Source organism: Sycon ciliatum, chromosome 3 (assembly GCF_964019385.1).
Source record: "Sycon ciliatum chromosome 3, ocSycCili1.1, whole genome shotgun sequence".
In the NCBI taxonomy this organism is placed as follows: Eukaryota; Metazoa; Porifera; class Calcarea; order Leucosolenida; family Sycettidae; genus Sycon; species Sycon ciliatum.
In genome coordinates this window covers 8,480,710-8,536,703 of record NC_088645.1, presented here as the reverse complement: position 1 = coordinate 8,536,703, position 55,994 = coordinate 8,480,710, and the positions used below count along the sequence as shown (strand labels likewise).

The 55,994-nt window shown below is 48.2% G+C and overlaps 5 protein-coding genes across 5 annotated transcripts in view; 3 read left to right on the top strand and 2 right to left on the bottom strand.

The window, feature by feature from the left end:
- Positions 1-2,093, top strand: part of LOC135811344 (enoyl-CoA delta isomerase 1, mitochondrial-like) — a 6,525-nt gene extending 4,432 nt beyond the window's left edge. Inside the window, exon 6 of the mRNA XM_065324572.1 lies at positions 1,281-2,093. Coding sequence (XP_065180644.1) covers positions 1,281-1,447 — 167 coding nt within the window. The 3' untranslated portion in view covers positions 1,448-2,093. The remainder of the gene's footprint in view (positions 1-1,280) is intronic.
- A 1,877-nt stretch (positions 2,094-3,970) lies between these two features.
- Positions 3,971-10,666, top strand: LOC135811342 (UBX domain-containing protein 6-like). The gene is made up of 4 exons (XM_065324570.1): positions 3,971-5,345; positions 6,598-6,732; positions 8,198-8,416; positions 8,793-10,666. The coding sequence occupies exons 1-4, from the start codon at positions 4,386-4,388 to the stop codon at positions 8,928-8,930; spliced, it is 1,452 nt and encodes a 483-aa protein (XP_065180642.1). The 5' UTR covers positions 3,971-4,385; the 3' UTR covers positions 8,931-10,666.
- Positions 10,667-10,966: 300 nt separating this feature from the next.
- Positions 10,967-18,407, bottom strand: LOC135811341 (serine/threonine-protein kinase RIO3-like). The gene is made up of 10 exons (XM_065324569.1): positions 17,973-18,407; positions 16,586-16,735; positions 15,624-15,731; positions 15,098-15,240; positions 14,530-14,682; positions 14,115-14,242; positions 13,604-13,849; positions 13,173-13,332; positions 12,628-12,909; positions 10,967-11,779 (listed from the first exon to the last, which is right to left on the bottom strand). The coding sequence occupies exons 1-10, from the start codon at positions 18,142-18,144 to the stop codon at positions 11,558-11,560; spliced, it is 1,764 nt and encodes a 587-aa protein (XP_065180641.1). The 5' UTR covers positions 18,145-18,407; the 3' UTR covers positions 10,967-11,557.
- A 241-nt stretch (positions 18,408-18,648) lies between these two features.
- LOC135811340 (DDRGK domain-containing protein 1-like) lies at positions 18,649-26,354 on the top strand. The gene is made up of 5 exons (XM_065324568.1): positions 18,649-19,014; positions 22,206-22,263; positions 24,328-24,452; positions 24,778-24,867; positions 25,282-26,354. Exons 1-5 carry the CDS (start codon positions 18,802-18,804, stop codon positions 25,513-25,515), a joined length of 720 nt encoding a protein of 239 aa, XP_065180640.1. The 5' UTR covers positions 18,649-18,801; the 3' UTR covers positions 25,516-26,354.
- Positions 26,355-26,949: 595 nt separating this feature from the next.
- Positions 26,950-44,950, bottom strand: LOC135811339 (uncharacterized). Its single transcript, XM_065324566.1, has 22 exons — positions 44,501-44,950; positions 43,775-43,980; positions 42,755-42,839; positions 41,929-42,009; positions 40,970-41,088; positions 39,424-39,453; positions 39,177-39,211; positions 38,637-38,763; positions 37,092-37,149; positions 36,267-36,358; positions 35,455-35,533; positions 35,049-35,119; positions 33,895-34,093; positions 33,361-33,554; positions 32,819-32,875; positions 32,295-32,355; positions 31,031-31,598; positions 30,526-30,569; positions 29,877-29,909; positions 29,154-29,355; positions 28,799-28,895; positions 26,950-28,225 (listed from the first exon to the last, which is right to left on the bottom strand). The coding sequence occupies exons 2-22, from the start codon at positions 43,954-43,956 to the stop codon at positions 28,033-28,035; spliced, it is 2,607 nt and encodes an 868-aa protein (XP_065180638.1). The 5' UTR covers positions 43,957-43,980; positions 44,501-44,950; the 3' UTR covers positions 26,950-28,032.
- Positions 44,951-55,994: the final 11,044 nt, after the last annotated feature.

Genomic DNA, 55,994 nt, shown 5'->3' with positions numbered 1-55,994 from the left:
GAAAACCACAGCGAAATCGGCTGCTGAGAATTTGAAAATTCAAATTTCCTTGCCGATCCAGCCCAATCGAGACTTTTGGCTGCCATCTTGTTAAATGTCCAAATTTCGCGAAAAAAACAGCCGTGAGGCCGCGGTCTCACCAAGTTCAGCCGTTTTTGGCTTGCGCTGAAAGTGGCTTGCGACTAGCCAGCTGACGGTCACACCAAAACTGGCTGACGCGGGTTTTCCCGGGTTTTTCTTTATTTGGAGGATGACCCCTATGCCCAATATACGTGATTTGCGTACACACTACGTCCTAATTTTGAATCTCCACGTGGGATCCCGGGAAGAAACTACCTGACTACAACAAACGTCGAAGTTCTTCAACTCCTCTCAGACTTGCACTCTTGTACTCTTGCACTTCAGCCAAAGTTATTCAGCCACTTTCAGCTTTTCAGCGCTTCCAAAAGGGCTGAAAGCTGAAAGTGGCTGGTGCCCCGATTTTCAGCTGTTTCCGTGGAAACCTCAGCCGAAAAAAGCGCTTTTTTCGGCTGAACGGCTGAATCGGGCTCGGTGTGACCGCGGCCGAATGTCGCGTATAAAAGCAGGTGCTTACGGCCGTATAAGCCGATGTCAGTGCTAGTCTTTCTATTCAAGTCAGGCTTCTATTCAAACCACGTATCTCTATGTATGTCAACACTAAACCAGGCGTATGCGCTGACAGTGTATCTTAAAAATCAGGCTTGTACTCAAAACAGGCTTTTATACAAGACACTACAGTATGTTATAATGTAGCTGCAGCACATGCACCTCGTTCTACCGTTGTACCAGTAGTTCCTGCATATACACACAGGCACACACACACCACACACCACACACACACACACACACACACACACACACACACACACACACACACACACACACACACACACACACACACACACATACACACGCATACACACACATGCACACACACACACACACACACACACTTGTACTTGCTCACTGCCAAAACTGGTCACCTGGGTCTCCCTGGGAGAGGGGAGAGAGACTCAAAACGAATCTTAGAAAGATAACTCAATTGGCTATTGAACTGTCCAACGCCCCACGCCCCCCCCCCCCCCCCCCCTCAAATCCTCAAACTCTGAGTGGACACACACACACACACACACACCATGTGCCATGTATACGCCTGTTGCAAGAGAAGCATGCAAACCTGCGAATGCTCTGGATGTGCACCTACAGATTGAGATAACCTTTGCTGTGTGTATGCGTTCTCTTTTCTGTATCTTGTTCAGATGCTGCTCGGGTGATGACGAAGAGACAGGTCCGCGAGCACATTGTCGAACGCTTTGAAGCCGGTCGCGAGAACGATGTTGATATGTTTGCCGCCTTTGTGCTCCAGGACTCAGTACAGGCGGGTCTGGGCCGCTACCTTGAGGCACTCAAGGCTAAGAGCAAGTAAATCGCTACAGTCATGGTCTCTTGCTCCTTCTCCAAGACCGACTTGCACGTGCACGTACGTGATTGTTGCTGCTGGTTGTACCCCAGCCATGTGCGTTCCGAGAAACATTGCCCACCACCGCTACTTGCACTAGAACACACGTGTACAGACATATTGAATCGCTCCCGAAATGAGCCCACCGGACCTCACGCTCGCCCCCCCCCCCCCTGACCACCATTGCCGCCTCGGTTTGCCCTCGGACTTCAGAGCGCATTCCAGAGCACTGGCATATGTCAATCGCTTACCGCCACCCGGACTAGAGAATTGCTATAGTCTCTGCGCTATAGGAACTATGAGTTACCATCCCCCGATATCTTTCCTACTTCTTAGTACTATCATGTAGTATGTCTGGTTGTCTATTTTGTGACGACTAGGCTGCATCAGGCGTGCAAAGGTTCGTTTCGCTCGGTTTCCCTCTCGTCATCCATACACGGTCAATGCATCTTTTCAAATATTCAAATTCTTCCCCTGTTGTTACAGTTACTGGTGCCGTAAGCAGTTATTGCATGTGCCATGGAGTCATGGTTACTGTCCTGACACTTGTGTTCTTGTTCTTAGGATATTTTCTGATCTTGATTTGGAGAATTTTGTTCGCTATACGTTTTGATTCCGGGGTGCATTGCGATACATACCAGTACCGTGCGTTTGCGCGTGTGTGTGTGTGTGTGTGTCTAACATAGCTGTTCGCTATCATCGCTTCCGCAATGGGCATGTCTGAGGTCTGAGGTGTGTGTGTGTGTGTGTGTGTGTGTGTGTGTGTGTGTGTGTGTGTGTGTGTGTGTGTGTGTCCAACCTGTTGGAGTTTGGACTAGTTTCGGCTCCACAATCCAGTGTGTCGGGTACTATAGCTTTCATGGCTGAGGTTGTTGGTATGTCTATTGGCTCTGGGCTCCCAGTACTCAGTTGCCGAGGCTGGTTGGTAAAGTAACTCCAATTTTTCTTCCAGGTACCTTTACATCTACAGAGTACAGTGTCTATTTTTATCAAAGCAGCGTGCTGTCAGAGGTTATGCGATACACGTCATACAGTACATTTGCCACCCCAAATTATTCTATATAAGGGGTTTCTGTACCCCCTTTGGGCATTTTGCCACCCCAACTGGCTCCTATATATGGCGGATTTGACGTTATCGCCTAACCTGTGTAAGGTGCAGGGTGTGCATAGGTAACTGTCTTGGCCGTCATATTCCAATGTGCTCCGTGTGGTGTAGACCTGGTGTGCATTTGTGGGGGGGGGGGGGGGAATCGATTCACATAGCTTCGCCAGTTGTGTGGATTGGGCAGTTATCTGGCGGTTCATGTAGTCTTGATCTGTTTCATTCAGATCTTGTCCGCTATCTTTGCACAGAAATTAAATTTTGAAATTAGGGTGCAAAAATGTGGTCGGGCGAAAAAGTGGTCCGGCCAAAGCCGGACCGGCTGCTACGCCTCTGCACAGTGACATACACACATGCAGATCAGTATGTTCACGGCCGTCTCTACAGTCAGTTCTTTGTGCCAGGCAACCTTGTTATCTGGATATTGTTGGCATCAGCTGTATACCGTAAAAGCCCCTGTATACGCCCACTCGAAATTACGCCCACCATCCGTGTACACGCCCAGTCAGGGGAAGTCAACACTTTTGTTTCAAAATAGCGCCCATGCCCATGTATACGCCCAGGTATGCCGGCAACACCAGTACATGTACAGGTACTGATACCCAATACTTACTGCTATCCCTATTCCAAGTATACGCCCGTGCCCTTGTATACGCCCAGGAAATCGAGGCTGCTATTCTATACGCCCGGGGCCATACACAGGCTTTTACGGTACAGGCGCGTGCGCCGGTGCCCTTCAAGGGCGGTTCCAGGGGCCTCCCCGGAAAAATTTTCAAAAAATGAAGCAAAATCGTGCATTTTGAGCGAAAAAAGGGGGGGGGGTTCCGGGCACCCAGGAACCCATACGGGGCACGCGCCTGGTACCGTACTAGATACTTTGGTATCGGACTATGATTGTTATATCCATGGTTTTATTACAGTCACGGGAATGAATTCTAAATATTTGCGGGCGAAAACAGATTATTATGCAGCCCGAGGGGGGCCGGGGGGGGGGTCCTTACACTGTGGCCATTATTACACGACTGTACTAGTATCAAGAGTACATAAATGGTATGTACTCTTGCTAGTATGCAAGTGTTATCTGTCATGGGTACGGCGTTAGCAATAGTGTACAGATTCATACAACAGTACGATGGTACGACTTCGTACATGTAGTACAAGTCATGTACAGTACAATAAAAAGTACCATTCACCATGTTCACCATCGATGCATCATGCATCCAGAACAAGTGAAAAAATCATGAACGTCGGATATGAATGTTGATGTCAAAAAATATCACCTTTGAAACTCCTTTGGCGTTAAAGTTACGTTGTTTACGTCATACCTGTCTGCGCGATGACGTCGTGTCCGATGAAGAAAATAGTTTGATTTTTTGATTTCCCCGTGCTCACTTTTGGTGAGTTTTGTTCGAACGTTCATGCTGTGCAGTTCAGTTCTTATGTTGTTGCTCTACTTCTCTCTTCCAGTCTTCACGTTGTTGTTTTCGTGTGTCTCGACAGCAGGAAGGAAAGTCATTCCTAGATTATTCCGTGTTGAAAACAGTGTGCGAGAGAGAGAGAGAGCTTCGCAGAGCACTCATTGGAGTCATTGCTCAGCTCTCGGGTGCCTCCGTTTCGACGTGTTTGCATTGGGTGCCATTGCAACGATGCCCTCATAGAGAAAACTACCAGCTTTGAGGAAAACAGTTATTATGGTACTGCAGTAGTTGAGTTGAAGCATTAGTGTTCTGCATTCACTATCGCTCCTGTTCTGGTGCGCCGTCTCGACTTCTCTAGCCTGTTTTTGCCATAGAAGAGAAGACCATGGATAAAATCAAATCTTTTTTCGAGGAGAAGAAGTTGGACAGCAAGTTCAAGAAGGCGGGCGAGGGCCATCGTCTCGATGCTGCACCATCGCAGCAGGCGTCATCAGCTGCTGCTGGTGCTGCCGCTTCCAGGGCCGCGTCGGCGTCGGCAGGCTCCGCCAGGGCGGCTTCGGCAGCAGCACCATCCTCGGCCTCGGCGAGTGGCGGTCAACCTCGTGCTGCTGCTGCTGCCGCCGCTGCTGCACCAGCATCAGAAGCAAGTACGGCGGCGGCAGTGGCTGCTCTGAGCAGGCACGAGCAACACCAGCGTAACACTGCACCCATCACTGGCACCGTGTTCCGGAGAAAAGCCAGCAGCGAAGCCTCTGCCAGTGCGAGCGCATCGTCCTCTGGAGCGGCGGCAACGGCAGCGGAAAACCCCGTTGATCCGGCCGTGCGTCAGCGCAACGCCAACATTACGGGTCTAGGTGGCGGCGACAGTAGACTGTTTCCCGTCAAGCTGATATGTCCGATGTGCGGCGAGAGCTTTGGACGGCAAGACCGTCAGGAGCATCTGGAAAAGTGCTTTCGCGAGGAGCTGCCACGCGAGCCGCTGGTGACCTCGGCGTTTATGCTGTTTACGATGACGCGGAATAGCGAAAAGTTGCAGGCGTGCGTGGAAACCATCCGCAAGTACCTGAACAACATCATCATGAACCCGACGGAGGCCAAGTACGGACGGATACGCCTGCAGAATGCCGTTGTGCGCGACCGAGTGGTGGTCGTACCGGGGGCCTTAGAGTTCCTTGATGCAGTGAAATTTAAGCTGCATAAGATGTCCAAGGACGGTGAGGCACCTGAAGAGGACTTTCTTGTCATGGAGGAAGCAGACCGTGGGAACTCTGACATGCTTACGGTTGCGATGGAGATCTTGGAAAATACCAAGCCGCTGAAAGTGAAGTTAGACCGTTGCTTTCAGGTGAGCGAATCCCCCCCCCCCCTCTGTTACTGTGTGTGTGTGTACGTGTGTGTGTACGGGTGTGTGTACGGGTGTGTGTACGTGTGTGTGTATGTATGTGTGTATGTATGTGTGTGTGTGTGCATGAGTGGGTGGGTGAGTGTGTGTGTTATGTGTATGTATGTGTGTGTGTGTGTGTGTCTGTCTGTCTACCTATTTATCTATCTATCTTTCACACACCCGGCGACAGGGATATCGCCAAGGTGATATCTTAGCCCACGGCAGAGTTTTCTTATGTCCCAGAGTCTTTCGCATCCGTGGGACTCGCTGATGCAATCATGCCTAGCCAGAGATCAAAAGGCTCGCTGATACCATCACAAGGTAGTGGATTCAGAATACCGGACAGTAGATCCATACCATTTGGACCTGGTCCTGAATCTGGGCCTGGTCCTGAATCTGGTCATGAACCTGGTCCTGAATCTGGTCCCAAACCTGGTCCGGAACCTGGTCTGGAACCTGGGCCTGAACCTGGTCCTGAACATGGTTCTGAACCTGGTCCCAAACCTGGGCCTGAACCTGGTCCCGAACCTGATCCAGAACCTGGTCCAGAACCTGATCCGGAACCTGGTCCCGAACCTGGTCATTAACCTGGTCCGGAACCTGGGCCTGAACCTGATGAACGTATAGGTATCGTTATGACAAGCACAGAGAGGCACACTAGTACACACTTGATCATACTTCCGCCCAAATTACACAGTATAATTATAAAGTCTGCCGTGGATGAGTCCGTTGTAGCTGAAGATAGGAGTTGTACACTCTTGGTTATGTACTCTTACACAACGTCTTGGGTATAGCATTTTAGTTTTCGGTTTAAATTTTGAAAAGTGCAACACTGGTGCTCTCCTCTCTTCCAACAGTACGCTGCATCTCTTGAATACTTTATCTGAGCATGTACGCGTGTGTGTGTGTGTGTGTGTGTGTGTGTGTGTGTTCGTCTGTGAACATGTGTGGGTGTGTATGTGTGTGGTATGTGAACGTGTGTGTGCGTGTGTATATGTGTACGTGTGCATGTCTGTATGTGTGTGTGTGTGTGTGTGTGTATACGTGTGCACATGTACGTCTGTGTGTGACGTGTGTGTGTATCTGTGTGTGACGTGTGTGTGTATGTGTGCATGTCTGTGTGTGTACGTGTGCATGTGTGTGTCTGTGTGTATACATGTGCATGTCTGTATACGTGTCTCTGTATCATGTGACCACTACTACCCTGCTGCAGGTGTTACGTGTGTCCCAGCGGCTGACACAGTTCCCATTGCCGGCCGCCTTCTTCCGCATGACGGCCGAGGAGCTGAAGCGTGAACAGGCGCGGCGGAAACAAGAGGTTGAGACACTCTCCACTCTGCGCACACAGGTACATTCATACCTCGTTAGTGGACAATCCCGGGGGTTTCAACTTCTTCTTTGTCTTATAACGAGTGTTATCTACTGTCCAGACGTGAATATACGCGTTTCATGCGTCAGCAGATTTTGGATCGTTGTCTACTAATGAGGTTTGTCTTGTAGCAGATGTCGTACTAACCAGGGTGGACGTGTACTGTGTGACCCGTCTTGTCGGGTTGTTTTTTACGGCGTTGTGGATCATAAGTGCTGGTTTGCCACTGCATATGCATAGCCAGGTACAAAGCAAACACGACGATGTCACTCACCTACTAGTAGTAGCCTCTACACTGTAAAGTGCCTTGTGTTCGCGACGTGTTGATGTTCGCTACTTTACACTCCCTTACCATGTAGAGTAGACGGTTCGATACCGGGACGCTTTGACAGCCAAATTTGTATAGACCCAAACCGATCATCAGCGTTGACTTTTCACTCGAAATATGTTTGTGGAAGGAAACTGGCATGTTGAAGTTTGCTCTGGGGCCAGAGTCAATCGAACTGAGCCACTCCTTTGTGTTGACCCATTGCCTCCAAGTTGCCCAATTTTTCGCTTCAAAAAAGTTCAAATCAGAGGTGGCTCCAAACCGGACACGTTTTAGAGTGCACGTCAAATTCACTCTGGGTCTGAAATTAGGTAATTGCTATCGCTCCACGATGGCCAGTACAGAGTAACAATAAGCCTTGTGTGTGCTTCCATTAGTTTTGATTGGTATGCGGTGCTTTATTGGCGAGAGGCGAGCCGCTGTTTACCTGCGACAAGAAGTTGATTTTTCGAAAGTCGTAAAACTCAAGTCGCAGTGCGAAGCAACACGTCAAAAACTCACCTACTTGGTGTGGCGCTTCTGGTCATCGCAGAGCCATGATATTTTGGCTCGGAGTATAACACATCGTAGTCTCACTGTGACATAATTATGTTTTCTAATCAAAATACCAAGAGAGAAAGTGAATATTGAGTCCGTTCCGGTTTGCAACCTATGTCCTATTTGAAACCGTCGCCTCTACTGGTGTTGTTTTTCTTGTGATGTGCTCACAGTTGTGAAATTTGATTGGAATGGATGCCAATGTCACTAGTACTAGTATCACACCTACTAGTCCATTGCAGTTGTGCAGATTAACCAGCTTTTTTTATTTGTTGTTTTCTTGTGGCTCACTCTCACTCTGTTTCCTCTTTCACTCACTCTCTCTCTATCTATCTCTCTTTCTCTCTCTCTCTCTCTCTCTCTCTCTCTCTCTCTCTCTCTCTCTCTCTCTCTCTCTCTCTCTCTCTCTCTCTCTCTCTCTCTCTCTCTCTCTCTCTCTCTCTCTCTCTCTCTCTCTCTCTATCTCTCTATCTATCTATCTCTATCCCTATCTCTCTATCTGTTTCTGTGTGTGTGCACACGTTGCTGTGTTCCTGTCACACACGCTGTGTGCTGCACTCGCGTGTGCTGCGCTCGCAGGCAATGAGGGATCGTGACACGCAGGCGGCACTGCGCACCTATCGCTATTGTGTGCTGCGCGTGCGCTTCCACGACGGTGCCGTCCTCCAGGCTATGTTCTACCCGAACGAGATGATCTCTGATGTGCGCCTGGCCATAAACAGCGCTCTGCGAGAGGAGCTGCAGAATGCGGAGTTTGTCATGATCGATCCACGCGGCCGACCGGTGAAGGATGAGATGGTACGCCTACCCACGGGCACGTGCATGCACTCTGATTTGTGGCCGTTGCTTGTGTGACGGGGAACCCCCATGTACACCTATCTGCTGCCTGGCTCGCACTATCGGACACTGACTGACTACACGCCAGCCATGCAATAGTGTATGTTCATGTGTCATGGGCATGAGCTCTGTTTTGTGGGTGCTGCTTGTGTAAGGGAGAACCTCGATTCTCGGGTCTCAAACGTCCCCAGTGTGTGCTGCTGTTCATAACGAATGGTACCTCGCTGTCGTGCGTGTGTGTGTGTGTGTGTGTGTGTGTACGTGTGTGTACTTGTACATGTGTGTATGTGTGTATGTGTGTATGTGTGTATGTGTGTATGTGTGTATGTGCCCGCAGGTGACGTTGTCAGCAGCCCACTGGGTACCCCACGCACTGATCACGGTCCACTTTGTGAAGCACGGCAGCGGACTGTCCCCCGAGGACACACGCTTTCTCAGAGTTGAACTCATGATGAACATCGTTAGTGATTACTAACACTATAGCTAGCTACTCCGGCGTCGGCGTCGTCGTTGTCAGCCAGTCAACACATCTCGTCGGCGTCGTCGTCGTGTGCTGCTATCCAACACTGGTACGCTATCTACAGATGTGTGCAGCTTTGCGGACTAGTGCCGTTTGGTTGTCAAAGCACCAGCACCGCCAACTTGGCTAGCAAGTGGTTGCGTGGCGTGGCGCTTGCTGTCTGCGCCTGGATGTTAGAGCGCGGTGGTCAGTGGAAACTATCGCACCCGCGTGTGCGTGCTGCCGTTGTCGTCATCGCCTTGTCTCGGGGCGTGTGTGTCCCTGCACGCAGTAGATGCTGCTACCAGTCTTCGTGGTGGTAGTGGTGGTGATGATGTCGCTTCCGTCTTGTTGTCAATGAGTCAAGCATCTGCAGCTCGGTTATACTAGTAGTTTGCCTGCATTTGCCCATCGCCAGCGGGGGTGCTGCTGCTGCGGGATGTGGCGTTAGTTGTGATGGGGATTGCACCAATCTGTACACTCCATTTATGTCCAAGTGCTGCCTGTCTCCTCGCACTGTGTGGGAGGACCCGCTGACAACACGCCAACCAGCCATGCAATGCAATAGTGTATATTCACGTGTCTGGTCCTGGTCGCTCTGCTCTACTAGTACTCGGCCCCTGTAGAACACAAGCTCCGGGGCCGTGCCGCTGCTGCTGCTGCCGCTGCTGCTGCCGCTGCTGCTGCTGCTGCTGCTGCTGCTGCGGCAGTAGTATTGTGTACCATAGCATGGAGTTGCTCTCGTCCTGTCTGTCCGCCCTCAAACTCAACGTGTAAGTGTATAGTTTACCAGCGCGCACACACACGCACGCACCTTGTACACACACCTTGTCATCGTCCGTATGCCATGTCCCCGTGAGTAGCATGTAACCATGGTAGCAATACGTGTGCAGCTCCAGCATGTTTGTCAGGCATCTCACCTCGTCTCACATGCTGCATCTTAGTACATGTAGTTAAGTTTCCAGTTTTCTTGTTCAGCATGCCCCCCCCCCCCACTACTGTGGTGAGATTCTTGCCCTGCTTGTTCAGCACTGTCCCCCCCCCCCCCCCCCGCCCACACACACACACACGCTGTACGCTACTCAGTGGTGAGATTCTTGCCCTGCTTGTTCAGCACTGTCCCCCGCCCACACACACACGCTGTACGCTACTCAGTGGTGAGATTCTTGCCCTGCTTGTTCAGCACTGTCCCCCCCCCCCCCCCACACACACACGCTGTACGCTACTCAGTGGTGAGATTCTTGCCCTGCTTGTTCAGCACTGTTCCCCCCCCCCCCACACACACACGCTGTACGCTACTCAGTGGTGAGATTCTTGCCCTGCTTGTTCAGCACCTGGGCTTCCCCCCCCCCCCCCCCCCTCCCTGAACCTACCCAGTTGTGTCCAATGTCTTTATTTCTACCCATCAAGTCATTGAACATGGAAATAGGTTTCATGTGCTCTTGTTGCTACCGGAAGGCGTTTTGCCACATCACGTTGAGTTTTGCTCCGCCAAGATTTATTTCTGCTTGCTGGCGTTTTATCTCCTACATGTACATTGTACGTCTCGTCAACCGAAATTATAACCCCAATGACTTTTTCACAGATAGAGTGCATGGCTGGCTGTGCATTCAATATGTATCGTGCTACACTACTCGATCTCCATGTATGTTCGTTATTGCGCTATACTACATCCTTTTTCTGCCGTATCGGAATTTTCATGAATTTCCAAATTCTGCTGTGCGCTGGCTACGAGCTGAAGGATGGACATGTGATATGCCCTTCATTGAGGCGGGGAAAGGGGCGGGCGGCAGTATCCGCTGTACACCCAGAGAGGCCGAGTTTCGGGTCGATCCCTGATCAATTTTGGGGTGGTGGTAATCAGCAATTTATTTTTCGGGCCGGACATACTCCCTCCTGGTCTTGGTGAAACCGAAAAATGTCCCAGGGCAATGTGAGTCGCCTTACTCCCCGTCCAGGTAGAACTGGATAATTTCCCGGGCCAATGTGGGCACACCAGTCCATCAACGTAATTGCAAAACAAACGTCAAAGTTTAGTTCAATTCACACTGCCCTGTGACGGTGTATGACGAAAACACAGCCCATATCAACAGGACGGGATAAAACACAGCCTATTTATATGATGTTCATGAAAAGACTGAGGGTATGGTATGTTAGCAAAAAATGCATACTGTAGTTCCTACAGGAGTGTGGGCGAGTAAGGAACAGACAAGACATGCTCACTACACTAGAACACTAGCTAAGTAGTATTGGAGACACAGTGCGCTGCTGACTGGTAGGTTCGGGTCGTTGACATTGATTTGGAAAAAAACAGGAAAACAGCATTACAAGATTACAAATCATGCTGAGCCGCAGCGGATGACTTCTTAGTATCGTCACCACATGCTTGTAATAGATTACCCATCGTGCCGAGCTGCAGCGGGATCATCTTCACCGCCATCACACTCTAGTAGATTACACATCGTGGTGAACAGCAGCAGATGACATCACACTCTAGTAGATTATAGCAGCAGATGACATCACACTCGAGTAGATTACACATCGTGGGGAGCGGCACGAGTCCTCAGCATCGTCATCATCTTCACCGTCATCACACTAGTAGATTACTCATCGTGCTGAGCTGAAGTGGAGGATGACTCCTCGGTATCGTCATCTTCGCCGTCGTCGCACTCCAGCGCAGCACGTGCTTCCTTCTCGGCGCGTGTGCGTGCGTTCTCAATGACGGCACGCTCGTACATGTCAGTGAAGGACTCCTCCGGTGGCGACGAGCCATGCTGAGCCCCGCCGCGCTTGCCACGGTTGGTCTGGTCGGCCCTGCGGCATAACTGTGCAAACAGCAAACACACAGTAGGACCGAACACAAGACACATCGGGCTATGCGACAGAACTGCAAACAGCAAACACAATAGATGATATGCCTAATAACACGCATCTAGACTTGGGAGGGCATTGCACACCAGTTCCATACAATACTACAATGTGTACACGGCAGGACCTGAGCTCTGCAGGAGCACAAGTCACAGGTAACCGTACAACTTTGAACTTTGTATGCAACTACTCTACAATGCCCTCTCAAGTCTAGTTGCGCGTTATTTGGCATATCATCTATACAGGAACATGGCAAAGAACACAGGACACACAACTGCAAACAGCAACACACAATGACAACACCCAATAGCAAGGAACAGGACGACACGTCAGGCACAACTGTCAAACAGAAACAGGGGACAAGAAAAACAGGGGCTCTGCATGAGGGCTGGGCATACACCAGACTTCTTATGATCTTGCCAAGCTTGTGTTGGGAACCCGCTGGTGATAGCAAGGTCAAGGTCGAGTTCAAGGCTTTTTCTTTCTCTCCGCCGGGCTGTAAAAACCAGCCAGAGGACGATCAAGAAAACAGCGGACCTAGGTAACTGAAACTGAGAGTAGCAATTGCACCATACAAGCTAGATGAGGTTACGAGGGGAACTCTCAGCTAACTGTCACAATCAGACGTGTTTCTTAGCGAGAAGATGTGCATCAGCGAAGGAAACACCACTCAACCCACCTCCTCGACATACTACACTATACAAAGCTAAACGGGGTTACGAGGGGAACTCGCAGCTAACTGTCACAGTCAGACATGTCTGTCATGCAAGCAGCAGCAGCAGAAGAGAAACACCACGCAACCCACCTCTTCGATATACTGCTTCTCGCTGAGCGAGGAGCTAATATGGAAGCCAGTGACGTGCTGGATGACCTCGGGTATCGTGGCCACACCGCGCACGCCCATCTTGCGGAAGTAATCCAGCAGGTTCTCGACGTCGCGGTACAGGAATCGCATGGCGTCCTGATGCCATGGCTCCACCGACTGTGATACGTCAATTACAAACAGGCGCTGCTCATGCCACAGTAGGTTGAACGGTGAGAAGTCGGCATGCACCAGCTTGCACTCCTTGTACATACGTGTTAGAAGCTGCACAGCAGAAGAAGAACACAAGGGAGAAACACCACCACCCAACGTTACATTACTCAAACAGCAACAGCCTGAATCTACAATGCATCTCACATTGAAACTGGACCCAAAGCCCTCTGACCGGGCCGAGAGAGCGAGAGCAAGACAGAGAGAGAGAGAGAGAGAGAGAGAGAGAGAGCGAGAGCAAGACAGACAGAGAGAGAGACAGAGACGGAGTAGCCATTTCACCTTCCAGGTGTGTGTGTGTGTATGTGTGCACTCACCACCAGGCTCTGTTCGTAGGCACGCTGCATCTGTTGAGCAGTAAGCCGGGCGTCACGCAGCTGGGGAGCGTGCACACCATCACGCCCAATGAACGTCATCACCAGAATGTGATTATTCAGGAAGATGGGCTCTGGGCACGGTAAAACAGCCTTCTGCAGGCTGTAGTAAGAGAGTGAACAGGCATAACAGAACACAAGAAAGAGCTATATTAAATATAGATCAGGCAGCTGTGCAGAAACGCTACACTGTAACACTGTACAAGGAATCAAACACACCTCACAGAGCAGCACACCAAAGCCAGTACAACGTGAAGACGAGGGACAGGAATCAAACACACACGCGCGCGTGAGTGCGCACACACACACTGGCTAAACAAGACACCGCAAAACCGGCAGAGAAGCAACGTTAGGAGACAGGGACAAGTTCTCACCGTTGCAAATTGCGCATTTCCTTCTCAGCCCAGATGTGCATGATGGTGCGCGAGTTCTGCGACTTCAGTCGGTCCTTGAAGCGCATATCATCTTGGATGTAGATGCCGCGAGTTTTGAATTCAGCCAGGGTGGTCTTGAAGACTTTTACCGCATACTCGGGCAGCGAGGGCTGTGCGCTGTTCTTCGGCCGCTCTGGAAGCGACTCTCCGTCACTGAGCATGTCGTCAAACTCCTCGTCCTCCTCACTGAGTACACACCACACACACACACATTAGGAGAGTGTAAGACTATCTTTCAAGAAATTGAGCAGGTAGCTAGTCAAATATTCAGAGTAATTGTTCCATCTCCATGCATCGTAGAATATAAAAGTATTTTGCAGGAGTCAGGATTCTCTTCACACAGGATCAGTGTCAGCTAAGCATCCTTGACGAGGAGAGTATGCGTGCGTGCTTGTGTGTGTGTGTGTGTGTGTGAGAGATAGAGAGAGAGACAGAGCGAGGAGAGACATACTTTGGCCCAAAGGCATGGTAAACCGTCGCCTCTTTGCCCTGGCTGATGAGACCTCCCATCTCTGAGATACGACCATTGTTCACCATTTTCTTGATAAGGCCAACAGTTTTAGCATCCAGGTTATGACTCTACAGTGGTAGAAACGAGAAACACACACACACACGCACGCACAATGTATAAGTGCAATGCTTTGGCAGGAAGGTGGCCTTCCAACAAGTTGGTAGTACACACACAGACAAGAAGAGAGAGAGAGAGCTGCACAACCCACGCTGGGATTTTGCCATGTAACAGCCTGGTAGGCTGAAAGGGGTGGCGAACACGACCTAGTGCTTTGAGGAGCCGGTATATCCTAGTTACACGAATCACACAGAGATTCACATCGACAACAAGGAGCAGACAATAAAAACTGACGTACCATTGTGGAGTGGTCGCGTGTTTCGCGTACGCGTGCCGACTTGCGACCGCCCTGCTGCGAGAACTTGACGAGGCCGTTATAGGTACGGTTATCGATCTTCATGGACGTTCCGTCGCTGGCAACCAGTGTGCCGACAGCCATACTGGGAGGAAGCTGTAACAGAGACACACAGAGACAGTACATGCACAATCAATGTCAGCCACACAAGGACACACAGAGACAGCACATGGTCACCATCACCCACACTGTCAATGATGACCGCCCTCCTCAAGAGTGCAGGCATAAAACCAACACTCTACCAGAGTGACATGGATACGTTGCCGGGAACACTATCAAAGGAAGCTTAGCAGGAAGAGCGCAAAGCTTCACAGAGCAGCTTTGGTATTCACAACAGCGGCAAACGAAAAAATCAACCTGACGAATTTAGAACACACACTCAATGCGTTGTGCAAGGAGGATCACTATGCCTTGTACGCATTCCTGTTTTGTTGTTCAGCGGCCGTTACCATTACCATACCCATACACACATGCACACAGACCTCAGTAACAACACAAGCAGGCAACTCACCCGTTCTTCGGCTGCTCGGGCATTTCGTCGTCCGGAGATAACCGGGTCGTGTTTTGTTGGGACGGACGCACCGCCATGGGGTCTCCGACGACGACCGGGACCCCCGCCACCGCCTCCTCCTCCGCTATTGGGGGACGTACGGGCTGTGCGCGCCATGGCACCAAATACAGAGAAGACACATCACAGGTTACAATGATGACAGTGCTGGCACACGAACAGCACAACACGCGCATGGCCGTCGCCAAAAGGCGTTGGTAAGGTGAGCCAGACGGAAAACAAAAACCTATGCTGTATAAATGAAGAAGCCGGTCACAAGGCACAGAAATACACCTAGGCTACACATATTAGCTCGGTCTATACCATACTATACGCAGTTCCCGGGATGGCTTTTCGACCACACATACACACACATGCACATGGGCACAAACACACACACACGAGCACAAACACACACACACACGAGCGCAAATACAGGAATGTCATGTCATTCAATGAAGCAGATGCCAATGGGCTGGCTAGAACATACCTTGTACTGGCATGGGCATATCCTCCTCGTCATCCTCATCATCGTCCTCAGCACTGCCGCTTGATTGCGAATAATGAGAGCGGTTGAAATTGCTCAAGGAGATTGTGACTGAAGCAAACACACACACACACACACAAAATATAACACGGGCACACAAAAGTGGTAAAAACGGTTGTCACTTCACCTTGAACTGTCCGGCTTTTACACACACACACACACACACACACACACACACACACACACACACACACACACACGCACATGCTCGTACCGCCGCAGCCCTGTAAAATACAAAACACAATCGTGCACTGGTCGACATACAAGAAACATGCAACTCTGCGAGCGCGCTTTCTGGACAAGTACAGTCCTGTGCAATGAAATCCAGTCACTTCACTCAAGTTCAAGCCTTGCACCATTTCACAGCCAAGTGTTCGCAGGTCTAGGACTGCGCAACACCAGGCGCATACGTGAGTGACATGACTGGATTTCAGACAGACAGACAGACACGCACACACACAAACACTGCACTCACACACACACACACACACACATCATGGACCATGTATACGCCCGTCGCAAGAGAAGCACGCAAATCTGCAAATGCACTGGATGTGCACCCACAGATTTTCTCTTATAGCAACGGTAGCGAACAAGATCTGAATGAGACAGATCAAGACTTGCGCCAGATAACTGTCTAATCCAAACAACTGGCGAAGCCATGTGAATCGACCACCAATGCACACCTGGTCTACACCACACGGAGTACATCGGCATAAAACGGCCAAGACAGTTACCTATGCACACCCTACACTTGCTGGGGTAACCAGTATAGACAGCATGCTGCTTTGATAGAAGCAGACACTAGATGCACTGGTACCTTGAAGTGAAATTGGAGTTACTTTACCAACCAGCCTCGGCCACACACACACACACGTACACATACACACACACAGTGCACTCACCACTGCTCTTGCCGTTCATGTGCTTTTCGAGCTTGCGAAGCTCTTCATCGTGCTCGCGGTCAAACTGCTCCTGCAGCTGAGCGGCGATCTGTTCATCGCTGTTTGTCTCAACTGGTGCAGCCACCGCCACGGCTACTGGAATAGGCTCCGCTGCAATGACACACACAAGAACAACAAACACCTTCTCTAGGTTCTCAATGTGCAAAGACTGTTGCATGCTGTGAACTTCAAAAACATCTGTTACTTTCTACTCGAAACTGAAAATCCAACCATGCTGGTCGTGACCAGAGTTGGTTGTGATGTGGGCCTTGTCTGAACCGCAATCCTACACAGTTACGTCGGGCATGATGCTCCGATCAGGCCCTTGTAACTGTGTAGGATAAGGTATATCTTCACACAACACTCCAAACAGAACGGCCTGGCCTACAACAATCACTGAAAGAAAAAGATATAAAATTTATATTCGGATGATTAATCATAATTATAATCATCCGAATATCCGGGCAAGGCCCATCTTGGAGTGTTGTGAAGATGTGTATGGCTGTAGTCCCTTGTGAGCATTCGACAACAACGGCTGAAAGCACATGTTACGCGCAAAGACACACACCCCACTACCAAGAGTACATAACCCCCCAGAGTGTGCAACTCCCACATACCCTGTTGTCCCGACAGAATTTCAAGTTGACGTCATTATTTATGACGCAATGCTCCTTGCAGCAGTGATTTACAACATGTGTACGGGTGTCAACGCATCACACGTTTTTCTTTGCAATAATTTGTACAGGATCAATCGGCTTCGGTCAACCACAGGTTCCGGATTCGTCTGATAATCCGTGTACAGTGCGCATTGCATCATCAAAATGACGTCAACTTGAAATTCTGTCGGGACAGCACCCATAGTGGAGTTGCACACTCTGGGGGGTTATGTACTCTTGCCACTACCTATAACTACACGTGCACACACCCCTTCCCCAATTGTGGAAAGTATTCACAACAGTACGTCATTGGTATAACATATGACGTAATGATACAGACAGTCTAACGTCAGGACAATGACAGCACAAGAGAGGAGATAAAACCACTTGCCCGAAAGGAAGACGAACGCCAGTTACTAGTACATGTACCAGGTTCAAGAAGGGCCGTTTGCAGATACATACACTCTCCAGAAATGTAAGAGCAACAAACAATGAACCCCTTTTTTACTTTACATTGAGCAATGAGAGAGAGAAAGAGCGTTTGACACAAACTTGCCAGCACGCTACTGTACTTCAAAGTGCACAGGACACACAGCCGACTCTTCCTCTCCCTCCGTTCAACAGGACAGCAGGAATTCAACGGACACTTCGCTCCCGAGTTTCACTACCTCTACAGCATTACATGTACTTACATTGTACTGACGGTTCTGGACCAGCTACGAGGAAGGTCTCCTCGCGATGGAGCTCCTTTGCTACTTCCTCGTCCATTAGCACAGCTAGAGATGCCGGGGCTGGAGTAGTTACAGGCTTCCAGCCGCCCCACGCTGGCTTGCCTTGAGTATTGTTAGATATAATAGCAGCCATGGTGAGAATATTGCTTGAGAATAATAATATAGAACTGTAGTCTTTGGAATAATAAAATAGATACTAGGATTTGCAACACGGTATGCAGGGTCAGGAGCAGCAATTGGTAGCGAAGCTATGTGCAGTCGGGCGGAGATAATGCAGGGCAACGATGTCTGAAAAACGTTTAGCAGATAGAATACGTTGAAGGTCAGAGTGCCTTTTATATAGCAAACAACAAACTATGCAAGACTGGCCTTCGTCGATAAAAAAATGGTATGACGTGACGGGGGTTGCGTCGTTTGTTTCCTTGCGAAGTGCAATAATTCTGGCGCCATTTTCTTCGATGATGTGATGATGACGCAATTCATCTAAACGGACTTGAAAACGACGTCACGTCCTTGCTGGGCGCGCGCGGCCGCGGGCTGCGTGTCGAGTGTGAAGTCGTGAAAATCGAAAGTCGAAAAATTAAAAATCGTGCTTTGTCACAGTTTGTGCAGCTCGATCGACTTGCTTGCTCGTACGATCGTACACGTTTCTGTTTACACTTTGAGTTTTGTTTACAAAGCTGGGAAGTGAAAACTTTCTACACCAGTCCTCAGTTTCCGATCCAGGTTGCACCTAAGCCTTGCAAAAGGTATTTGTAGACCTTGAATTTACCATGCAGTCCTGTCTCCAATGAGCATTACAGCCATGCTGCGTGCGTTGCGTGCACTGCTCTACAAAGTGTTCCTCATCTCACTGATCTGTAAATTTGTGACACGTCTGAAGCGGATCCTGGGCATCAAGGGTTCGTCGTCCACGGGCGCGGACTTGTTTCCGACATCGTCCAAAACCGCATTATCTGGAGGGTCTTCAGCTGGTGGTGGTGGCGAGGAAGATGCGAATGAGGTAATCTTGAAATGTTTACTAGTTTACCAGCTTGCTGTCAGTGTCTACAGTAGTCGCACTAGTAGTATGCATAAACATGTACATGAGTCATGATTTGATAGAAAATAAATTATTGCAATGGGCAGACTTCCCCCAGTACAGACCAGACACATAAAACATGAAATATTTCCAAGGGCTTTCGGCGAAATTTCAAATTTTCTAATAGAATTTTCACTTCACTAGCTGCATACCCGTTAATAGAGTACTTTACTGTAGCAATAAGCAGAATCAGCGAAGCTAAATCAATAAAGTTATTGTCTCCGCGCCGCTTAATAGAGTGCTGTCAAGTTCCCGAAGAGTCGTAGCCCAGGACCAGGGCGTTCTAATTTTTGTATGTACATTTAGAACATAGTTGATCCACCGTGCACATGAGGGCATCCTGCAACTGGTAAAATTCTAGCCTGTTTGTTCAGAGCTTGAGAATCGGTTGTGTACTCTTGCTACTAAGCGTATTGAAACAATACAGCTGAAAACGAGAGAGCTTGGAAGCTCAGGGCCCTACGCTATGCTTTTTTGCCTTGATGACCTAGACCAAAAAAAGCATAGGGATGTTATAAATTCTTATAAATTTCTCATTTTTTTAAAGACATAACCTGGGATTCGAACCCGCACTATCGCCCTGCATGCATCCCCCGATACACTTCGCATACATACATACTAATTCTTCCAAGTTGCTTCACGTTATGATCTTTCATTTGAAAGCCCTATTTGAATATGCATTGTGGCCAGCCGTCTTTGATAGTCCGGTACGGTACAGGTACGGTTGAGGTAATACGACACCGTCTACCGCATTGATGACATAGGCAAAAAAAGCATAGGGATGTTATAAATTTTTCAATTCTCCTATTTTTTCAGGCATAACCTGGGATTCGAACCCGCACTATCGCCCTACATGCATTCCCTCATACACTTCGCATTCATACTCATTCTTCCAAGTTGCTTCACGTTATGATCTTGCGTTTGAAAGCCCTATTTGAATATTGCGGCCAGCTGCATATGGCCAGCTGTGTTTGATGGTACGGTACGGTACGGGACAGATACGGGATAGCGCCAGGCGTGACACAAACAAACAAACACCAAATTAAAGCTGTGTGGACCCTGGCTAGCGCCAGACGTTACTGAAGTAACGTCTTCTGCATAGCTACGGGAATAAATATGAAAATGAGGGTGCGGTGTTTTATCAAGTGCGACTTGTTATCGGGGAAATACGGTACTTTAGGCCAAGTAAAAAAAAAGATTGTTGATCGTCAGAATTTTCCGAAAAATCGGGCGGACGGGAGGGTTTTATTTTTATTTTATAACTTTTTTTATATCTGCATCGACCGGACATCTTGAAATCTTAGCATGTATTACGTCTATGGGGTTATGGGTGTACTACCATTGTTGGTTGTGACTGCTACCAGTCTGCCTGGGCACATTCCAAACACTTTGAACATGTGCAGATGACTCTGTGATATAATTTCCTGCTGCCATGCGGCAGACACACACACACACCACACACACACCACACACACACACACACACACACACACACACACACACACACACACACACACACACACACACACACACACACACACACCATTGGACCCTTGGACCATTGGACGCCCATCGCCGGAGGCGATGATAGCGATGCTACAGCAGAAGCCATAGCAGCTTGTGCTGGGATTGCACCATTCAACAGCTTGCAAGGCTGAAGAATTGACCGCCACTATTCAGCCTGGTCTACACCACACAGCTATGAAGTGGCTTTTTCTGGCCAGTGAATCCCTACTTTTTGGTCTTTTTCATTTTACACACACACACACGCACGCACGCACGCACACACACACACACACACACACACACACACACACACACACATACACTCGCGTGCATGAGTACACATAGTTTCCATGAATGCAGGCGTAGATATCAGGTGGTACACTGTACAGACTACAGTGCCATGTATTGTAGTTGCCAGATTTCACACAAGTACACTGGAATCACACTGCACTGCGTGATGTCGCTACGGTAAAAGCACGTTGAAACTGTACATGAGAGCTCGCGCACGCGCGTACTGCTAAAAAAAGGTTCGCGTTTCGCTAAACACACGGGTTTTCTACCGTTGATCACGAAAATAAAAAAATAAAATAAATCCCGGGACGGACTGAAAAATCGGGGCGGGCGCTGACGATCAACAATCAATAATTATTACTTTTACTTGGCCTTATACTCGGTTTATAGAAAAGAAAATGAACTACAAGCTACGCTATAATGCTATAAAGTTATCCTTGGCTCTCCATCCGAGTCCATTCTTGCACACCTGAAATACGGGACTGTATATCGATATGGTCAGAGCGGACCCAACTACACATGCTTGGCTCAGAAGTCTTTATTTGTTGACTTTCGACTTCTTCACTTTCATACCCTGTCGCGTATGGACAGGCTGGTGATGCTTGCATATACATGTAGTGCGGAGTAGCATGTACTATAAGCTGGCTGGTTCTACTTTATTTATTTTTTACTTGCACATAATATACTTACGTACAGTCCATTTCAAAACTATAGACGCGTACCTAGGCAAAAACCGTTCTGCCAGCATCTATACCACATAAAATCTGTGATCACTTTGTGCATAAATTTTTCCAAATCGGGTGTCTGTTATCCAATCGTTTAGAAACTATATGAGAGTAATTGTGGAGCGGACCTGAGCAATATTCCGAAAACTATTCTCAAAAAGCTCCAGCCAAATTTGAAATATTTCAAAAACCCTACGCGTCTATAGTTTTGAAATGGACTGTAGTTACAACTCGACCGTGTTGTGACGGGCGGCGACTGGCGGCGGTATCTCGTATATGTCCCTAACCATCGTACACGTAACACGGCCACAGCGAACGAGGGCCCTGAGTGATAGCTCTCTAGTTTTGTGTTGTAAGACGCGCACGTTATCCAGCCGCCTTAGACCGACGAGTCTGGCCCTGCCCGAACTGTGTAGTTGCTATTCTGTATGTTTAAGTGTTTGTGTGTGTGTGTGTCTGTGTGTGTTACTGTGTGTTACTGTGTGTGTATGTGTATGTGTGTTACTGTGTGTGTGTGTGTGTGTGTGTGTGTGTGTGTGTGTGTGTTGCACACGTTGGTATGTTTGTTCCGTGATGCGTTGGTTGCTGTAGGATGGAGGTGACTGGGGTTCATGGGATAATCAAGAGCCTTTCTCCATTGAGGTGACAGGTGAGTGTAGACCTGGTGTGAATCTTCAGTTACATGTACTCTAATTTCAGAATTTTTCGTTGCTCAATATTGCCGGTACGAGGGCTAAAGGCCAGGTTAGGTGAACAGAAATTCTAGGTACAGAGAAGCAGTTCCCTATTGCCAGTATTGGATTATGCGTGTTAGTGTTTGTTCGGCGTATTGCCATTTTAGGTATGGAACAGATGCACCGAAAGTACCGAAGATAAAAGTACACCGAAAATTTGTGGATTTACAGTAGCCTAGGTTGAGCATACTACACTCCGGTCATTGGAAAACGGTGCTCTACTTACTAGGAATAGGTTTTTTTTCATTTTCGCCTGTATCTTCTCTATAAAATAGCATTATTCAGCTAAACCCCTTCATTCAGCAACTGCTTCTCCTCTGATGAGTTTCCCGTTATATCTCTATGGAACGAAACAAGACTTGTCAGGAGTACTACTACTACTTGATTTCGTGGAGTGTGGCTGGTGAACTGTTCGTGCTGTGATCTGCAAGCGTCATGTGGTCTCGTCGGGTCAAATGAAAAAACCTATTACTACTATTTGACGGACCTATTGAAGATGGCAACAAAGAGTTACTCTACAGTCCATTCATAAAAAGATGGGCTCTGGCTCTGGCGAGCTCCCGTATTTGGCGATTTTTCGTGATTTCATCGTACACAGTGCAGTGCTGCGAAATTTGAAATTTGAAAAAGGGTTCAAAAAAGGTACCTGAACTGGGGTTCGAACCGCACACTGCACTGTTGCAGACGGGGTCAAACGGCCTGGATTTTTATGGTTTTTCCCAATTCAATGCTTTGGGGGCAAAACCTGGCCGAAATCCTATTCTTGTTATGGCTTGCTTTTTGGAGAAAAAAACTTCAGAAACATAATTGGAAGAGGATTCCATAGAGGATTGCAGAAAAAAATTCTAAAAAAACTCAACGTTTGACCCATTTATGGCCAAAAGCTAGAAGTTCATTTTTTTCTGAATGGACTGTACTTACTAGTATATTTCACAATGCTCTGTCTCTATATTATCACCGTGTTTGGCCTACTGTAAGACATGTATATATAACGAGGAAGCAGATCTAACGTTTTAACGGACGACATTTCTTCGTTATAATAAGATCTGTTGAAGCCGTACTGCTTCATATATGCTGTGTGTGGATATGGCAGAATACTGCAAGATCGTTAACATATCTTCTCGTTAACCTATGAATTTTGGACAATCGTTAAATTTGCGACTCGTTATATTAACATGTCTTACAGTAGTTGCCTAACTCTTCACTTCAAGAAGCTGTCAGACTAGGCCAAACACGTTGATATGTTCGACATCACATTCTTTATATAATCCAGGATAGTTGTCAACCACTGCGTGGTGTGAGCCATTCTGCAACTTTCTTATTTAGACCTTAGTAGATGCACGGAACTGGTTGTTTTCTACCCAGGCCCCGTTGGATGACCTGTGCAATTGATCCTACGTGCATTAGCTTTCCCGATGGAGTTTCCCATTAGACATTGTGTTCTTCCAAGATATGCGATGAAGAGCTGTGTCCGCTGGTGCAGAGTGATTCGCGAGCTCCGTAGACGAAATCTTGGACTGGAACGAGTAGAATCCGTTTCGAGGAACAAAGAGAAGAGCACGAAGAGCACTGTGGCACGGGTTTTGCATCCACCAACTATTGCTAGAATTTATCCTTGTCTCACGATCTCAGCATCTGTGTAAAGACAGGCAGTTTCAAAGTCAAGCGATCTCTAAAGGCAGGGGGGTCTCTAAAGATAGGTGGTCTCTAAAGGCAGGGGTCTCTAAAGATAGGTGGTCTCTAAAGGCAGGGAGTGTCTAAGGATGGGTGGTCTCTAAGGATAGGTGGTCTCTAAAGGCAGGGGTCTCTAAAGGCAGGGGTCTCTAAAGGCAGGGGTCTCTAAAGGCAGGGGTCTCTAAAGGCAGGGGTCTCTAAAGGCAGGGGTCTCTAAAGGCAGGGGTCTCTAAAGGCAGGTGATCTTTTATGACAGGTTTTACTGTACAATGTATATCGTTTGTATGTTTGTTTGTGGCTCGCAGGTCAGAAATCAGAAGCAGAGGCCAAGGTTTACTCGAGCAAAGCGAAGCCGCCTCCAGAGCCGGAACCCGAACCAGATGTCGACTTCTTCACAGATATGGAGCCAGTCATTCAGAAGGCTGCGCAGGTACCTTTTGTGTGTGTGTGTGTGTGTGTGTGTGTGTGTGTGCGTGCGTGTGTTGTTGTTGTGTGCGCACGCGTGTGCGTGCATGTTGTGTTGTGTTTTTATTCTTCTTTTTCCCCCTACGAAATCCACTTATGCCCAGCCACTGAAGTGAATAAAGGAGTTTGGTGGTGTACATGTGTACTAGTATGTGTATGTTCTCTCATGCGCTTCTTTTTTTATGAACTTTTATCCCAAGAAAAGCAATTTGTAAATGGCTACAGTGGAGTTTACGAATCCTTAGAAAAGTTTTGTTTCTCCTGTCTCGTCTGTCCGTTCTGCTCTGTAGCAGAAACTGCGTGTGAAGTCACGGAATGGCGGCGGTGCATCATCCGCACAGGCAAATCGTTTTGCCTTCCAAGATCCAACACCACCACCGGTACGTGATCTAGCTGTGGACTTTTGCTCCACTGATCACTGAATTTTCTTATTATGATGTCCTCCTTAGAGCGGTTACTGACTATAAGGCTTGAAAGTATGCTAGTCAAAACTTTCACGTTGTTGAAGAGCCTGAAGTGTGTCCTTCTTGTTAGTATGCTAGAGGTTATGTCAATGATTTCAACGGGGTGAGTCAGCGGAATCGTTTATGGACTCTTGTGTATGCGAGTCGCTAGTGAAGTGCAGCGTCGCTGTGCCTCGACTTCGCCAAAGCATCATCTCGACTGACGATGTAGTCGCGTAGCCTCTATGGCCAGGTGGCCGGCGCTTTCCTTTTGCGTTTGTCTTTTGTTCGCTTGGTGAGTTGCTATTCGATCTGTTTCATCGCCATTGTTCTCGCTGTTCCCGTGTGTAGGCCGAGCTGGAGGCGTGGGATGATGACGAGGAAGGGGGCCCCACGTCGGCATGGGATGAAGACGTTCTGGACGACTCCGAAGCGGAGGCCATCAGTGCCGAGGCCAAGAAGCAGAAGCGCGAGGTGGAGCGACAGCGGCGACAGCTGGAGCGTGACCAGCGCCGTCAGCAGCAGGAGCAGAAGCGGCAACAGGAGCAGCTGCAACGCAAGCAGCTCGGCATGAAGATCTCATAGTTGTGTCGACGCTACCCGACTTGCCGATGATGTTGCTCGGCAATAGCCCTTCGCAGCTGATTGTTACCCTGGCGTGGGGGCATATGCCTGCGGGCAATGCTGTAAGTGGAGTTTGTACTGATTGTGGTGATCATACTGCTGCTGCCTGCTACCCGTGTTCCTAGCAACTACAACTTGAGAAAGTGATGTATTCGTGTGTCGGCAACGCAGTGGTGCTTGAGTGATCCATTGATGAATGCCGCCTCATCTATCGCCACCACCACCGCTTTCTCGTCGCTGCTGGTTAATAGTGCTTGGTCGTTCTGTTGCCAGCTCTTATGATGCTGTACTCGGAGCTGGTATGTTATACCGCCGGGAGCATGATCTCGAGATGGCCAGCGCCCTCTGAGTAGCTCCAGTCAACCGCTCCGCACTAACAGTAACGCCATCGCTGTACAAATATTAGTTGAGAAAAGGGAATACGTGCTTTTAACGAAATATCAGCTTTTTCTCCCTGCTGCCGATGCCACTAATGTACATTTTGCAGATTTTATTTTATTTTGCACAAATTGCGCTTAACTCAATCCAATTTGCTCGCTTTCAATGTGTGTGTGTGTGTGTGTGCATGTGTGTGTGTGTGTGTGTGTGTGTGTGTGTGTGTGTGTGTGTGTGTCAGTGTACATAGGCCAGTCATAGGGTGCACGTTGGCCAACTTCATTTCAAGCGAAATGTGTATTAACGTGCACATTGCTGCCTGCTTCAACATCACGTTTCCTTAAGCAGTTGACTTGCTATTTCGTGCCGTTTCACTTTTTGGGTCTATGTACAGCCAAGTTATCTGTAAAGTGTTTTGCTCTTTTCCTCGTTGCTGTCGTCTTGGTAGTCACCATTATTACAAAACACTTCGTGAAACATACACAAGGGCCTGTCGAAAGGTAGAGCGGAGAGAGAGAGAGAGAGAGAGAGAGAGAGAGAGAGAGAGAGAGAGAGAGAGAGAGAGAGAGAGAGAGAGAGAGAGAGAGAGAGAGAGAGAGAGAGAGAGAGAGAGAGAGAGAGAGAGAGAGAGAGAGAGAGAGGCACAGAGAGAGGCACAGAGAGAGAGAGAGAGGCACAGAGACACACACACACAGAGAAAACCAAGCGCTGTCCACACATCTCCCTAGAAGCCGAAGAGACTCCGTACAAGCCTGCTGTATTCAATACACCGATAGTGCATGCATCTGTGGCTTGTCTTCACCAGACGGGCTTTGAGTTGTTCAATGGGCTCTTGGTCGCTTGTTCAGACTGTTTACCGACAATGGCCAGTGTAGGGCTGAAACATTCGAGATCCTTCTAGCAGTTTCCGTGGCTATGTTGACTGGGCAAGGGGTGCATGAGTGAGGACTCAGATCTGATGGCATCGCCGGTGCCCGGGCCATGCAGGAAATTTGTCCCAGGAAACAGGTGATGCATCGGTATACTTCAAATACTTCTAGAAAGGTGTCAGAATGAAGGTAAATCGGGTGCAAATCAAGCACTGTAAAAAAATATTGGGGCTGCTGCCAGCTAGCTGTTGTTATCATTACTGTGCAGGAAGTGCTAATTTTATTACTTCACTGCTCGCTAAAACTGGCTGGAAATGTACAATGGCAATACTATACATGTACCACGTGATGTGAGAATTCGCCGTCGGCGAACCCCATAGAAAGGGTATCAGGAGTTGCACACTCTTCGGAGCTTACAACAGTTACTACTCTTGATTACGCTAATAGTGCGGTGTGCGCAGTTGGAGTTGCGTAGCACTGTCCTAACCCCGCAGTCAGAGCTGTGTACCCGACCCAGGGGCAACGGAATGTACTTTCGAGTGGTACGGTCAACAATCTAAGGTTTACTCCAGGTGGAGGGGTGGGGGCTCTGCTAAAATTTTTGAAAATTTAGAGCCCAAATCAGGGCATTATATTTCTATCGATTCGCGGGGGTAACTGGGGCAAATGGTGGTACGGTCAATGCCGTAGTTACCGTAGCGTGGCCGACGCCCCATGCATGTAGCGGCAGATTGGCGCCTTACACACAGCAGTGGTATAGCCGGACAAGGCATGCAAGCGGCAATCCATACTGCACATGCAGATTCTACGGATGTCAGCACCGTGTAGTCTGTCTGCATGCAGAGTACTGAGTAGTGCGGCTCAATCGCGGTCGTGCATGTCCATGCGTCCAGTCTGTGCCTCGAGCCACAGGCATCCAGTCAATCATCTATGCCTGCACTTGGCGTCACATGCACCCAGTTGCTCGCCCATGTCTGCATTGGAGTCACATGTATCCAGTAGCTCGGTTATGCATGTGCCTCGAGTCACATGCAGGCGGGCGAGATGAACAGACAACTTCAACACATCGGTGTATAGCGACACTCTTCCACGGGATGACAACGCGGATAGAAGAACTAAACCTCGTCATCCATGATCACCACTAACATGAACCACACAACACCACCTGCTGCTCAGACCAGAATGAGACTGGATTTCATCTTGCTGGTCAGTCACGTCGTGGCAGGCAGCAGCTTCATTTCATTGTTGTGTCGTGTTCCAGGAAAATCAGCTGCTCAACACGGAAGCAGTCACGGACGGACGACACCAGCTTCGCCAGGCCAGCTCTCAGCTCTGCCTCGCCGAGTGGCACTGGACCGAAGTGAGCCGACTGTAGGAATTTGTAGACCTTGACGAAGTCCTCCTCGCCCAGCACCTGAATGCAATCACTGCACATGTACACGAAATCATGAGCATACATGCACACACAGAAACGCACATACACACACATGCACACACACACACACACACACACACACACACACACACGCACACACACAAACACACACACATGTGCGCGGGACACACAGACGTGGGCACACGGATGCATCAATGTGCATGCGCACATCCATATGTGCATACGTGTCCAAGCCAAGAATAGTCAAATACGTCCCCACACGTGCATTACGTGCGCTATCTCCTTTCTATGGGCCAGATGTACGGCACGCTGCTGTGGACGCTACAGGAATTCGAACGCACATACTGGCATGCGCCCGCCCATGACCACATACTAAAAAGGGTAGGTAGTGCTGTATTTCCCCAAATATACATGTAAGTCACACCTTTTTACACTAAACTAAAAGGGCAAAGAAAGGGGTGAGACCTACAATCGAGTGTGACATCCTACCCACATGACTATATTGAAACAACATGGTTCAAACCTGAAAGTTCGATTTATAATCGAGTGTGACTGATAATCGGGGAAATGCGGTACTTCAAACTAAACATGGCGGATGGCTTACGCTCTCAGCTGCTGAATCTTCTGCTGTGGGTCGGAAATGGACAACGAATCCAGGTCGTGAAACGTACGCTGCGATGCCGACATACTCTGCAGTTCATCTGTGTGTGTGTCCGTGCGTGCGTGCATGTGTGTACATGTACACATATACATACGCACACATACGTATGTACACACACACACACACGCACGCACACATAAAAAAACATACAGGTACATAAATTAACCAACATCCATAGGCAAACATATCGTAACAAATACAAACCTATCCGAAGTACACAAGAGTAACCGTGTGCTTAGTGACCTCTGTGACAAGACACCACAAGGGTCTGAGCTGGTCAAGGTACATTGTTACTTACCATCAGCATGCATGGTTAGCTCAAGGGCGTTGTTCATGTAATCGACCAATGCAGCCATGTCGTCACGCCCATCGTCCTCTTCTTCCTCGCCATCACTGCCACCGCCACCACCACCACCGACGCGGCCATTACCGCCAGTGATTTCGTCTTCAATGCTGTCCGCGTCGGAACCCGCCGCAGCCATGATGGGCTTGCCTGAAATCTATACCAAAGAACAATACGGCAGAGCAAAGAACACACAGGCGTCGGAAGGTACTCATATTCCACACTTCGGTGCGGCCATGAAGAGGCGGGGCTCTCGGCTCCCCTGTGAAATTGTTTGGAAATTTAGGTCCAAATAGCCCGCATTGTATTGCTCCCAAAATCACAAGATTGAATTATTGGTGCGACTCCTGTCACACCTGTTCTGACGCCCCTGGACCAGCAGTGCTGAGCACAGAACCGGCTGCAACCATCCTTAGAAGATTTCATTGCAGTATACTGTAGTACATAACCGGAGCAGCAGTAGCAACAGCAGCAACCGGAGCAGCAGCAGTAGTGCATGCCACACCCGTCACCTCCACCAGTATCATGGTGTCCGCTTGCACTAAGACTCTCTAAGGACTAAGGAATGCCATTTCGATTATGGAGGTCACCGGTACTCTGAGGTATTTGCAACAGCAATTACCAATTTGATGCAATTACACTTCCTAATGTATTCGGTACGAGAAGCCTATTTCATACCTCGCCATCCGAATCAGACTCGAAATCAGCTTCCTGTAGGAAAGAAGAGAAGAGCCGGGTACACACACAGTCATCAGGGGTCAAACACGATAAGGAGTTTGAAATTTGGTCCGGCAGATTATACAAAACTAGGAGAGGCATAACACTGTTCACCATGGAGAGAAGTAGGCTCCAAGCGGCCCAAATATTTCGAACTCCAAGTGGAGGTTTGGGCCTGAATTTGACCCAAACCGGGCTTTCAGAAATCCGGCAAAAGCAGAGGCGCAGTGAGGAACTACGCCACCACTACCGTGACGACAGTAGTGTAGCGTGCCATGATGCACGTGCCTGTGCCTGTGCTATGAAACAAGCAATCTCCTTCAACAGAGATCTGTTGCACTCCGCGTCCACGACAAAACAAGCACAAGAAGCCCTCAAACCCAGACAACCAGCAAGCCTTCAGACCACGCTCATCTCACACTGAGGGTTAAGCATCTCTAGAGTTAGATTTTCTATGGGTTTCTGAGTGTTTTAATGCTTAAACGCGTCTCTAATGTTAGAGTTTCTTGGACTTTTAAGGGGTTAATGGTCTCTAGTGTTAGAATTTTAAACACAGCCGTGATGAGAAGCAGTATCCGCCGTTGCCCAAGGTAGTAGTATGCTTACTCACCCGTGTGTACAGCTCATCAGCCTCGTCTGGATCTTCCGGTATATCTACACACAACCACCAGCGAGAGGAACACAAGCAGACATGCAGGATCTGCGGCAATGTGTGTGTGTGTGTGGGGGGGGGGGGGGGATGGTGGTATCAATCAAGCATGGGTACGCTCTCCACCAGCACAAGCCCATGTGTCATGAACATCCCTTGCACACAATGAGTGTTGGCTAGATCAACATAGTGCACTCACATTTCTCTCCTGCTCCCCCCCCCCCCCCCGCCCCTGCCCCACCCGCCCACCACCATTAACCCCCCCCCCCCCCGTCCCTGCCCCACCCGCCCACCACCATTACCCACCCCCACCCGCCCAAAACACACATTTCTACATACCTCACTTACAATGAGTATTGGCTGGATCAACATAGTGCGCTGACACTTCTCCCCCACCCTGCCCCACACTCACCATGACTACCCCCCCCCCCCACCCGAAATACACATGTTTGCATCCCTAACTCACAATGGGTGCTGGTCGGATCAACATAGTGCGGCGATGCTCCACCTCTTCCCCTCGGACTCGACACTGCCTGCGCTAACTGCATGCCGGCAGAGGAAATCCCCTCAACGGTGACATCATCGAGGGTCAAATCTGAGAAGGTGATGTCGCCCGGATCTTGCCCGCCTTTGCCGTCGAATCGGAGCTTGGAACTCTCAGCATGCGCAGCCGGTTTGGACGAGTCCTGGAAGAGGGATTTCTTCACGGATGGGTCCTGCGCCCGGTCGGGAGTTCGTGATTGCGAGGGTCTAGGGGACGGCGAACCTCCGACGGGCATTTCATCATAGTCATGCTGACTGAGAAACTGACGCTCGCCGCTGCTGCTGTTGCCGGATGCCGAGAGAGCTTTCTTGCCCGCCGGGGCATTCGGATGATGGCGGTTCCTGGGTGATTGTGGTGGAGAGACTGGACACATTGCATCACTGTCATCATCGTCGTCGTCGGGAGCTGGGTGAGTGATCGAGAAGAGGGTGCCGCTCTCGCAGATATCTGGATTCTCGGCAACCCAGGGCGGTGGCCGCTTGACATTGTTCTAGAAAACGACACACGACAGCAACAGAAACAATAGCTAGCCAGTTGTCTAAGGTCCTCAGTCTGCATAGAGTGCTCTATGACCAGTTGACATAGCCAGTAATACAATGATCACACAGCCATGACGTAACCAAGTCCTTTTCCGCCGTTACTCAGAAACAAACAATAGCTACAGGACCGTCGGAAGCAGTTTTTGATTGGTCCGGTAGTTTCAGTGCCTTTCATACTTTATGTATGTTATGGCGGGTACACATGACCTCCATGGTAGTAAACATGTCTTGGTGGGTAAAATGTTGTTCTAGTGATAACCTGACCAACCGGACCGGTTCCGGCGGCCCTAGGGTAGATAGAGATTGCAGTGCTGACGACCTTCCATATTTTTTCCGTATTTGCACGGCAAATCACTCCTTCGTCCGCACTACGGAATTAGAGCAAAAAGGTGCGGAAAACCGAAGAGGATCGATGAGCTGCAGCTGTACATGTAGAAGCATGGCAAGCGCAAGCTGAGCGGTGGATACCCCTGTGGCAATTTGAGTGGATGTCGTGCTTCGACTACAGTGTACATGCAGCAATACTATCATGTTAACGTGATTAATGTTTGCATTATGCAACATTCTAATATTACTTCAAGTAGTACGTCATGAACATCAGGCAGTCTATAGTATGCCGCGTGACTGTACTATGATCTTCATCTCACCTGTCTTCGGTTCTCGGCGTAAGTCCTCTTCTGCTCAGTGTAGTACTTTCTACCCTCTACCCTGTCATGTACACCGCCATCCATGGATAGTTGTCACATAGTAGTCACAGCACACACACGCGCATGCATGCACATACACACATGCACGCACGCACGCACGAACGCACACACACACACACACACACACACACACACACACACACAGATGGTCAGCAGGGCCTTTTGTACATGTGCTTAGAGCTTTTTGAATGATGAAAAGGCTGGAAGATATATATCCGTCAACGGGATATATGCGGATCTGAATAAGCTGGAGACCAGAAAATGCCAACAAATTACTACAATGCATTCAAACTAACTGGCAATTTGAAGTGCTGGTAGCCTGCCGATGTGCGCGCATGTGTGTATGTATGTGTGTGTGTGTGTGGGGGGGGGGGTGAGAAGATATGAGCACGCAAGCCAGAAACTATAGACATAACAGAGTGGTGTGAGGAGAATGAGAAATGAGCAGCAGCTACACAACTTACTTCAGTCTGCCGGCTTCCTGGTCGGCTTTGAGGCGTTTCCTCTGCTGCAGTTGCTCCCTGGACACCGCACGAACACACACACACGCATACAAACAGTCGGTGAGAGAAGCAAAACACATGCATGTACATACCGATACAAGAGACACAAACAGACCGACAGACAGACAGTAGGACACATGTATAAGTCTAGCCTGTTTGTTCTTCTGTACCGGACAGCACACGTAGAAGACCATTTTAGCCTGTAGGAAAGGGTGAAGAAGATAGTGGGCCCAGAGAGATAAAGGAACTGTTTTTAAAGCTCTAGTCGCACTCTGCGCCACTTTGCAATGCTGGCCATCAGAATTTAGCCTGTAATATGCACACACACACGCACACGCACACACACACACACACACACACACGCACACACACACACGCACGTACGCACACACACACACACACGCCCGTGCACGCACACACACACACACACACACACACACACACACACACACACACACACACATACACGTACACACATACACACGTACAGCCACATTACACACCTGGGGGTCATAACCTTGGCAGGGAGCTTTTCAACTTTCTTCTTCTTAGGCGTCTTGTTAGCGCCACTGCTTGGTTTTGCTGGGGATGCCGCCGCTTTTGCACTGCTCCTTGGTGAGCGAGACACATCATCCTTCTGGAGAGGTTTGCTCTTTGCAGATCCTGGTGTCTTTGCCTTACCGCTGCTGGATGCAGTCTGAGGAATTCATGTTTAGAATCACCGCCGCATACACGTGTACACACGAGCAAGCATGCATGCACACAATGGCACACACAATGGCACACACAGACACACACAGACACACACATGCACGCACACACACACACACACATGCACGCACACACACGACACACACACACACACGCACAGAGTTTGATTTCACCAGTCTGAAGTCCAAATGAACCGTTGTGTTTCAAACCAAGCCAAACGGCATCCAATGCTGGTTACACAACAATGGCAATACTTTCAATCTTCCAGATGCATTTGTCATCGGCGAGAAACAAGCTAAAACTTGCTCATATTCCCTAAACCCTACCTTCCCAGCTGATACTGGTGCTCGTTTCTTTCCCTTTGTTGTCGGCGAGCCATTGCTTGCAGCCGCCACAGCAGAGGGTGGCGATATTGCGGAGCGCTCCCTGTCTCCAGCGGAATCTCCCACTGGGTCGTCGTGTGTGGCCTCCGCTTTGGACTCCACTTCCTGGCGCCTCTGCTTGCGGCTGTGCGAGTATCCGGAGCTGCAGGGGAAGCATTGTTATAGATATGCACGCACACAAACATATACGCACGCACGTAAGCACGCACCCACACCCACACACACGAACACACAAATACACAAATACATGCACATACGCATACAACGTAAGGGTTAATGTCCATAGGTGGTTATTTCCCATAAGTGGTCATTCCCACCCAGGTGGTCATTCCCCGTAAGTGATCATTTCCCATAGACGTTCATTCTCTCTAGGTGGTCATTCCCCATAGGTGCTCAATCTCCATACGTGGTCATTCCCCATAGGTGGGCATTCCCCATAATTATTATGTGGTCATTCCCCATAGATGGCCATTCTCCTTAGGTGGTCATTCTCCATAGGTGGTCATTCTCCATAGGTGGTCATTCCCCACATGTGGTCATTCCCCATAGGTGGTCATTCCCAATAGGTGGTCATTCCCCATAGGTGATCATTCCCCATGGGTGGTCATTCCCCATAGGTTGTTACCTCTCATAGGTGGTCATTCCCCATAGGTGATCATTCTCCATAGGTGGTCATTCCCCAAAGGTGGTCATTCTCCATAGGTGGTCATTCCCCATAGGTGGTCATTCCCCATAGGTGATCATTCCCCATAGGTCCCACCTTCCAACCCGGCAAATATTTAGATTTTGATAAAAACGATTCAAAGCCTCTCAATTATTTTGTAATACTTGAAGTACAGATATAAGAATAATAATAAAAGTTATACTTTCACACAAAACAAGCTCGGTGCAGCACCAATCACAGCAGGGGAACCCGACCCTCCACCACCGCCAGCTCACGAAGCCCCCCATAGGTGGTCATTCTCCATAGGTGGTCATTCCCTATAGGTGGTCATTCCCCATAGGTGGTCACTCTCTATAGGTGGTTATTGCTACACACAGGTGTTGCGTTGTAGAGAGGGGCTGCTGGAGAAAGTGTTGCATATCAGACCACTCACAGTGCTTGTACTATTTCGGACGTGTCCTTCTCGGCCGCAGTTTGTTGGTCTAGGATCTGCTCCTTCAAGTTCTGAGCACAAACAGCAAAGTAGAGCAGTGAATGTTTTACTGCCATGTTAGAAGAGCATACAGGCATACACACATGTACACACACACACACACACACACACACCCACACACATTCCCACACACGCGTATGCCTGCACACACTGACACACACACACCTCTCATAACCGCTCACCCAGACCAATTCTTACTATTAAATTAAGATTTATTCTACAGGATATAGGACCTGTCACAGTAGCCTTGAAGGTGCACAGCTGAATTTTTCTTCTTCCTGTTTTGGAGAGGGGTATTTTTACTGTGGGGCCCTGAACTGAGTGAGAAGTGTGTGTTATCGCTTACCGAGACATGCTTGACGATGTAGCGATGGCGCAGAAGAGTCAACGCAGACGCTCGCTTCGCCGTGTCTTTCTCCATCATCCTGTCACAGGCAGAGAGCATGGGAATACACATAGGACAGAAGAATACCAGTCATCACTCTCATGCATACGGATAAATATCACCCTTATTTATCAGACCGTAACCATGGTCTAAGACGCTGCGGTGTGATTCATACAGTGTACCCCTAAATAATTTGTACCCTTGGGCTCATCAGAGAGTGAATGTGGTAGTACACTGTACATTGAAAAGCGGCATGCCATGCCACTTTTCAATGTACAGTGCCATGATGTCGGTTGATAGTTTCCACGTTTCCCAAACTAAAACAGTTACTGTGTGTGGCCTAATCGGAAATGGGCAAAAGATTGATCTATTTGATTGATAATTGTTGTAAGAACAAGTACGCAGGGAACACCTCTGTTCATACCAGTCTGAGTGCTACCAGGCAGAACCTCTTCACACATACAACAGAGAAGAGAGGAACATAGTACAACTCCTACCACCCCCCTTCCCCCCCCCCTGCCCCTGCCCCTACACATACTTCGAAGTACATGTACCAAGATGCCCAGCCAGTTCCTAGATCAAAAAAACCCGGTCGAAGTCCTATTGTTACAACCAACCCTTTTTCAGACCTTTTGTCTAGCACCCCCTGCAACCTTGCGAGCATAATAATGAGCATTTAGTATTATTATTGTACTCATTAGTGAGGGTGTTGAGATAGCTCTGCAATCAGTGCCAATCACACATACAATGTATGGAGCAAAAAGAAAACTTACATGTTGAAGATGTCACAGAGATCGGGACTGTAGGTACGAGGCAGTGTAGGTGCATCCTCATACACTATCTTCTTCATCAACGCTAGGAGATTCTGCGTGGTGAAATGGCGGCAGAGAGGGGGGGGGGGAGAGAGAGAGAGAGAGAGAGACACAGAGAGGCAGAGAGAGAGAGAGATAGATGTAGAGAAAAGCGACAGCAAAGATTCCATCTCTTTACACATCCAAAGACCACGGCATTGAGCAGCCATGACGTGCAGGATCTGTTATGCATTACAAAATAACTACTATAAAACCACGAGGAAACAGAGAGCAGAGGGGTGTAAAAAGGTGATCTGGAAACGGGGGAGATGGAGAGAGAGAGACACACACACACACACACACACACACACACACACACACACACACACACACACACACACACACACACACACACACCATTGGACCATTGGACGCACATCGCCGAAGGCGATTATAGCGATGCTACAGCAGAAGCCATAGCAGCTTGTGCTGGGATTGCACCATTCAACAACTTGCAAGGCTGAAGAATTGACCGCCACTATTCAGCCTGGTCTACACCACACAGCTATGAAGTGGCTTTTCTGGCCAGTGAATCCCTACTTTTTGGTGGAAAAGCCACACACACACACACACACATACACACACGCACACACATGCACAGATAGAGAAACAGACAGAGAGACATACAGACAAAGTGAGAGAGACAGACTAACTGACAGCGAGAAAGAGAGGGTGTAAGTGAGAGAGAGAGAGGGACAAGGGGAATGGTAAGATGACGAGGTGTTGCACGTGTGCACTGCAGCTTACCCCGGCCTGGAAGGTCACACTCAGTGCGCACATCTCATACAGAACACATCCCACTGACCTGTACACACACAAATCAATAGTAGAACAAACATAGACACATACACTGTAGGATCACTACCTTTGTCCATTCGACTATTTCCCATTGGCAAGGTACGTTTGGGCCGGGTTTAAATCTGGCGTTGGAGAATTTATTTTTCATTGCTATCTATCAGGGTTGGCCTCATTTTCTCTGTGCTGCGCTGATGAGTCCACAAAGGACGAAACAGTTCTGTCCGCAGATTGACTATTACCGATGCATAGGTTTACAGAGGTAGACTAGAGCACCCAGCACAGAACGAGCCGCGATAGTCAAGGGCAGACAACGTCCAAGATCATTCTGCAAGACCGTTCTGCATTCCTTGATGATATTTTTCGGTCATGTATATTCACTATACCCTTAGTTGTTTATCACAAGGTCTGCCTCACTAATACTAGTCATCGCATTAATACATATTCTATGGTCAAAGGGTTTATCGGGTGTTAGCGGCCGTCGTGAGTTCCCTTCGGGAACGGACACGATAATTTACTTTTTTATTTTATTTTATGGTCAAAGTGAAATCCAAAGGAAATCCAAAGGAAATTCAAAGGAAATCCAAAGGAAATTCAAAGGAAATCCGAGGGAAATTCAAAGGAAATTCAAAGGAAATTTAAAGGAAATTCAAAGGAAATCCAAAGGAAATTCAAAGGAAATTCAAAGGAACGGGCAATCACGATCATGGCTCTAGCACGGGATGTCCTTTCGAGGACCACTGGCTGTCTCCTTGTCTGGTTCTGGACCTGCTCCGTTATTGGGTACAAGGAAAGGTGTTCCATCGGTCGAAGCTAGTGTAAATGAGCGGACTGATCATGATCGCAATTTCTAACCTCCTACCTTCTCCCTCTCACAATGCCTAGTCAAACACACGCACCACAAGAAATGGTGTTTTGGAGACTACTTCAAGAGGTACATAACTGTTTATATTTTTACATTGTTATGAAGAGAAAGGACCAAGGAACTACAAGTTACGCTCTTTGTATAAATTAATCCTTGGCTCTCCATCCGAGTACATTGTTATGACTGCACAATTTGTTTTATTCATTGCCATTTTCACGTTTTCTATCTCCACCTCGACGATTGCTCACACAATAGCCGAGGTTCTGTTTTTAGATTATGACCGTTATGCTGCAGCAGCTCCAAAAGACCCGGCCGGGCATCTTCCAGTGTAAGAAAACAAGGCAGCACCCAGCTCAACTACAGTGCAGTGCCCAGTGATGTGTGCAGACAGTGGAACACTAGCCAGCAGCGCTTGTGCTGGTTAAAACGAATCCCGCCTTAGCTAAGGTTCTGAGCAGAGAAATCCGACCTTGTGAATAAAGCAGCGGCGCGCTCAAGTGAGCAGCTTGTTGTGTGTGTGGTGCTAGGACCGCATAGCCCTCGGCGCCATTATGTTCATGAAGTTGGATTTCTCTGGCCAGGTCGGTAGATGCACAACATGCCATGTGTCTATTGATGAAAGCATGACCTACCAGATATCAGACTTCGAGTTATATCCCTGGTGTTGCACCACTTCTGGACTCATGTAGTTAGGTGTGCCGGTGAATGTCGATGCCATGTCCGTGGTGCGCTCCAGAAGACGTGTGATGCCGAAATCGCCTGATCAAGGACACACGAGCACACAGAAGTACACAGACACACACGCACACACGCGCGCGCGCGTTTCCATGCCACACACATGGATATTAACAGGCTCCCTGAACCCCCTAACAAGAGTACATAGTTACTTGAAGTACATATGAATACAAAGAGACTATCACACTATAGCTAAATCCATCCCAGTACGGGAATGCAGTCAGCCCTCAAGGATAGCTAATACGTGCCATAATGGTCACTCCAACCACACAGCCAACATCTTATAGAGAGATGCATACACATAACTGCATTTACGACAAAGAACAGGTACGGGTTTACCGGGTGTTAGCGGCCGTCGTGAGTTTACAGGTAAGGAAACAACAGTTTCAAAAAGATCCCAACCGGCATAATTGTAAACGGCTCCCCCATGCTCTCACCTAGCTTGATCACGTTGTTTCGCAGAAAGATGTTACTACGGAAAAAGCAAGAACAGCAGCAGGGAAAGCAAACAGCACATTTAGTAGGCAGTACACCGACAATTCATACTGTCTGGATTCTTGATGAACACACACGGCTCATCGTTGTTCTCCTCGAATGGATTGTTACTAGAGTCAGAATGCCCCAGAAGGATTTAGGAACTGGCTCCCAAAGACAGTGAAAGGGGAAAGTGTGTGTGCAACTGACCTCGCCTTGATGTCTCGGTGTAGTAGTTTCCTGCAGACGATGAACACATACATGCACATGCACACACAAATACATACACACATACACACAAAATGCCGAGTGAGCAAGCAAGACGACCATACTACTCTTCGCATGGAATCACAAGTGAAAGCGCATGCGCAAGCATACATGCTAGAATAATGAAAAACCAGAATGATTGTACAGCGCACATATCCAGACTTTAGTACACAAGTAAGTGTATGACATCATTAGGGAGGTTTAGTTCCCACGTAACGGAAACGCGTACGTGGGTGATCCGCGTAAAGTGGATGAAGGGCACCCACGTTGCAATGTTGTGTTTAGTCACACGGAACAAACAAAAGCATGAAGCGAAAGGCCCAAACCTGGTCAAAGACGAAGCTACCCGGGCCTAAGAAGCTCATCCAGTATTTTGATTTCGTACTTCGGAAACTTCTTCAGCTGAGCACCCTCACAGCTTGCACAATGCACTCAATTCTGATTTTCATCCACGTTCTGGCGGAACGTGGGAGAGCCTCCATACACGGTATGTCGTGAATCAGAAAACGTCTGTACGTGGGTCACTGAGTATCACGTGGTACACACACATAAAGCACCCACGGATTACGTGGGACTAAACCTCCCTACTGTTGCCCCTGTAAACACTGCTGCCCCTGTAAACACTGTGGCCCCAGTAAACACCGTTGCCCCTGTAAACACCGTTGCCCCTGTAAACACTGTTGCCCCTGTAAACACGGTTGCCCCTGTAAACACGGTTGCCCCTGTAAACACTGTTGCCCCTGTAAACACGGTTGCCCCTGTAAACACTGTGGCCCCTGTAAACACCGTTGCCCCTGTAAACACCGTTGCCCCTGTAAACACTGTTGCCCCTGTAAACACGATTGCCCCTGTAAACACTGTTGCCCCTGTAAACACTGTGGCCCCTGTAAACACTGTTGCCCCTGTAAACACGGTTGCCCCTGTAAACACTGTGGCCCCTGTAAACACCGTTGCCCCTGTAAACACCGTTGCCCCTGTAAACACTGTTGCCCCTGTAAACACGATTGCCCCTGTAAACACTGTTGCCCCTGTAAACACTGTGGCCCCTGTAAACACTGTTGCCCCTGTAAACACGGTTGCCCCTGTAAACACTGTGGCCCCTGTAAACACCGTTGCCCCTGTAAACACCGTTGCCCCTGTAAACACCGTTGCCAGTTCTAACACAGTCACTCATCAGCCAACACGCAGTACACCTTTACCTCTTTTATTGAGAGTCTAGCCATAATGATAGACGAAAAGGCAGGAATGCCTGCGTACCGTATTGCCCCGAATATAAGTCGAACATCTTTACACTAAACCTCAGGGCCAACAAAGGCCGGGGAGCGACTTACAATCAAGCATGACTAACTACTGAAGTGAATATATCGAAACGATAATGACATGGACCTGGAATGGGAGTACTACTTACTATCGAGTGTGACTTGCAATCGGGGAAATACGGTACTTGGTGAAGTAAAATAAAAATAAACAAACAAACAAACGCACTCACCTGTCATGCATGTACTTGATGGCCATTAGCAGCTGTACGAAGTAGGTGACAACGAGCTTCTCTTCGAAGCGCTTGCCTTCCTTGCGCACACGCTTGACCAGCATGTTAAGGTCTCCATTCTGCAAAGACAATAATACCACATTCACCAAATATTCACCTGAGCAAAAACTCACTATCGTATTTTCCGGAGTTTGTTTGTTCGTGTATCTTATTCGAATTCGCAAAACCAAATGAGCACAACTGCTCAATGACAAGGCAGCGAATATGTTATTGTGTTACAGGGAAGGAGAGCTGGTGAGAAAATAATGAGAAAGAAGAGAGAATGGTAGATATCTCAATGAAGAGCAAAGTGTACAAGCCGCACTGAAGTATAAGCCACACCCAGATATTTGTCACGAAGTAGAGACATCTACCCCATAATATTATATCACCATTCATTTGACGATCGTAGTATAAGCGGCACTGACTTTGTTTGGGTGAATTACAAGTTCTTAAAGTGCGGCTTATACTCTGGAAGACATGACACATTCGTATCTGTTGGTACTGTTGAGTTTTTGTTCTCACGTGAAGACCACTTGATAGGCTTAGGGTTGGTGGGGTGTGCGGTGCCGGATGGAGGAGCGCGGAGAACCGACGGTTCAGTGTGGGGAGTGTCTCCTAGCAAGTGTTGCCGTAATTGTGATGCTCAGCAGAAGCTCTTCCCGTTTGGGTGCGGCGTGGCCAGGGACTGGCAGTTGTATGCAATTATGCAAGGCAAGGCAAGGTGTGTGTGTGTGTGTGTGTGTTTGTGTGTGTGTGTGCTTGCGTGTGTGTGGGGGGGGGGGGGGGAGGGCACATCCAGTGCATTTGCAGATTTGCGTGCTTCTCTTGCGACGGGCGTATATATGGTGTGTGTCTGCAGGTACATGTGATCGGAGGCTTCCAAAAGTGAAAACGCAATTGGCGGTGGTACTACTTACATCGCAATACTCCGTGACAATGCAGAACATTTCACCTTGCACAAAGCTGCTGTGATATTTGACAATGTTGGGATGACTCAGCTGCAGTTCATAGGAATGCATACAAAGATAGGAGGACAATATAACGTATGCAGTTTCATACCATGCAAGACATTTTTTGATGCCCACAATACTGCCGATCTTCATGGTGTTCGGAACCCCCAACCCCCCAACGTGAGACTAGGCTAATATCTTCAAGGTCAACTTGTAAGTGCGTGTGTGTGTGTGTGTGTGTGTGTGTGTGTGTGAGAGAGACAGATCTCAGTCTCCCACGCGCTGCCTCCACCCTATTCACTAGATCCCCGATCTTTGCTGGCTATGTGTTTTGGGCAACATTACCTACGCAGGCCAAGACCAGCACGTCGATGGATAATTTTGTTGCTAAATTCTCTGCTCAATTACAGGTTTCATGTATATCCTGCTGGTTTGTCTCCTCCTTTGCCTTCTTTGCCTCTTATTTGTATTCTTTTATCTGTTTTACTGCTGTGGTTGGCTTTCACCCTTGTCTCAGTTGTATTGGCCGTCATCATGATGTGCCATGAGATAATGATATAAATACAAAAAAAAAAATACAGATACAAAGGGAAAGAGAGGGTGAGAGAGAGGGGGGGGGGGGAGGGAGGGAGAGGTTGAGAGAGAGATAGAGAGGGGTAGAGGGAGAGGCATACAGACAGAGAAGCCGTGAGAGCAAGAGGGAGGGAATGTGAGAGAAGGGGAGAAAGCGTCATTGAAATGGTATGTATTGTGGCTGTGCGCTGAATCAGTAGACACCGCAAATGAACATTACCTTAGAGAGTAGTTTGGCCTCTCTCACGGCATCCAGTCCATTATCTGGCAGCTTATCACCAATGAAGATCTCCTTCAACACCTTCCTGCGAGCCAAGGAAGACGCAGGCACAACGGAAGTCATGATCATAATTTGTTCGAGCCATTCAGTCACTAACACTATCGGGTACCAGGTGAGGCCACCAACATGTTTCTATTACAGAGAAACACATCACCCCGCTGACTAGGGTAATGCAGGAACGTGCCTCATTCCAAAGAGTGGGTTGTGTGAACCTGTTCGGGGTCCCGGGACTCCGTTGTCCTATTGAGGTCATGTGAATGATGTTATGGTGGCGAGTCAGCGGAATCGCTTACGGGCGCTACGTAAACATCGCGAGTCAGCATAACGCCTATTGGCGCTTTGTATATGTGAGTGAGCAAATTTGCTTGAGCTAGTGCACTGACTTTTGGAAAGCTGTCCACTGCTGATGTAATCGCAGAACCTCCATGACTACTTGACCCCTGCGGAGTGTGGTGCCCTCTTCCGTTTGTTCTGCTGTCTTCTTCTGCACCACCCCATCCCCTTTTCCCCATTTACGATGCCTCAGATTGCAACGCTAACGCCGAGACCTCTGGTCATTCGAGTTGCTCTCAGAGTTTTAGTTTTATTCCAAGCAATACATGGCTGGGGTAGCCAATGACCACTTTGCATGGCGATTGCAAGGTTTGTATAGCCAAGCATGGCCAGCAAGGAAAAGAGTAAGAAGTTACTGTAAAGGGGGAAATTTTCGCGGCGTTTTTAATTCGCGTTTTCAGAATCCGGACAGGTTTGCGAGGTTTTAATTTCGCGATTGCAGAATGGCATTCTTGCTAAACCTTTCATGGATCTCCTTTTCGCGCTGTCTAAATTTCGCGATTTCCACGCGGTCGCGAATTTCGTAGAAATTAGACCATGGCAATAATTTCACGGTTTACAGTACATTTCTCCCAGTATTAAAGGCTGCGTTCATAGTAAAAACATGAAATAGAACACCACACTCACAGGCTGTCGTCACTATTCTTGTCCGACTTGATATCTTTGACCATATAGGCAACGCCAAAGCTACCCTGCCCCAGCCTCTGCAGTAGCTGATACTGACGGCCTAGGATGCGGGGACGACGGCTGGTGCCCGGACTGGACGATGAGTTGGAGTCTTGTCGTGGCAGTGGGCTGGAGTCTCCCATTGTGGAAATTCAGGTCCAGTATACCTTCATACATATAACACATATTATAACACATATACGCATGCACGTGCACACACATACACATGCACGCATGCACATGTACACACATGCACACACACACACATACACACACACACACACACACACACACACACACACACACACACACACACACACACACACACACACACACACACAAATGCACAACAAACTCTTACAGCCCAACGTACAGAGCGGTGTACACTGAGAACACCATCACCAATCACTGAGCAAGCTTGAGTGTGCGTGTGTGTGTGTGTGCGCGCGCGCGCGTGCGTGTGTTTATCGGCCTTGCAAGCCGTTGAATGGTGCAATCCCAGCACAAGCTGCTATGGCTTCTGCGTAGCATCGCTATCATCGCCTCCGGCGATGGGCGTCAAAAGGCCAAAGGTGTGTGTGTGTGTGTGTATGTGTGTGTGCATGTGCGTGCGTGTGTGTCACCGTGTGTGTCTGTGGTAATGTTCAGAGGTGGGGGTAGTCTCAGTGAAATGCCAGCCGACCATACCTCACAGGCAGTACTGGTTGAGCCAAGAGTCAAGACACAGCCAGTGTTGCTCGACCGAGCGTTACCAGTTGTACCGATCGCTAACGTAGATAACAGGCAACGCTATCGACTGCAAGAGAAATCCTGAATATTGTGGTCCTCGCATATACGGACATTTAGCGAGCGGAGCGGACGATTCTGAAATAATTGTAGACATCCAAAATCCAGAAATTTGCGCTTCCCAAGACTCACGGCCAGCGTCAAAAAGCTGCGCCCCTCGACTGGACAGTTGCCTGAATGGGGTGTCCACTAACAATACACCACGCACACGAGAGAGAGGAAAGCGTGCGACCCTCCACTGCACCGCTGCGTCTCGAAATAGTCACAGAAGTACAATTGAGTGAGCTGCCAACACGGTGTGGTCATCTAACAGAGAATTATCAGATTCTATCCACAAAAAGCGTTTATCTCGCACGCCAGCTTTCGAAAAACGTGTGGTGTTTGTCGAGCGCGAGAGCTAGCCTAGAGCTAGCTAGCTGTGTCACGTCAGTAAAGACAGACACAGTGTCTGCATGTAGCCAGTCTGTCAGTGTCACCCGGGGCCGTGAAGCCTGAAGGAGTACAATTATTACTGGTATCTGTGCAGTCGGCAAAGACAAGTACAGTATCTATTTCAACACTGACTGATGATTCGTAGATTCTACTCCTGAGCCACGGTGTAGCACGGGGCCAGGGGCCACCCACATGATCTGCGTGTCCTGTTCTTTTTTGTGAACCGACATTCGTGACACCGCGCGCCGACTAAAAACATCCGCGAGCAGAGTAGTCATGGCTACCAAAAACGTGTGCCTACGTACCCGTACCCGTGTCACTATGATGCACGTGATGACGCAAGGGTGGCCGCTGAATTCATCAGTCTTCTGGCAGCAAAGAAGTCCGAGCAGTATTGACTATTGTCACGTCATGGCCTATGTTCGATGTAAGTAATACTACAATCATGTACCGGTAGTTGTCTTTCTCGCTACTTACACTGTACATGATAATTATTGTACATGTAGGTCTCATATTATGTGTCTCCGAGGCTGCAGGAAGCTGCTCGGACGTCCCGTAGGCGTAGTTGAGGCTGGTGCTTCGTCTGCTGCACTGGCTGTGGCGATCGGAGGCCCAAGGTCCGGTCTGAATTTCCGGTTCATGGATTTTACTGATATTTTTTTGAGGAGGTTTGCTTATTTATGCTCTTGCCTCTTGTGTGCTCCGTGTACGGCTGGTTGGGTTCTTTTCTTTAACACTTTGAGTTCTTTTCATTTGCTTTGAGTTCTTTTCACTTGCTTTGAGTTTGAATAGTTTGCAGGCAACCTGCCTACACTCAAGAGAGCACTGCATTTCACACAAATCCATTAGAAGTATCGTTTCAACGTTTCGGTCTTCGCGGCCATCATCAGGAATGCCTGTCCAGTGCTCTCTTGAGTGCATGCAGGTTGCCTGCAAACTATGAAAGTGCAATGAAGCTGCGTGAAGCGTCGTTCAAAATTTTGAAATTGCGTTGAGTTTTTTAGATTTTAAATTGTTTTGGGTTTTAGTTGCATTTCTATTATTGATCAGTATGGTATTTTTGGGGTTTATATTTTGCCCGTGAGGTTTGTAAACTTAGTTATACAGATCGAACCCGTTTTCATCACGGCATTTAGCCACAAGCTTCGGCCTAATTTTGAGGGAGCGAGTCTCCAACATTCTATCAGGGTTGTATCTGATCTCACATCACAATACACGTACAGCAAGAGTATTTTTTTCTTCTACAAAATCCACATATCTCCAGACACTGGGGTGAATAATGGAGTGTTGTGGTGGGGCCCAATAAGCTCAGCCGACCAGAGGTCTCGGTGTCATAGCTCGATGGACGCACCTAAGAGAGATCAGGTAGGGAGAGTTATCTATGATAAGCTTCCGAGCCCTGAGCTACCTGGAAGCGTTTTGCTCATGATTATAGTGTACTACGTGTTAGGTGGAAGACATAATGTACGGTTCCAATTAGGGAAAGGATAAGGTGTATGATTGTATGCCCCTCGGCTCTCGCCTCCTCCTCTCTCCCCCCCCCCCCCCGGCTTCCCGGAGAACAGATAGCTTGTTTATCACGAGACGTCTAATATTGTGAACAAACAACAGGGGGCGGAAGTGTCCTCACTGTGTTGGTGCGTTTATGCTTCGTTCATTGGCTAAGATGGCATGGTGGTACTTGGTGAGGGTGAAGGATGTAGTAAAATAGCAGGGGTGAGTCTAATTCCGTATTGGCTAACCATGGGGAAAAGACCTCAGATTCGACTTGGCTTTTCACTCAGCTTTTGTTTCCAAAATTGACATTGTAACCAGTCCACCTTAGATACAGATCTATGTAATTCCAAGAGTATACTACGCTCCCAGCTGCTTCACTCTTGATAATACCATTGGGGCGAGCCCATCTACATGGTGCATGTGCATGCGATGACCATAATGGATTTGAAACACGACGCACTAGCTCTTGAGCTCTTTGTTCATTGTTGTTCTCACACTGTGCTGATTGCAATAAACACTTTGTGTCGAGTGAACTAGAGTAGAGTAGTAGTAGCATTTCCCCATGCATGGTGTAGAAGACTACAGTGAGACCTGTCTAAGACGACCGCTCAAGGGACCTTCAAAATGTGGTCTCTGGTACCAGGTAGTCAGTGAAACCTGTCTAAGACGACCGCTCAAGGACCTTCAAAACGTGGTCTCTGTTACCAGGTGGTCTCCTTGTCCAGGGTCATTTGACTGGACATAGCTAGCATCCCTTGATCCTGGTTTCAGTGATCTTTTAGGACAGGTGCCAGGTGGTCACCTTATCCGAGTGGTCGCCTTGACAGGTTTTACTGTAGTTCATCATGACCCAGCACGACATGGATGAGAGGTGACACCTCGTCGACATGTGAGTTTCCGCGCGTAACGACGGAGCCGGAGGAAGAGGAAGTAGTTCCCTCGATTGCCACCCCGATTCAAGTGAGGTGAAGTATATTCTCATCCGTCTAGTCGACTGCATGTATGATCATCAACTGGTCTGAATGCAGCTGCAGCTTCTCGCGAACCAACACAGACAAGATTTAGTGTGACACTAGACTGGGTAACTGACATGTACCACAAATTCAAGGTTTGGGATTTCTACTTACTGCGTACACCTGGTATGGTTTCTTGTACTTCGCACATTGCCTTTGTCCCGAATGTCTGCGTGCCACACAATGTTGGTTCGGCCGACCAATTCCAGCTGTTTTCTGCCGTGAGGGCAGCGTCGTTGGCGCGCGCTGGGACACAATGGGAAACCGAACGAACATGCCGATTACTCTGAGTATATAACCATGCACACGCTCTTGCTGTTACTGACATGTGTTGAGTGTTTCTTGTCCTATTTTCTGCCCTTCTCAGTCTCGTTCTAAAGTTACTTGAACCAGCCAGTCAATAATTATAATTCTTACTGTCATTATTATAATTAAGAGCCTGAACAGAAGTGATGAAAGCCAAGGCAAGCACTAAACGAGTTGCGTATTTTCTGTAGCTATGCAGGGGGAGAGCTGAAGGTGTTTCGAATCTTCTTTGGCGATCCTGGGAGCATGCCATGCTTACCCTATTGGCTAACGCTATTACCAATAATACTCTTGGTAATCATGACTAACGCTGATTGACTACTCACACTCAGTCTCTTGTCTAGGCCGCTGCACATGAGCACGACTGTAACTAATATTGTTGACTGCTCGTTGTTTGCAGGTTTCCTGCTTGCCATTGCCAAATCCGCATGTGCACCGAGTATTAACCCTTTTGGGCGCGCTCACACTGCGACCAAAACCAGCGTCCATGCGGCCATGCGGCCAAGTTGCATGGCAACGGCATGAACTTTACCAAAACGTCGCGGCCACGTTTCAAATCGTGACCGCGACCTCCGGAGGGGAGGGGAGGGGGGTGCCACGACTTGGCGGCAACATGATCGTAGACGTGAAGCGTATTTGTGTACAACCTGGCCTGAAGTATGTTCAATTTCTCAAATTCCGGTGTGTTGATCCATGAAAATCGGCGGTTGTCGATGTCACCTCGACATTTGCACATTTTTAAAATTTTGTAGTTGTGGTCCTGCACGCACGCACCGCCATTCTTTGCCCTTTTTGGACGATGTCGATTTTGTTTTTGTTTTTGTAGTTGCTTCGTTGTGATCGGGTCAGTGACCAATTTCTACAGTGTACTCGTTCAATACGATGGCAGCTTGGTCTGGCTTTTCGGTTTCGGAAATCATCTTTCTCTACTTTTCTGCGATGATGGAATGCCATACCTCAAGACATTTCAGTTACATATCATCGGAAAATACAGCTCTCATCTCGGCAACAGACGAAAGAAACCACTACCGGAATTTCCACTGCACTGGCACTTGCTCTGACCACGAGGTCAGGAAAGCGAAAGCGAAAGCGCTTGGATGTCAGCGGCATGGCAGTCCCTCAAGAGTCCAAACCTACCTGATTGTATGAATTATTTTCGTCGACTTCAAGAATACGAGCCACGAGGCACTTCCTCCAACATGCGCATATGCAACATGTGAAAAATTACATCCAAAACGGGCCACAACTTTATTAGGAAACGCACGAACTCTTTTGGATACGAACTGCAATTCGTAAAGTTTGTGTGACAACTTCACGTCTACGCGTCTACGAAGCCTAGTGTGAGCACGACTCCCACGTTTCTGCGTTTTTCTGACGCATGGACGCGTGCTCATGGTCGCAGTGTGAGCGCGCCCTTAGAGGGAGAGATGGGAGACATCCAGGATCATCAAAAAGCACTTTCTTCTGGATGAGTGTCTCATTTCCGACGATTTCCGACACCCTCACTGGCGCTGATTGAGGTTGGAACGACGACAAAACTGGCTGTCAAGTAGAAAACCTCGTTTTAGAATCGGCAAGCGGAACTCGGGGAACGCATGTTTGTACCGGGATGGTCTCATTGTATCAATCACCTGTGACAATGAGACTATGGAATAACATTAATATTTGTACTGTACATGTACATATACGCCCGTGTGACATTCCCGTGAGAAGTAATACCGGTACCGTAATTCCGCGCATAAAAGCCCATAGGCCTATATCCGGATATAAGCCCACCTCCATTTATAAGCCCATGGGCTAATAAACAGACACAAATGCAACTCACGTGTCAAGTAGAATTTTTCACAAAATGGACTCTTCCTACCATGGTACAGCAGTTCAGTGCAGTTTACCAGTAGAGTATGGTGGACTGACCATGACTCCATGAGCACGAACTTACTTGTACTTTTTCGTGAACCTTCAAAATTCGAATATTGACCCATCGGCCAAAAAACGAACATGTTTTACTGGATATTTAATCCCCAAACTGCATTGTTTCACACATACAGGAAGGCCGCCTAGGCGAGTTTCTACCGGGGGAGGTGTCAGACACCAGGCCAGGCTGTGAAGGAAACCACCCAATCGTGTAAGGATCCACATAAAAAAAACTGGATCCAAAGTGGGTCCAAAAGTAAGCGTTGCCATAACTCCGGGTTGGCTGTGACGTACACGGTACATGTACATATGTAGCTCCAAGAGTACTAGTGTATAACCCCCCCCCCCCCTTCCCCACCCCGTTACATACTCTTAGTAGCACTTATAAATAAAAGACTCTCTCAGCTCTTTCTGTTACTCAGCAACATGTGAGAACAACGATGGACAAAGAACACAACGCATTCATGTGTACTTGCACCGTTCTACAGTGTTCTTCATGGCCATAGCAACAAGTCCAACAGACGTATAATGCAGGTTTTTTTTTTTTTTTTTTTTTTTTTTTTTTTTTTTTACTAAGTACACAACCTACTCGTCAGAAGGGGAGAAGACAACAGAGTATACAATGACAAAACAGCAGGGAGAGTAGGGGCTGCAAAGCAAGCCTGTGCTGGTGAGGCAAGCCCACAGACTCTACATAGTAGAATACTACTAGATGGCACATATTTCCCTATCGCCTCAGGCCCAGGCTCAGGAAAGTGGGCTACCGGTTCATAGTACAATGTAGTACAATCATACATGTACACGTACATGTACACGTACATGTACACGTACATGTACACGTACACGTACACGTACATGTACACGTACACGTACACGTACACGTACATGTACACGTACACGTACACTATACAGTATGAATAATTATAATCATTGTACAGTAAAACCTGTCAAGGCGACCACTCGGATAAGGTGACCACCTGTCCTAGAAGACCACTAAAACCAGGACCAAGGGATGCGATTTCCAGTCAAATGACCCTGGATAAGGAGACCACCTGGTAGCAGAGACCACGGTTTGAAGGTCCCTTGAGCGGTCGTCTTAGACAGGTTTCGCTGTACTAGTACGTACACTCGGAGATTGCTTGCGTGGCGGTGTGGCATGTTGTCCGCCTACGCGTGTCTGGCAGGATGCAGTTCAGTCAGTTTCTTTCCGTTTTACTTGCACCTCTCAACTAGACAGTGTACTCGCTCCTGCAAATATGACAGCCCGCCACATAATACTACACTATTTTCGTCACAGGACGAGTACAATTCTTCTTTCTGATCCCGACACAATGTCTAGAGCAATGGTATGCCACAACAGATACATGTACTTCGCTGTCGGGTGAAACACCAGCGACAAAATACATACATTGTAATATCCTGGCGGTGGTGTCAGTTGCTGGGCATTTTGAGAGCATTTCCTGGACCTCACCAGTGTCACCACAGTTCCTCCGCATGCTACTGTGCCAGAAGGATTGCAAGTAGCACCACGTGCAGCACGTACCTATCCTTATTCACGGTATAGTCGTTGAAGATACACGTAGGCTTGGATTGCGAGCGCGTACGGATACCGCGGTGAAAATGAATAACTCGACGGTTTCTGATCCCACCTAGCGGAAAGGTCCGCCCGCCGCATAGCTGCCTGGCCAAGTTACTAGTACATGTGCATGTTATAATTATGGAGTTGAAACCTCAAAAGCCAGTCGAGGCACCGCAACTGTATTCCTCTACGCCGCCAGAATTCAGAGCGATGTAAATGATGTCTGGTGATCGTTTTTAGTGCTTTAATCTTTGAGGTGAGGTTACAGCGGAAACCGCTTCTCATCTCCCATGACTATGCGTGTACCCCAAGGGCTTCTGTACTCTTCATTTAACCGACTGCCCCTTGTTGCCGTGCGAATGTCGGTGCTCTTCGAAATAGTTATTAGAAACGTCCAAGACAGACCTCTATCAGGGATTAGTACAAAATGCATTTGACCCACTCTCTGCCTTATCTCCCGCAGCGGTGTGCTAAGCCTCCTCCCCAGCCCCCACCCCAGCCTCAGTCGCTCGCTCGACGAGATAACCACAGGTTGAGGTTGGTTCCGCAAGTGACATCGCGCAACATTGAAACAATGGCTCAGTACTGAATTCTGAAACGCAATTCGTTTTTATGTTAGTCACTTGATAGCTTTGCCTTGGACAGTTGGAGGCGAGTGTAGCCGCCACTATCACTGTATCTGAAGGAGATTGTTCAAGCCTTTCCGTTGTTTTCATTAGCGATGGCTCTTCAGTGTAGATCTACATTATGTCGTGTGTGGCGCTGCAACATGCCAGCATGCGCGCACAAATTAAAGATCTCTTGAACCATGGTGAACAGAAGAGTGTTTCTCGGGTACGGGTCTGCCTGCACCGCAGGAGGATGGTACGAGGCTCTGCAGTCTTATAATTAATAATAATTTCAAACGTACCTGGGCTTTAGTCGTGAGTCAGTCAAGTGTCAAGTAAAGTCGGCGGAATAGCGCGAGCTCCAGTGTGGGGAGCAAACCCTTTCGTACCTGGGCTTTGACACAAGAACTACTTGCAGTGATTCTTCACGCCCCATCAGGAGCGGAAGAACACCTGTAGAGAAACTTGATTGTGAATTTACCTTTCTTGTGCTGGACGTCCGCGTTGCACGAGGAATTTCGAACAGAGAGCATTCAATTATTCATTCGAAGAGGTGAATGCTTGTTTTTTGCATATATTGCATACCATTGCATTGTTATGTTTTCTTCTGGAGTGGTTTGATGATTTCATGGTTGTGCATGAGACCCTGAGTTACAACCACAGAGCCTCTCTGTCGACTGTTTGACTGTTCTGTTTTACTGAAGTACATGTACATGTACATGTAAACTGTTTTCTATACTGTATTCACATACCCAGCTCGAAAACACCGGTACTAGTATTACCAAGAGTGGTAAACAGTTTATCTACTCTTGGTATTATGGATAATGAAAGGCACAGAGGGTGTGCGCCTTAACCTGCAATAGTGCTCAAATGCCCGGAATGGGCAAAGCGTAGTACGCAAGAGGTACACAAAAGGAAGTATATAGGGCTGTTTTTTGTTGTAACTCAGAGTTTCATGGCAAAAACCAATCATCAGACATCATCATCATCTGATGATTGGTTTTTGCCATGAAACTCTGAGTTACAACAAAAACAGCCCTATATACTTCCTTTTGTGTACCTCTTGGATAATGAAAGGCATTGATACTGAGACTACTTCGAGTAGGACAAACGAGACAACTACATAGTAGACAACTACATATGTATGTACATGCACTGAATATAGGCTGCATCGACACGCAGCAGTGATGGTGCCGCGGGGCGTTGGTAATAATTATAATTATAATGCATGAGTTCCACCGTCTGTGAGTTGCCTTCTTCTCTGTCTGGTCATTGCATGATGTGGGGTTCTACTGGACACTGGAACAATGGTGGGTTACACAGAACCAGGGAAGGGGCAAGGCTAGCTTACTGCTACAGTATACTCTGAGTTTCATGTCACCTGACTGCATGAAATATCGGGAAATATCAGGCAACATACAAGGGTGGGTTAAAATGGGTTGATGTCACGTCGGGACAAGAGGCTGTGGCAGTTTTGCACCAAATCGGAATGTACTGTAGAAAGGTGCAGGACAGGGGCTGAGAGCTGGTAACATTGTTCTGATAGCTGGTGTACCATGATATTCTCAAGTCTGCCTTGTTGGTGTTGGGCGTGTGCGTGTACATTGTGCATCGTACCCATCACATCCTCATCACAATACCTATCATTAATGGCTGTACGTCCATTGCTTATGATGCCAAATGGGCCTTCACCATTTTTGCTTAATTTTGGGAGCACGGCCCCACGCTAGGCAACCAGTGACCTGGGTGCCAGAGGCAGTGGTTTTATTTCTAAGCCAGCTGCCAGGGCCTAAGCCAGGGGGCCCGACTCGTCCACTACGAGGCCAAGTCACGGTATAACCATACATGTGCATGGACATTGTTCTCCATTGTTTGTTTGTATCCTGTGCCTAGAAGACGGCCTAACTCGTCAGTTTAAAAGTAGTTTTAAGTCACGGTTACAGACGTACAGGGTTCATGGACATTGTTCTCCATTGTGAGTTGTACCTTGTGCCTAGAACACCCCATTCTTGACTAGTAACACGAACGTACCCTTGGGCTATACATCATGTAGTTATTTGCCGGCAATCTGATCACAATATTGCGGCGCAGACCTACTGCGCACGAAGTGACTTGTATGTGGACGTTTAGACAAACATGGTTGATACACTGTAACTCTGGTGATACACCCCACCCAAACTGATTGCGAATACATGTGCATGATTGTACAAACATCACGACAATGTACATGGTTGTGCATGTGATTTGGGACCGCGGCTTAAGCGAAAACAAGCCAAGCTTGCTTGGTGATGTCAACACGAAAAGGCTGATAATAACAAGAATTATACTGACCTTCGGCAAGGTTACCATCTTTCTGCATATCCATCAGGGAGGAAGTAAATACCATGTAATGTACTACTCCCTGATATCCACCGTCCTTCAGCAGTGCCACTCAGCCGCTCAGCACAAATGTAGGCTAAGATTATTATGAACTGGCACGCAATGATGATGTATAAACTACCAAGGCTGCATGGCCTCTGAGAAGTAGACCTTTGCGGATAATGCTCGAAATATTGGCAGATTTTCCTCGAAAGGCATGGAAATTGGCAGAACTATACACAGCTTATGGCTGGCAATTCCTCCAATTCTGCTCCTCTTCTTATCCATATACTTAAGTACATTTACCTAGCATGCATGAAGCAGAAGGTGGCGGCTCCAAATATTATTGTTATTATTCAAATGTTGGAGCTCGCGCTTCCATGAAACATACCAGAAAAAGCACCAACATGTCCCTGGTTTTCTGCCCCCATTATCGACCAAGGGTTAGGGCGAGAGGAAGTAAATTGGGAGTAGGTACAAGGTAGGCGTTTGACGCATCACCATAGCTATTTAACCAGACATACGACAGTTGTCTAAAGTCCCTAGGCTGCTTACAGTGCTCAATGTCCACTGGACAGAGCAAGTAATACAAATATTACACAGCAATGAATCAAACAAGTCTCTTTCCGCTGTTACTCCGAGTTTCGTGTCAAAACACTTCATATGCTGTCTGATGAAGTGTTTTGACACGAAACTCGGAGTAACAGCGGAAAGAGACTTGTTTGATTCATTGCTGTGTAATATTTGTAACCAGAAATACGGATGTATTTGACCATTTTCCATCCTTTTGTCCCTCGTTAGGGTAGTGCACTTGGGCTCACTGCCGCACATGCACACAGCGTTGGAAAGTTGTCCATGTTCCATCGATATGTTCCTCGTAAGGTTAGTGTGCACTTCAAAGTCTTGCGTGCATAGCCTACGGTTACACGTGTCCACATACACGTACACGTACACGTAAACGTACACGTATTCCGTGCTACGCAGATCATGTAACAGATTCCCCAACTGACGAGATACCCTTCTTTTTCAGCCCCGATCACATCGACATTCTTCCTGAGTAACCTGCGATAGGGCCGAAGGCCTGCTGTATGCCCTCAAGTAAAATCCTGCAACGAAAACTCCAGCTGGCTATGTCTGGGGTTTCCAATCGGAAATTAGTGGCTAAAGCAACACAACCACCACAAAGTCAACACTCGCCAATAGTGATCGAAGTCATCAGAGGCCAGCACAATTCCCACGCTGCTTTCTTTCGGCCTTGGTGAGGTACATGTTGAAGTGCTCTCCTTACTACAGGAATCTTCACGTCCCAACTAACACTATGATATTCAGTGTACCATTTTGCTAGCCCGTCCAATGGCAAGGACGTTTCTCGTACCTGCTAGAGAGCAGAATCCTATTGCAATCCAAACGAGCAGTGATAAACATCTTCCACAACTTGTACGCTTCTTGCTGGTACTAGGACGAGGTACGAAGCAAAGCTGTTCACCTTGCGCTCCCAGCTACTTCAGAAGTTCAGTGTGTGTATTTGCCATTGTAGCGACTTTTCAAACCACAAACGCGGCAGTCCTGGCTCATGGCACACATCTGCTGAACAAGACAACGCGTGATTGAGACTGGAAGGTTGTTTAGGGACTAGGGTTGCCGCCTCGCCAAAGCTGAGATCACCTAGCTCCACTTAGAATCGCCTG

Excerpts from the sequence above, each read along its gene's own strand:
- LOC135811340 (XM_065324568.1), top strand. The coding sequence starts at position 18,802 with ATGAGCATTACAGCCATGCTGCGTGCGTTGCGTGCACTGCTCTACAAA. Across the intron at positions 22,264-24,327 it reads TTTCTCCATTGAGGTGACAG|GTCAGAAATCAGAAGCAGAG; the intron begins GTGAGTGTAGAC and ends TGTGGCTCGCAG. Across the intron at positions 24,453-24,777 it reads TCATTCAGAAGGCTGCGCAG|CAGAAACTGCGTGTGAAGTC; the intron begins GTACCTTTTGTG and ends TCTGCTCTGTAG.
- LOC135811341 (XM_065324569.1), bottom strand. The coding sequence starts at position 18,144 with ATGGCTGCTATTATATCTAACAATACTCAAGGCAAGCCAGCGTGGGGC. Across the intron at positions 15,241-15,623 it reads TATGCCCATGCCAGTACAAG|CCCGTACGTCCCCCAATAGC; the intron begins GTATGTTCTAGC and ends TGGCGCGCACAG. Across the intron at positions 11,780-12,627 it reads AGAAGCAGTATATCGAAGAG|TTATGCCGCAGGGCCGACCA; the intron begins GTGGGTTGCGTG and ends CTGTTTGCACAG.
- LOC135811342 (XM_065324570.1), top strand. The coding sequence starts at position 4,386 with ATGGATAAAATCAAATCTTTTTTCGAGGAGAAGAAGTTGGACAGCAAG. Across the intron at positions 6,733-8,197 it reads TCTCCACTCTGCGCACACAG|GCAATGAGGGATCGTGACAC; the intron begins GTACATTCATAC and ends CTGCGCTCGCAG. Across the intron at positions 8,417-8,792 it reads GACCGGTGAAGGATGAGATG|GTGACGTTGTCAGCAGCCCA; the intron begins GTACGCCTACCC and ends ATGTGCCCGCAG.
- LOC135811339 (XM_065324566.1), bottom strand. The coding sequence starts at position 43,956 with ATGGGAGACTCCAGCCCACTGCCACGACAAGACTCCAACTCATCGTCC. Across the intron at positions 39,454-40,969 it reads ATCAAGTACATGCATGACAG|GAAACTACTACACCGAGACA; the intron begins GTGAGTGCGTTT and ends CATCGTCTGCAG. Across the intron at positions 30,570-31,030 it reads TGATCCGACCAGCACCCATT|ATATACCGGAAGATCCAGAC; the intron begins GTGAGTTAGGGA and ends GGTTGTGTGTAG.